The 71,119-nt window shown below is 34.5% G+C and overlaps 8 protein-coding genes across 10 annotated transcripts in view; 5 read left to right on the top strand and 3 right to left on the bottom strand.

Moving 5' to 3' along the window:
- LOC115965969 (C2 and GRAM domain-containing protein At5g50170) overlaps positions 1-992 on the top strand; it is a 5,707-nt gene extending 4,715 nt beyond the window's left edge. Inside the window, exons 8-9 of one of the 3 annotated variants that reach the window (XM_031085295.1) lie at positions 206-478; positions 629-992. In XM_031085295.1, coding sequence (XP_030941155.1) covers positions 206-478; positions 629-832 — 477 coding nt within the window. In that variant the 3' untranslated portion in view covers positions 833-992. Of the gene's footprint in view, positions 1-185; positions 479-628 lie in introns of those variants that run through there. The other 2 variants (XM_031085297.1, XM_031085296.1) reach the window with 2 other exon arrangements.
- A 7,110-nt stretch (positions 993-8,102) lies between these two features.
- LOC115963590 (plant intracellular Ras-group-related LRR protein 1-like) lies at positions 8,103-13,564 on the top strand. The gene is made up of 3 exons (XM_031082657.1): positions 8,103-9,008; positions 12,280-12,446; positions 12,549-13,564. Exons 1-3 carry the CDS (start codon positions 8,175-8,177, stop codon positions 13,186-13,188), a joined length of 1,641 nt encoding a protein of 546 aa, XP_030938517.1. The 5' UTR covers positions 8,103-8,174; the 3' UTR covers positions 13,189-13,564.
- A 10,541-nt stretch (positions 13,565-24,105) lies between these two features.
- Positions 24,106-29,348, top strand: LOC115963478 (protein JOKA2). Its single transcript, XM_031082479.1, has 7 exons — positions 24,106-24,401; positions 26,288-27,381; positions 27,474-27,603; positions 27,690-27,947; positions 28,073-28,222; positions 28,317-28,937; positions 29,028-29,348. Exons 1-7 carry the CDS (start codon positions 24,378-24,380, stop codon positions 29,124-29,126), a joined length of 2,376 nt encoding a protein of 791 aa, XP_030938339.1. The 5' UTR covers positions 24,106-24,377; the 3' UTR covers positions 29,127-29,348.
- Positions 29,349-32,375: 3,027 nt separating this feature from the next.
- Positions 32,376-37,538, top strand: LOC115965406 (serine/threonine-protein kinase STY13-like). Its single transcript, XM_031084617.1, has 6 exons — positions 32,376-33,279; positions 33,713-33,845; positions 33,963-34,158; positions 36,553-36,677; positions 36,775-36,933; positions 37,067-37,538. The coding sequence occupies exons 1-6, from the start codon at positions 33,149-33,151 to the stop codon at positions 37,379-37,381; spliced, it is 1,059 nt and encodes a 352-aa protein (XP_030940477.1). The 5' UTR covers positions 32,376-33,148; the 3' UTR covers positions 37,382-37,538.
- A 1,622-nt stretch (positions 37,539-39,160) lies between these two features.
- LOC115962619 (pentatricopeptide repeat-containing protein At1g08070, chloroplastic-like) lies at positions 39,161-41,520 on the bottom strand. Its single transcript, XM_031081503.1, has one exon. The coding sequence runs from the start codon at positions 41,425-41,427 to the stop codon at positions 39,343-39,345; it is 2,085 nt and encodes a 694-aa protein (XP_030937363.1). The 5' UTR covers positions 41,428-41,520; the 3' UTR covers positions 39,161-39,342.
- Positions 41,521-51,353: 9,833 nt separating this feature from the next.
- Positions 51,354-52,288, bottom strand: LOC115965358. Its single transcript, XM_031084558.1, has one exon. The coding sequence runs from the start codon at positions 52,007-52,009 to the stop codon at positions 51,590-51,592; it is 420 nt and encodes a 139-aa protein (XP_030940418.1). The 5' UTR covers positions 52,010-52,288; the 3' UTR covers positions 51,354-51,589.
- A 2,046-nt stretch (positions 52,289-54,334) lies between these two features.
- On the top strand, positions 54,335-60,713 carry LOC115962452 (pachytene checkpoint protein 2 homolog). Its single transcript, XM_031081289.1, has 14 exons — positions 54,335-54,593; positions 54,686-54,749; positions 55,129-55,235; positions 55,480-55,547; positions 55,771-55,874; positions 55,949-56,053; positions 57,062-57,151; positions 57,277-57,352; positions 58,180-58,249; positions 58,340-58,410; positions 58,563-58,653; positions 59,380-59,507; positions 59,638-59,766; positions 59,885-60,713. Exons 1-14 carry the CDS (start codon positions 54,437-54,439, stop codon positions 60,023-60,025), a joined length of 1,401 nt encoding a protein of 466 aa, XP_030937149.1. The 5' UTR covers positions 54,335-54,436; the 3' UTR covers positions 60,026-60,713.
- A 1,993-nt stretch (positions 60,714-62,706) lies between these two features.
- LOC115962699 (pentatricopeptide repeat-containing protein At3g48250, chloroplastic) lies at positions 62,707-64,841 on the bottom strand. The gene has a single exon (XM_031081584.1). It carries the CDS (start codon positions 64,726-64,728, stop codon positions 62,836-62,838), a length of 1,893 nt encoding a protein of 630 aa, XP_030937444.1. The 5' UTR covers positions 64,729-64,841; the 3' UTR covers positions 62,707-62,835.
- Positions 64,842-71,119: the final 6,278 nt, after the last annotated feature.

The following is a 71,119-nucleotide window of genomic DNA, read 5'->3' as shown; positions in this document are numbered from 1 at the left end:
TATTCTTGTTTTGAACCCAAATATTAAAACTTTAGATTCATGTCCATTAATAACACACACACTATTTCTTTAGAAGCTGCTAAGTTTGGCAGTTGGTGCTAACACTCCCTTGCCTTATTCACCCACCCCCCCCCCCCGGGCCCTCCCCTTTTCTCTTTGATGAACTCGTTTTTTGGTGCTGAAAGTTTGTCGGGTAGTGGTGCAGATAAAATCATTGATGGAAATGTTTGATGGAGGAAAGTTGGAGCATAAAATTATGGGAAAATCTGGTTGTCTTAATTATACAACTACCACATGGGATCCTGTGAAGCCTGATGTTTATGAACGACATCTGTCTTACAAGTTCAATCGCCATGTCTCAACTTTTGGAGGGGATGTCACATGCACACAACAAAAGTTTCCAATTGCTAAAAATGAAGGGTGGATTGTCAATGAAGTTATGGCTCTACATGGTGTCCCATTTGGCGATCACTTCCGTGTATGTGACAAAAACTTGGAAACTTTTAATCTTACAATCTGCCATTTATTGCTCCATTTTGTTTTCCGTCAACTTCTTGTGTACTTAATGAACCTAACAAAGTAACAAAGAATGAAATAGTTCTCTTCTTGTGGTGCCTTTTACATGCAGGTTCACTTCAGGTACCAAATTGAGAAATCTCCCCTTGCTCATTGCGCGTGTAAGTGTGATGTTTACATGGGTATTACCTGGCTTAAAAGCACCAAGTTTCAGGAGAGGATCACCCGGAACATAACCGAGAAGTTTACCAATAGACTGAAGGAGATATTTGAACTTGCTGAAATAGAGATTCTCTTTACAAACTCATCAGGATAGTTCCATTTGATACATATTACATACTTTGAGCTCCTGTCATTCAAAGTGCTTTTCTATGGAAAGCTGAAAGTGCATATTGTTGAAGTAAATACAAAACATTTTTAGAACAAAACATGTTCCAAGGAATTTTGCCAATTGTATCCAATGCTCTTAGTTACCATTTCATTCTTGTATTTCTTTTAATTTTGGATAGGATAGAATCACATAGAAAAATAGGACCCCATAGTTTTAGCCTTTTAGGACTAAGGCTTTGTTATTATTATCATTGTTGTTTTTTTTTTTTGTTCTTCTAGAGAATTATGATTTATTAGGTTTTGGATATTGAAAGAAGGTAGTCAAATAATCTATGTTAAGCATTGGTATTAACTTATACAAAAATTTCTGTCTATTTTAACATAAGAACCTATTTTTTCTATTTTACATACAGACTTTTCAAAACACATTATATCAAATTATCTGTTACACAACATTTCATTAAATTTATTATTTTTAAATTTTTTTTTTTTATTATACACCATTAATGTGAGTGTTGAGTGTTCTTAGGTACCAAACTATGCCGTGGAGTACTCGTCTATGTAAAGTGTAAACTATTCATAAAAGGCATTTGTTACCGTGTGCCCTAAAACTTCATAAAAAAGGTCTTTTAAGAACTCTTTGAAAATGTGTAGAGTTCTAGTGCGTTTCAAAGCAATTCTTGGCCGACACAAGTCAAGTGGGCCACAAAAGAGTGCCTTCTGGGGGGAGGCGAATGATTTCACCCCAAAAAGTCACCATCCCATATCACTCTGATTACGATAACATAAACTTTGGTTAAGTCTCAAAGTTGTCAATTCATCCACTTCATAGTCATTATGGGTGGAGTTACAAGTCACAACTGAGTCAGCACTAATCTACTTGCTCTAAACCTGTGGAGGTCCAATGAAAATAAATACAATCAATGACTAATCTTAAAGTTTAATCTTATGAATTTTCCCTAAACCTTATAACTCAATTGGTTAATACATTCCAATATTTCTAATAGAGACATTCAAGATTCAAATTTTCACACGCATAACAATCAAATTATAGAAAAAAAAAATCTTATAGATTTAGAATAAGACCTTTTTCTTTTTGGGCAACAAATAAGTTTTACTAGTTCCATCATGATTTTTCCCCCTTCATCATTCTTGTATGGGCTGCCACTGACCTATTAGAATCACGTCGCAAAGGTTTAAATTAATATAGATTTGGATTCGATGATGTTATATTAATTTCTCAATTTTTTATATTTTTCTTTTCATATACCCAACCCCTTCAAATCTAAAAACTGCTATGGAGAATGGGCATGCACTAGCAGTGACTAGCACAAATCTACATTGCCTTTTGGAACATCTCAAGGGAGTCATTATTGAAAATTAAAAAAATTGAATAAGCTCTCGGCTATTAATCATGCTTAAAGGGAGACCTAGCTAGGTCAAAACCAGCTTCTGGTTTTTTGAAAATGAATTTCTGCAGAAAAAAAAAAAAAAAAAAAAAATTTCACACCTATTAAGGTTATTTTTTTTAATAATTGTCATGTTCATCATTGGCACCGTTGCTATCAAAGAATATATTTTAACGATCAAAACATGGACAACGGATAGAGATTCAGATTTTAATGATAGAAAAAGTACGGAACTTTTTGATCTTTCAAAATTAATAACATTTCAATTTGTAAAAATAATTTCATCTAGCCATCTCTCATTTTTTTTTTTTTTTTTTGGTTAACCCAAATGCTTATTTTCACTGTAACATTCAGTTTCAAATCTCCACTAATTATTGAATTAAAAAAAAAAATTAAGATCGCGATTTCAAATCATGATTCTAGTTGTTTTTAGGTGATTTGTGTATCAATTGGTGCTTTATGATATTTTCATGAATATGTATTCATAAAATATGTTTTAATGTATAATAAACACATAATTTTTTAAAAAACATAATATTATTTATAAATTAAATATATATAATTTCATTTATGGAATAAAAAAAAATTAAAAATTGCACCACCAGAAATTTTTAGTCTATACTACTATTTAAGAGCTTTCCATTGCTTGGGATTCTCATTTTTTTTGTTCAAAAATACCCCTACACCGTTATGTTTAAGTAGAGACAAAATTAAATGATAATTTGATAAAAATACAACTCTAACTCTTACAAAAACACTGCCTAAAAATATAGCCACTCTCAGGTTGATTTTCAAATTACTTTATTCACTTACAAATTAAATTCTCGAAATAAAAATACAAGATTTTTTTTTTTTTTTTTTGGCTACAAAATAAAAATTATTATATTTGTCCATTTCTTGAAGTTAACCTCATGGCACATCTGATTGTATTAGTAGTTCTAAATATGTAATATTAATGAAAACTAGCCTCTGAGCACACACTCACCCTTGTGTTCAGAGGCTCTTCTATTTTTTTGGTAAAAATTAATTATTTGCATTTATTATAATTTGAGATTGTTACATTTTCCAATCACAAAAATAAATAGGGGTGTTATGAAAAAAATTATTTCATTCAAAACTCCTAACACTTATCACACCCCTAGGTATTTTTGTGATTGGAAAATGTAGTAATCCCAAATTATAATTGATGTTGTAAAAACGCGTTTTGCAGTCCAAGCCCAAGATATATGGGATCTTTGCCCAGTGAGCCCAGTACAATAAATTTGTAGAGAGTGAGTTAAAGAACTAGGCCGTAATGAATTGGACAACGGCTAGTATGGATTTAAATGATGATTAAACAAGAACAAGAAGCACTAATCTGAATCAATTCACTGTCCGAGGAGGTAAGTCTTTATATAAATCAGCTAAACTGAATACAAGTATAATTTTGATAGCTACAGTGTTCTCTTTCTATTTTTTCTATCCTTTTCTCATAGAGGGTCTCTTACATTATATAGCTCTCTTTGGACTATCTTGATCCTATACTTGTTAGTCATCTGAGCTCTTATTTGAGTATTTGTCCCATCAGACACCCTCTTTGGCTTTTTGTGAGTTGTGGTAGCCAAGACAACATTGTTCAGAGGTCTCCTCCACATAAATGCGGCCTGGAAAGTAGCTACAGTGCATTCAATGCGGTGGTAGCAGCTTTCCCTTAGATATTTTTAGGTTCCCCTCATTCTCGTATGTTCATGATGTACGTCCCTATCACTAGAGTTTCATGGAAGGTCACTCTGATAATTGGAATACATATTTGAGTTGTATTTATAGTATCCGAGATATTCCTCTTCGGACAACTTTCTCATTTGTATCTTACTCATTAAATACTGAGCCTGAATCGTTTATTTCCATTCGTTCTTCCTCAGACCACCCACGCTCTTGGACAGCTCTTGGACAAGGCTCAATGCCCAATATATAATTTGGGCCTTTAATCCTACAGATGCAAATTATTAACCTTTACCAAAAAAATAGAAGAGTCTCTAAGCACGTGCGTGAGCACATGCTCAAAGGCTAGTATTCCGTAATTATCAAAAAAAATTTGGCAATTTTGTTAATGCAGTGATTAATATTTTGATAATAGGAAGATAATGTTATAATTTTTCGCATAGCTTATAAATAGAAAAAAAAAATCAAAATAAATATAGCACTACTGATCTACTATTGTTCGTCTTTCACTCTATTTGTTGATATATTTGATTAAAATTCATCTGTTCATAATAAGATAATGAAGGCATAGCATCCATATACGATAGATTAAAAAAAAAAAAAAAAAAAAACCCTCTGCATTCCAGATCAACAATGAATCTCTTGGCTTATAGATAAATGTATTTGATGATAGATGGTGCTGGACCATATGATCTAAAGATCTAACTGTGGGGACACGATTTTAAACGACCCAAGGGTAACGTTGGGCTCGCATGTAAAGAACCCAAACAATATGATTTGTAGAGAGTGAGTTTGGAAAGGCCTACCCTTGAGCGCTGGGCAGCGGTCCGATCCTGGTTTCACGAGAGTTAATACAAAGGCAAGTTTGGACACTATGACTGAGCCTTACATCAATATGGTTTGAGAGGTTTGGCTCCTCGGAATTAGTCCGAGGAGCATTACATTCTCACCATCCTTCCTCCTTTTCTTTCTTTTGCTCCTTTTTCCGGGGGCCTCCCCTTCTTTGTCTCAGCTCTCTTTCCCTTTTATACTAGTATTCACTTCCCGTTCTTCACCTACGTGTCCGTTTCTCCTCGTTTGGGGTAGTTACTCGTCTTGTCAATCCATACGTCAGAGTGGTTGGGAAAAAGCTGGATAGCATGGTATGAGTATGGGCTTGTCAGGCGCTGGGCTCCACATTAAGGTGTTGGCAGCTTTCTCCCTTGTGCTGCTCTTGTACTGAATCTGTCCTTTTCTTCAGGCGTTTTTGTGAGATGTTGGACGTGAAGTCGTCCTCGGCCACATCCTTGGGCCTTAAAGGAGCTTTCATTGCGCGTCCTTGGCAGTAGGGCTCTTCGGCCTGGGCTTTAGGCCCTTAATACAAAGTGGGCTGGGACCTCAGATTTCGGGCCCCACACTAACTACTTCCTAATGGCGCATGATCTCCATAATTTTTGAAGTCCAACTTGTTGATTGAAGACCATGAAGTGCAGATTCAAAGTCCCATCGAAGATTGAAGCTAGTGTAGGGGTGAGGGGATAAAGCTCATCATCATAGGCATCTGATGAACTTGCTGAGTAACCACCTTCAGCAAACAGGGGCGGCTTAATGCATTTGGGGGCCTAAGGCGAAAATTAATTATCTTATATTAGATGCAAAATTACTATTGTAAGGACTCAATTTGTAACGACCATAAAATGATATTGGGTTCGCACGTAAAAATGTCCAAACAATATAATTTGTAGAGCGTGGGTTTGAAAGGCTAGGCCTTAGTCACCGGACGGTAGTTGGTCATAGTGTTCATACAAATTTAAACCATGTTCGCTCGAGGAGTCTTCCTCCTCGATACGGTCTGAGAGGCTCTGGTTCTTGGCCTTTTTTCCCAACCCCCTTCTGGACTACTTACTTTTCCTTTTATATTAGCTTTCACTCCCCTTCCAACGTCCACGTGTAGGTTTAACTTTCCAGAACTGATACTTGTCCCATCAGCCCATACCCAGAGTGGTTGGGGGGGTTGTAAAAGCTGAAAAGCATTGCTCTGACTAACTCAGAGTATTTAATGGCAATAATGGCAGCCTTTCTTTTGTCCTTTGTGCCATACTGTCCAGGGCTCCTTTATCTATCAATGCGGATGTACTCAAATCTTCCCAAAACTGTTCCTATATCGTTCTGGCCCTTTCTTTTAGGAGGGCTTTAGGGATGTCGAGGACAGAGTCATCCTCGGCTATGTCTCAAGGCTACTTGGACTTTTATTGTATGTTCTCGGTTATATCCCACCTCGGCTCGGGCCTTGGGCCCTAAGGTAAACTGGGCCAGGGTCACAATTTCTTTGGCCCCACAACTACTAATTAATATGAACTACATAAAATTTTTTTCTTTTTTTAGAAAATTTATAGATAGAAAAAGTTTAACAAAATTTTTTATACTTGTTGATGTGATAAATTGATAGTGGTAAGTAAAAAAGCGGTATTAGTGGTAGACTTAGATGAGAACTAGTAAAAGTTTGCTAACTCAACTTTTATTATTATTTTTTTTAAGAAGTGCAACATTCACAATATTTTTTACAATAAATTCTAGATTTTAAGTTGTTTGTTGTTTTCTATTTGAAAATATCACTATAATTATTTTTTTGTCATCAATAACAACCTACTACTTGACATTAGTTGCAAAAGTATTGTGAAAAATATCGTAGACGTTGCATTTTTCTCTCTTTTTTATTTGTTTTTTCATCTGATAAAAAAATATTATTTTATTTATTGATTATAAATAATCCTATTGGTTAAAATTTGGGAGCCTTTTTTTTACTTGAGGCTTTAGGCAACCGCATTTCTTGCTCTAGCATTCAGCCGGCTCTGTCAGCAAAAACCAAAAATAGTTGGCAACCTAACAGCCAAATAAAATATTTCAACCCAAAAAAAGAAAAAGAAAAAACCATCAATTAAAATACCACTTTTAGCGTTTTTTATTTATGTATTATACAAATCATGTGTTCTGGACCTTTTGGTTTGTCCGGGTGCAGAGACCAAGAGAGAAAAATTAATGCATTCTCTAGAATATCTTCCACTACATGAGTGAATGAAGTACTTCCCAAACAAAAATTGTCTTAGTAGAGAAGGATCTCAACCTCACCATCCAACTTTCTCCAACAAGTTCATCTGTTCCTTTGCAATCTTACTGGACTTCCTCAACTCACGGTGTTTGTTTAAGGAACCTTTGTTTCACCCATCATAAACAACACTTTATGCACACTTCTATGTCTCTGCAAATCAAAAAGAGATGATAATAAAAGATCTTATTTATTATTTTATAAGAAAAATAAAAGAAAGCCCAAGAGCAAAATATTACTTTAAACGTGACAAAGGCACATAACCTATAATGCATGAAAGTGGAAAAAGTTAATAAAAGGCATTGAAAAAAAAAATTTAATTGCAAATGAGGATTGTGGATGAGTATTTCTTGGTTGGGATGAGGAGGGAAAATAATCAAAATATTATTGTCAATGGATAAGGAAGAGAAATTGAATAGATGAGGTAGTAACTGTTTGCAAGTTTTGTAGTTTCCTGAAAGTGATGGTAGTAGGTAGTTTCTAAAGTTGCAAAAGACGTGAAGAGTGGAGTTATTCAAATTAGTGTCTCGGTATGAAATATTTCATATATCCTTCTCTCAAATTTTAGAAGCGAAATAAGGTAAAATATATTGAAGGGCTATGTGTGTCATTTCATGAAAATTACTTTTATGCCCTTATTGCTTTGTATTGTGATGAGATAATATTTTAGTGGGATTTTTAACAGGAAAAAAATTATACCAAGTAACTTCCTGAATCCAATTAATATATACAGATTAATATATAAAAAACGTGTAAATCTAAATGGAAAATTATGATACTATAAAGGTTTGCTAACAGATAGGTTTCTAAAAAAACAAAAAAACAAAAAAACAAAAAAAAAAAGAAATTGGTAACAGACGGCAACGAAACCCCACCCCAAGTCACACGCTTTCTAGATCAACCGAATTCCCCGAACCGCCACGTGGAAATCAAAACCCCACAAATGCTAAATCAAGGGTCTCACAGCGTTTCTTTTGTCAAATCCTAACCGTCAATTCCATGTCTTTCGGGTGACTTTATCATTCCCCTCCTCATTCTGTTATTATCCACGCCCATTGTTTCAATCCACACTCACTCTCTCTTCCAGTTTTTAACGTTCAAAAAACTCCATACCAAAATCACTCCCAAAAAAAATGGATCCGAATCCGAAAAGTTTTCCGATTCTCTCTTATGTTTTGGCCCGACTTCCTTCTCTCGGACCCGGCTCCAAACCCGGAATTTCTACGTCCGAAGTCGATATCGAACAGCCAGCCTCGCCGCCGTTGAAATCGCTAGTACCACCGCCGTCTTCTTCGTCGTCGGGCGATCCGTCTTCGTCTTCCTCGGCGGCGGTGCAAATCGAAGATGACATGCCTCACTTGGCACACCCGAAGGTGCTCGCTTCGATGACCCGGGCGATCTCCGACGTGTCGCAGACCCGATCCGTGCTGAAAACCCTAGGTCCGCGACCGGACCACGAGGCCGTCGATAAGGCAAGAGCGAAGCTCATGGATATCGAGGCTAGCCTCGCGAAGCAGCTCGAGGAGAACGTGCTGTCTCCTCGGCCGTCCGACGTGGACAGGCTGGAGTGGCGGGCGCACCTGTCGGAGCGCGAGAACGAGTGTAGGAAAGCGGCGGAGAAGGAGAAGCAGGTGTACAAGGCGGTGATTCAGCTCGAGGAGATGCACGATGCGTACGAGAGGCTTCTGAAGGAGGCAGAGGAGCGGCTCGTGAAGATTTACAGGCAGGCGGAGGATTCGGCGGCGACGGCGACGGCGACGGCGACGGAGGAGTTTGATGAGAACGCGGAGGAGGATGAGGTGGTGAATGAGGAGCCGAATGAGGATGTGATTGGGCTTTTGCATGAGGCTTCCGGGAAAGGAGTGGAGCGGGTCAATCTGTCGGGTCGGAGGCTCCGGTTCTTGCCCGAGGCTTTCGGCCGGATTCGGAGCCTCGTTGTGCTTGACGTTTCGAGTAATCAGCTTGAGGTAATGTTGTTTTCTGTTTCTATTTATAGCGTTTTGATTAAGTTTGTGATTATATGATTTCTCTGATTTCAAAGTTTGCTTTTAGAATTCAATTAAGCTTTATGATTGTATTAAGGGTTCGTTTGGTTAGGCATTTTGGAAGCTAAAAGTGCGTTTTTAAAACCCAAAACACCGTTTTGCAACCACTTATAGGCATTTTGGAAGCTAAAAGCGCGTTCTTGAAACCCAAAACACCGTTTTGCAACAGCTTATACAAACCACCTTAAGTAGGAGTTTGCTGAAGAATTATAATTTGAAATGTAAAAGATCCAAAAAATATGGTAAAGTATTGTAGTTTGAAATGTTCAAACAAAGAGAGATTTTTCAACCCCTTGAAAAATATGGGTTTTCTTCTCTCTACAAATGGTTCATATAACACAATGTAGAGTTACGTTCCAGATAAAATATTTATGTAATATCAAGATTTTACCAAAAGAAGCAATCTACACAGAAAATGTGGTTTTCTTTGGCACCAAGTACTCTTCTGTGGAAAATGACTTCTAAATGTACCCCTTTATTTATCATAATAAGAACGAACAATAAATTTAGCCCGCATGGGATATCCTGATTGGTAGGCCTTGGGGTGTGCTCCCTCAAGGTTCTGGGATTGAGTATCGGGATTATTCGATGCATGGTTCTTGTGGGTGGGGTCGTGCATTTGGGGTTGATACGGGTCGCGTGGGTCCAAATTGCTTTACCTTGCAGAGGTTCTTAGTAATCAAAAAAGTTTATCTTCACTGTTCAACTCCATCTCATCGAGTCTAATTGTCTATCAAAAGTAATATCAGAGTACAATGAATCCATAGAAAAATCCATCTGTGCTAAATTCAATCATGGAATGCTCTAACGAATCAGTAGATCTAATAGCGAGATCTATCCTCCTTTATTGCAAACAGCAGAGAAGATACCATGTAAGATCTTCTAATCGCTTTAGAAGTCCTAAACGGTTGGTTTTTGTGGGAGAGCACACCTCATTCCTATGCACTAAAATGAATCAAATTTGAATTATTCATCTCTCCCACCCTATAGAAAATTCTGATGAATCTTTCCTATTCTTTTAGCTACATGTGTAGGAATATTAAACAAAAAGGAAGTTGGTTGGAAGGTTATATAATGTGGTTGTAAGTAAGGTTATATGACTTCCCTTAGACAAATATGATTTTTCCTACTTATTGATAAAAAGATTAGGATCAATTGAAGACTCCAAATTTTTGGCACTAAGGCTTGGTTGTTGTTGTATTGATGAAAAGATATGGGAGAATCACTTGAGATTATTTGTTCATGTGCAAAGGAGAGCAATTAATGTACCAATAAGGAACAAAGTTGATTCAAGTTGAGAGAATGAAAACAAGGTGAAGGAAGACCTAAACTAGCATTAGTAGTAGTAAAAAAGGACATGTCAATTGAGGTGGTGATAGAAAGTATGATTTTGGATAGTCTAGAATTAAGAAAAAGAATATATGTGGTTGACCATGATTAGTATGTTGAGGATACATAACCAAGATACATAACCGAGCCAAGTTTTGGGACTTAGGCTTGGTTGTTGTTGTTGTTGTAACTAATCTTTTCTCCATCCTTTCATGAACCATGTTTCAAACTGCAATATTTTTATATTATGAACCCACCTTATAGCCCAATAGTGCAGCCAACACAGCCAGATTTTCAACATCCCCCACAGTTACCATCTTGCCTTTACTCAAGTTGATAGCTACCTGTAACTGCTTTCAAACATAAGAGTGTAGCACAGATGTGCTTTAGAAGCCAAAGAATCACAAAACAAAATCGTATCACCAGGTGCGAACTTGTTAGAGCTTCTCTATTTCCTCAATGATACCTCCTTCCACAGCCTTCTCATCAACATACAACTCAAGATCTCCATAATTAGAATAAACAACAAAGAAGATAAAGATCTCCTCATCTCAACTCTTTAGTACAGTACTATTAAAAAACCTGAGGGGGTATCATTAATTAACACTAAAAATCTCACAGTAGAGATACAAAATGCAATCTACTTCCTCCACTTCTCTCCAAAACCTAAAGGCTCAAGTACAGAAAGTTAAAAACTATTCGCTATACTAGCATAAGAAATCCCAGTGGTTTGGCTTATCAAAAATAAAAAGAAGAAATCCCAGTGGTTTGGAATTATAAGAAAACAAAGGTAAAATAAATAATGTCTGTGTTCAAACGCTTTAAATATGTTGAGGCTTGGTTACATCAGTAACAACTCATCTTGTACATATTTTCAGCAACTTTTCTGGCTTAAGTTTCACCTTTAAAGGTCCATTTCCATATTTCTTTGTTTTTTCCCCTCCAAATATCCAAAGGTTGACCCTTTCACCTGAATTTCCTCTTCTTCTCGTTTTTTTTTTTTTTTTTTTTTTTTTTTTTTTCTTGTTAAATGATATGCTTCATGTTGTTTTGTACTTGCCTGCTGTTGTGCCAACCTTCAAGGCTTAAAAAGAGTCAACATGGTGCAATCATACTAGGCAAGATAGGATCATAGTACCATGGGTGTAATCTGGTCAAGAGACAGTGAATGTGGCTCATGGTTCACAAACCTCTTTCTTCCTGTTATTGTTTTCACAAGGGTTTTATGTAGAATAACTGAAAGCATTAGTGTACCATGGACAAGTAATTATCAGCGTTCAATTATTTGGGACCAGCAAGGAATTTATTAGATTGTGAAATCCTTGAACAGAGATGTTCCAGTTTCTGAAATGTGCAATCATTTGTTGATCCAATAGTATATTAGAGTAGCATATCATACTTGTTACTCACTGTTTATTATTATTTATCAATAAGCATACTGGTTACTCACTTTTAAGTGTCTTACGCTTCCAATTTAACCACATATAAGCTTTAGAACAATCATTTTCTGTTCATGTCTATGTTGAAGCTTATTAACAAATATTTTCCTCTTTCTTGATTTTTAGTATATTATGTAAGTAACTTCTTTTTTGTGAAAATTGATCAGTAATGGGACCATGAACGCTTTCCCACCCCTGAAATCTGCACTCATATTTGCTGGACATTAATATTTTTTGTATATATCAGTTATAATTGTTTAACACAAACGTCTCTTTGCATCATTTCTTCTTCTTTTTTTCTTTTTTCTTTTTTTTTTTTTAATAAAAAAAAATCAAGTATTGGATGATTAACTTATCACAATGCACCGAGAATAGTTTACTAGGTTTATTGCTGTCCCTAATTAATTTTTGTGTGAAAGTAACAGTTCATCCCTGACTCCATAGCGGGACTAGAAAATCTAGAGGAGCTTAACGCCGCATCTAATCTTTTGGAGATACTGCCTGATTCTATTGGATTGTTGCAAAAATTGAAAATTCTGAATGTCTCAGGAAACAAGCTAGTTGCCCTTCCTGACACCATCTGTCATTGCAGGTAATTATTATTGCCAAAGAAAAGGGGGGGAAAAAAATTTAAGTAACACATGTTTTTCCTCTACCTTTTGAAATGTTTAGTTTTATTTCTTGAATAATTCAGGTCATTGGTGGAGTTAGATGTGAGCTTCAACAATCTTGCATATTTGCCAACAAACATCGGTTATGAATTGGTATTTCTACAAAAGCTTTCAATCCAGTTGAACAAGATTCGTTCCCTTCCCTCTTCTGTATGTGAGATGAAGTCTTTACGCTCTCTCGATGCTCATTTCAATGAGCTCCATGCCCTCCCATCTATGATTGGAAAATTGACTAGCCTGGAAATTCTCAACCTCAGCAGTAACTTTAGTGACCTGACAGAACTTCCTGACACTTTTGGCGATTTGACTAACCTCAAGGAACTTGATCTCAGCAACAACCAAATTCATGCTCTTCCTGATACATTTGGTCGGCTTGATAATTTGACCAAACTCAACCTGGAGCAAAATCCTCTTGTAATCCCACCAGCGGAGGTTGTCAAGGAAGGGGTTGAAGCTATCAAAGTTTTCATGGCTAAGAGGTGGCTAGATATTCTGGTGGAGGAAGAAAGGAAAAGCATGCTTGAAATGCAAGAACAGAGTCAGACTGGTTGGTTGACTCGCAGCACCTCCTGGTTGAAAAATTATGTTACAAATGTTTCAGAATACTTGGGATCTCCCAGGGGGGGATCTCCTAAAGACCCATTTCTTGATCAGCAGCTATGATGCTCTGATAATTCATGACTCGTTTCGAGTGTCACACTTTTCTTCGCTCAAATGCCAAAGCTAAGGAATATCAAACTGGTGGCTTTGGTCTGCTGCAATTTTTGTACTTGTTTCTTTTCTACTGCATCCATATCAAGCTTGAGGGTGATGAATATCTACTAAATTTTGTTCTTTTTTTTCCAGTTCAAATGTTGGGAAATATGAGTTTTGTAGGAAAAAATAATAGGTAGCCTGATGTGCATCCTGTTTCTGATGACAACAGTTGAATGCTTATAGTTGTACTTGTACATTCACTAAATCTGGAGTGCCAAATTTTGGCACCAATCTTGCAATTTTCATTACCTTAATCAAAATTGTTTCAACTGCTTTTATAGAACATCATGCATCGAGGGCTATCTCATCACTCTTATAAATTGGCTCATCAATGAAATTATCAGAAACGTATTTATAGCTTTTGTATCCGAGATGGGTATTTTCAATTGCTACTAAAAAGGATGTCCAATAAATTTGGGCCGTTAAAATTTCTTTGCTTTTTTCTGTTGTTGTTGTTGTCTTCTCTTAAATATATGCTTGTAAATTGTAACATATATATATATATATATATATATATATATAGATTACTATCCATAGGGTGCTTTCTCAAAAAAAAAGAAAAAAAGAAAAAAAGAATCTATCCATAGGGTGATCTGATCTGATTTTTTTTTTTCCAAGTATTTTGTCTTCACATGTACATATTTTGAAAAATATTCTCATCAAATCTCTACTTTCCTATTATGATGACTTCTACCACCAAAAAAAACGTTTTTAACTTTTTTTTTTTTTTTTAAGAAAAAAATGTTTCTAACTTGAGACAAAACTGTCGCAAACCTTTGATGTGAAGGTCACTCTATGACGTAAAAGTCACTCTACAGGTACAAAATTTTTGTAAGATGGGAAGGCAACGACTGAGGTTAAAGTCTCTAGAAGGAAACTTTACATACATATATTTATATTAGATTATAACAGAATTTTTATCTTGTATTTAAAAAAAACTTGAAACAATAGATTTGTATTCTACATGAAATCTTCCAATCAATTCGATTATTTTAGGGGGGAAAAAAAAGAACAAAAAACAAAGAAGTTCCATTTAATCCTTTTCCTAGGCTGATATTGAGGGCTTTACTATCTAATTCCAAATCAAACTATGATTATTCCTGCAAGTACACCAAGCTAAAGGGGTGACATTATTATTTGACCTTACCCACTTTTAACAGCACTAAAGGTTGGTACCCGATTGATCAACCTCCCCATGTGCAGCATGTGCACCACATTGCTGTCAATTCCTTTTCCAATTCCAATTCTTAATCATACACCTTCACAGCAAGTACTAACAAATAATAAAAACACACCCGCAACAATCATAGGAAACCAGAAAACACCCACTAAGCACCTTCATCTTCTTCTGCTTCTACTTCATCATCATCTCCTTCTCCCCCTAATAATTTTGAGGGATCACATTAGCTTTGACACACATGAACTTGTCTAGAACCAAAACAACAACAACAAAAGCAACAATAGTACTAATGTTGCTGTCTCTCTTTATACCCTTCTATGTTATTTTGTCCTACAGTAAACAGATAACTGGATGTTCAGCCCTCTATGTGTGGTTGCTACCTTATGTTGTGGTAGCTTTGATGGTAACATTGGTAATAGTCACGGCCCGTGCCACCATGGTGACATGGATCACAGTTCTGGTTCTGCTAGCCTTTGCAGGAAACCGTCGCCGGGTGCTGGTTCAACATGGAAGGAAGATCACTGCTGATGTTGCAATGCACTTGGTTAAGGTTGTGCTCAAAGAAAGAGGCCTGGTTGCTGTGGCTTGTGCAACAATTGTGAGCCTGATGGCTATGATTCGCATAATAGAGGCTAAATGAAATTTCCTTGTCAATTTTTGCTTAAACATATATAAAGTGTTAGCTTGCATTTGGTTTAAAATTGCGAAATAGATCCAGATTGCATTCTTCTTTAGTTCTTTTTCTTTTCTCCCTCCTCACCAAACAAAAAGGGGTGCCAATTTTTGTGCATTGAATGTGGACTGGATGCTGCTAACTTGGGATTGAATTATAAAATAGAGATACCTTTTCCCCATGAATTCAATATGTGATAATTTCCATGGTCTTGTCTAATTTGCATACCAAGCCAGCTTTAATTTCATCCCCCATTTCAACGTTAGTGTATGTTTGGCTCCATCTTAAAAAGTCAGCTTATTTTACTATTCATCTTAAATTTTCTACTATTTATGGGTCCCACTGTACTTTTTTGTACTATTTATAGATTTCACTGTATTATTTTAACTAACTTTTATCTTTATCTATAATACTTTCAGCAAAAAGTTTTCAATTTCAACAAAATAAGCAGATCTCAAACAGACTCTTAGTGACTTTCTTCTCAAGTTACTTAATTCTTTATTAGGACTTTTGTTTGTATGTAAAAATATCTATATTTCTATTTTAAAAAGGATTATGTGGCAATACTTTGAGGGTGTAAATTAAATAGGGTTTTTTTAAGGTATCTTTAAAGAATTAATCTTTGAAAAGAAAAGTATATGCATAAGTGAGGCTTGATAGATATATAAGGGATACATTGTTCATGAACAGTGAGTAACAATACTAAGTGGAAAAATATTGCCATGCTTTATATTTCTCATTTGAATTAAGATCCAATAAGAGAGGGTTGAAGTGATAATAGCATTATTTTAAGGTGTCTCGTGTGTGTGATTCGAAACTCATCTCCCCCTCTCCCTCCTCTACTGTCTACATATAAAAAAACAAAGATCATAAGGTAAAATTAAAACTTTATCCATCACCAAAAAATATTTTGCTTAAATAGTAAAAATTTTCTCACTTCAATTTTATGATGGAAAAAAGAAACACCCAAAGTCAGTCCAATTGTTTCGGTAACAAGATCGTCAAAGAATGTGTCTGGAATCCGGACCAACGTTGGATACACTATTGAGCACCTCCTACCACCATTCTAGGGAGGCAAATATTCACAGAAACCCAAAAGTTTGACATACTTAGTTCAAGATCAAATTTTTGGCATATTTAGTCCAAGATTTTATTTAAATACCTGTGCTTTTATGCATGAACACATGACCTATTAATTTTACAACCACTCTCAATCCAATAAAATTATAATAAAATCTTCCACTCCCAATTATAGAATTATAAGCACAAAGAAAAAAGTGTAAGATCTGATAACCTTGAAGGATCACAATAATTATTCATGGCTAAAGTTGACGTAGACTTCGTTGAAAGAGAGACTGAATGAACCTTCCTAGCTAGCAGTGGGCAGTGGCAAAGAAAGCAACAAAGGAACAGAGTAGAAGAAGACCAAGAATTCTCGCTTTTTTAATTGTGAGAAAAACTGTGGAAAATCAGCCAATGTATGTAGATGTATATTGGAAGTAAAGTTGTTTAACCTTGTGTTCAAATTGTTTCTATATGAGTTACTTTCCCGATAACTTTGAGCACACGCATATCAAATCATATCATATCAAAATGCAATACAATAAAACTTATATATTAAATATTGTGCTTACAAGTTATATCAGATATCATGACTCCATGTATACCAGTTTAGAATATAAAACAAGAAGTTGAATGAAAAGAACAAATTAAATTGAGAGAGTGTGTATGTGTGTGAAATCTACCACAAGGAGGGGCAAAGCAATGAAAAAGCCCCAAAAGAAAGAGTAAGCTTGAGCGATAATGCCAAATAGCCACAAAGGGACCATTGAGGAGGCTACAGCCGTGGTGTGGTGTGGTAGTATGGCAAAAATTATCTTATGGGCTTGATCTATAGAGTGGGTTTAAGAAATACTTTCTCGTTATTATGCGGGCTCCATAATCCATTATGAAAATAAATAAATAAATAAACAAACAAATACCGGTCTCTACTATGGTCTATGGTTGCCACAAGGCCCACAAGACATGCAATTAGGAAAAAAAAGAGAAGCTATATATATTTTTTTTCTTTTTTAGTTGAGCCCCTTTCTTCCAAAACTTTAACCCCCATTAGCTAGCCAAACTCAACTCAGATAGCCTAACCCAACTCAATCTAACTCAAGCCATTTTAATGCTATATGGATATTAATTTGATTTTTTTTTTAATTTAATTTTGCTTATACTCCGGCCTTTCTAGCTTAAAATCCTAGGTCTATTCCTGCATGCAATAGTCTACTGTCTACCATTTGCATAAGCTTATATATGGTGTGGATATATGCAATGTAATTACTGATTTTTTTTTTTTTTTTTTTGATGAACTGGAAGATTATTATTTATTACTGATTAAAATTTTGTTCTTTCATGGCAGCTTAGGTTATATGGAAGTTTTCCATTTAATATGATATATACGATCACTCAAATACTTCAATCGGTTCAATGCAATATTCCTACTAGCTACTGTCCTAGTATCAAGAAAATAAAATGTACTTGGGGTCCGTTTGGTTCAATGTAAATCGAATTCTGAGTGTAAAATGAATGTAGGGGAAAGTGATTTTCCATAAGGAAAATGAAATCCGGGTGTTTGGTTCTACAATGGAAAATAGTTTAGAAAACGATTTTCGGTGTTTGGTAACATTCCGAAAATGCTATTTTCCTACAAATTTTCACATTTTCTCAGCCATTTTCTCAACATCCAAACAAATTTTATAATAGAAAATTTCAATATATAAACTTAAAAAAACAAAAATCAAAACAAAACCATTCATTAAACTCAAACAATTCGGTCAACCTGGGAGAGGGAGAAAGAGAGAGTGATCAAAAATTGAGGGAAAGGGACAGGTAGATCGAGAAAGAGAGAGATTGATCATGGGTGGGTCATGGGCAATGATCTCGGCGGCGTGATCTCGGATCGACGTCTGCGTGAGAGAAGAGAAGAAAAGGGAGATGGGTTTGAAGGGATGTGGATCGGGTAGTGTAGAGATGAGATGGGCTTCGCCAACGTGAGGGGGGACCTCAGACCGGCGTTTGCGTGTGAGGCGCCGAGATTGAGATGATGAGAGTTCGATCTAGAGGGTGGTGGCAGCGGCGCAATCTTGGTGATGCGATCTGGGGTGTGATCTCGGCGGCGCTCGGATGCGACGAGACCAGTGCGATCTGGGGTTGGGGCGAAGGTGCGATCTGGGCCGATCTCTCTCTCTCTCTCTCTCTTCCATTTTCTTGGGGTGTAATTCATTTGAAGGTAAAATAAAAGCTAAAATGGTTTTACACCCTTCAAGCCTTATTTTGCAATCAACGCAGAAAATCAATTCTGTTTGACCCAATTTTCTGTACCTACCAAACACACACGCTGGTGTAAAAGCATTTTCAGAAATGGTTTGAAGCCAAAATAATCGCAGCCTTGGTTCCTATGGAATTTTGTGAAATAATGTTCTTCACGATGTGATGTCCAAGTTTGTCTGAAGGGTTGATGGGGTTCCAACTCTTTTGTTACTCCCCATAGAACAAGAATATGCCACAAATGTCCTTTGCAGTCACAATTTTCTCTTTATTGGTGATACTAATCTAGTTTGTTTCTTCAATTAATACATTGGATGTGAATAATTTCTTGACGTGGACATTAAATTGACCTCTTGTTTGTTTGTTTGAAAGCCCCTTCCAATCTATTAGAAAGATTTGTTTTTGTTTTTTTATTTTTCTTTTTATTGAAAAAACTGGGTAATGTCAATAAGTTACCAGACTTTTTGACTATATAAAATATAAATTAGGCAAAAGTATAATTGACCTTCGTAAAAATAAAACTTTAAAAAGTTATACATAAACTAAATAAGCTTAGAAATAAGCTACACCAAACTAATATCTCACCCCTCTCTTCTTCTGCTCATGAGGCCGCAAAGTATGCAGTCAAGTGTAGTATGCATGTAAGGCTGACTACCATCTCTCTTCCTAGTTGAATAATACTGTTGTTTGAAAAAAAAAATCCCATATATACTCTTGATTAAGAAGGTGAATTTGATCAATTAAACACACTGCCTTAAATAAGTATATGTGAGGCCATGTTATAATATATATATATTTTTTTGAGAGAAGTTATAATATATATATATATATGTATGTATATATTTGTTTCAATATTTCGAGCATGAGAACTTAAATCATATATTTTTTTTAAATGATAATTAATTGAATTACAAAATTCTTTTACTAAATAACACATTTTGTTACCCAGAGTTTTTCCCATAAAAACACCATACGGTACAAATTGGCTACTCTGGCTGAAAGGGAGAAAAAGGTTGTGTACCAGGCACATGGACATCAGGACATGGCATAAAGAAGACAGACTAGCATGACTTTTGAGTTGGTCAGTGGTCACTTCTCTTGTCCTTTGTTTTGTAGAAGTGGTTTTAAAGCTATTTGCCTAGTTCTAATAGGTTTAGGGTGGTTTTTTTTTTTTTTTGGGCAAATTAGCACAAGCCTATTGCTGCCTATATGAGATTTGTAGATAAAACAACTCGAGAGTCTGTTTGGATATTGCTTATTTTACTAAAAATTAAAAATACTATAGTAAAATAATTTTTAAACGTGTAAATAGTATCATGAGACTAATTTTTAATGAAAAAATTACTGAAAAAAATATTTGTGAGTCCCGTGAACAATACACGGAACCCACTAGTATGACACATTTTGATTCAAAATTTGGAGTTCAAATTAGGTAGTAGGTCCCGTGCACTGTGCACGGGACCCACTGGCAAGTTTGTGTCCCACGTTCACGTGCTTCTCAATTAAAAAAAAAAAAAAAGAAACAAAAAAATAGAAGGAAAACGCAAATGCAAACGTAGTGCATGAAAAATGCAATCCAAACGCATACCCAATATCCAGTTACCTCTTATTTGTGAGAATTGTGTTAATAATGTTGTTAGCAATCATAATCGGGTAATTCTTGATTGCATTATAACAATGGTTTTAACAAACATTTTTCAACAGTATTAACAAAGTAATAAGGGTATCTCTTAAATTTTCTTTTCTCTTTTTTTTTTTTCCTCTTAGTTCTTACCAAAGTAACAAAAAATCTCAAAGCATAAAGCATAACCTACATTGAATTAAATTTCAACAATATACTTCCTTTTTTCTTTTTACTAAAAGACATTTCATTAATAGGTATAGTCAACCCAAGAAATATATATATATATATATATTTATATAAACTTGGATTTAAAATTAAAAAAAAAAAAGAGGAGGTCTTTGACTAGAATCTCATCCCTGAAAAACACTCACAATTTAGTTCTACTACTTTGGACCATAGCAGATCAAGCGAACATGTAAACTTAATTGCTTGGAAAAAAAGCACCACCAATTGAGTTTGCAAAAGCCAATTGGTGGTGCTTTCCTTTTTCTTCTTTCCTTTTCAAAAAAAAAAAAAAGAAAAAGAAAAAGGAATGCACCACCAATTGGCTTTTGCAAACTCAACACAGATGATTCAATGCAATTTGGGTCAATTAAGTGTAATAAGGGTTTAAATTATTAAATTTATTTTATTTTATTTAAATTCTCACTTGTTGAGTCTTACTTATTAAAAGGTAGTTTTGCCTCACACGTTAGGGGAGTGTTAAAATTATATGCTTAAATGAAAAATTTATCATATCTCAATAGTTTAAACTTTTGAGACAATCAATAATTTAACAAAGTATCAAAGCCTTACTAACATAACTTAAGCCTTACTAACGTAATGGTATTTGGTAATTGAACTATGGGCTCCTAAAGATGGTCTAGTTAGACATGGCACATCAGATGAATATCTGAAAGATCATCATAGATGCAAAATTGTATTTAGACTTTGGATGCCTTCGTTAGAAACATAAAAAAGTGTCAGTTGAATTATAAGACTTTTGATATTCATGGATGGGGTTTTAATTACTCACTTACCCTAAATGTTGCACTTCTTAATGTTATCAATTAAATTCCAATTTTCAAAAATAAAAAATAAAAAATAAAAAGAAAAGAAGATAAGATATAAGTTCATATTATCAACTAAACTTAGCCATATCTTATGTCTAAGATAAATTGGATGTTAATTAGTATTACGGTATTACCCATTAATTTGCATTGCACAGGGTTATTTAACAATTATATATAAATTAAAAAGAAAAGCATTTTCTTGAGAAACAAAAAGGAAAGCATTTTAATAGTATAATTGAGCCTATCTTAATTATTAATTAATTAGTTAGCCATTTGAAAGTTTAATAGAGTTTCATTTAAAACAAATTAACTATTTCAATAATTAATGAGGCATTGGGTAAATGAACATTAATTTTAAACTATTTCAATAATTAATGAGGGGTAAATGCACATTAATTTTAAATTAACTATTTCAATAATTAACGAAGTACTGGGTAAATGTACAATAATTTTATTATGTATGTATTACACATATAGTTTGCGACTTGGTGAAAGCACAGTCTGCAGTAAGGGTAGAACTAGACTGTCACAGTCACAAGCTTAGGGGCCAAGCTGTCTAATTCAAAATTTACCCTTAGATTATATATATCAATATATGAATGCCCCCTTTCCAAAATTATTCATATTTCTCATGTAACATTCTTAAATTAATTTTTTTTTAATCTTTGATATTATTTTGGCTTCTCATTCTTAAAATTTTATCTCTGCGCTGGCATGTAAGATACAAGTATGTAACTTTTATTATATTAAAATATAAATTTATAATGATTTATAGTTAGCTTAATTGATAAAGTTTTTTGTTGTCGATCAAGAAATTTGAGATTAAACTATGCCCTACATCAATACCGCATCTATATATAAAAAATATTTATAATAAACAATCAAAACAAAAAATAAAAGTTTGGAAATGTTTTGGAAACTTTTGGAAAATTTAATCCTATAAGTATTTTAAATTTCATGGAACTTAGTAATAGAGTTTTAGTTAAAGAAGACTATTTTAATAAAAATAAATAAATCACTTGTTATTTTGGTAATAAATTCATAAACAATCTTAATATTTAATCCTAGTTGAATCATGATTTTTAAAATCAAGCTTTTACTAAATTACATATAATATAGAAGAAAGTCCATGAGAATAACAATTTCTCACATAATGACATTTTCCCAACAGGCTTATTTTGATTGTGGTGGATGGCATTTGTTAAGGGGGAATCCACATTATCCCAATATCCAGATTTTTTGGAATGTGATGTCTTGTAGTCTAGATGTCTTGGAATGTAACTCCTATGTTTAGTTTATTCATAGGGATAAGAATTATTTATTTTTCCCATACTACCCCTAGATTTATAAACCCAATACCAATTTTTTTTTTTAATCTTCCTCTAAATAAATAGTGACAAACAAGATATAAATTATAAATTATAACAAATTCAGTAAAACTATAGTCTAACATTTCAAAATGACATGTATAATACAAAAATAACTATTTAAATTCTTGTTCTTTATGGAAATCACAACATCATGTTTTGTTAATAAAAATAAATATTTTATTTTATTTTAGCAAATAACCAATCTCAAATTTGTTAATAAAAATAAATATTTCATGTTATTTTAGCATTTATGTTGTTGTGGCAAGAATAGATAAAAATAAAGGAATAGATATTAATGATTTGTTTTATGTTTTATCTCTATTTTTTTATAAGTATATTTTATCTCCATTGGTTAAATGATAAGTGAAAAAAATGGTAAAATTGTCAATTTATAACAAATGTAATTTTTTAAAACTTAGGAATCTGGATACTTACCTATTTCAAAGGGAATCCACATTCCGAAAAGAGAGGGCTTGAGTGGGAATCCAGCTACCCCTAGCATCTGATTTCCTAGTGTGATTTACAACCAAATGTGGGAATCTTTCAACATTCTTGAGAATCCTAAAACATTATCCCGTACTAGACGCCACCTTAAGTGAGTTATTTTTATTTTATTTTGACTTATAATTTATTAACAATTCATCTTGTATAAATATTATGAGATTTTATTATGATCATAATCCGTAAAAGACCTCATATAGTATAAAATTTCCTTTAATATTTCCATTGTTAAATTTCTCAAATATCAGTTAGTTAGAATTGTATCAATTGGCATCTTGCTTGATAATAAGAACAATCACTAAAAAGTGGACGCTATACATTGAAATTCTCTCGGATATATCATAAAAAGAGCTGTACCAATTAGAGTCTTGCACGATGATAAAAAGTAATCATTTTAGAGCAAACATCATGTAGTCAAATTCTATTTATATATCATAAAAAGAGTCGAACTAATAGGAGTTTCACATGATAATAAAGAGTAAGGGTAGTCATTAAAGAGCAGACGCTGTAAGATGAAATTATATCAGATGTATCATAAACAGAGTTTATACCAATTAGAATCTTGCATGAAAATAAAGAATAATCATTTTAGAGCAAGCAGTCATTCTGTCAGATTCTACCATATATATCATTAAAAAAAAAAAAAAAAAACCCTAAACAAAAGCAAAAGCCAAAACATCTTGCAATATTCTCTCCTCTCAAAATTCCTCATTTTTCAAGTTCTAGGACCTTCCACGGCCATCAAATGTGAATGCAAGAAAAACTAGAACTCAATGTTAATGCAATCCTAGAATTAGTCCACAGACAATCCCAAACACTTTCCTAGTTAGATACATTTAATTTGATATTATCCATGTGTAGCATACCAAATCCAGCACTCTCACCTCCACCTCACAAACCCTGCACCTCCCCACGTGGCCCAATAAAAAATCCACACCAACCAATCAAACCCTGCCACGTATGCAAACCCCCCATTAAAAGAAATCACAATCAAATTAGCGTTTTGAGTTGTGGCTGTATTCTTTGGCAATAAGAAAGCTATTAAAAAGTCAAGAAGATCCAAGTTTCTTATCGCCTAAGTCACATTAAACACTATAAAACCTCTCTCGCTATTTAACAAAACACTTAACACTATTTCCCAAACACTCACACACACACACAAAAAAAAAAAAACAAACTCTCTTGCTTTTATAGCGGCTTACGGGTACGCTTCGTTTTTGAGCTCTCTCTCTCTCTTTTCTCTTCTCAATTCTTTCTTTTTTCTCTAATCTCCAATTGCAAAATCGCGAAGTATCGGGTTTTAGGGTTTCGTGGATTTCGTGAATTTTTAGTTCTGCTTTAAGCGGCTCACTGCGACGCTTTGATTTTAATCTCCAGAGCTATGGAGTCCACGATGGTGATCAAGGTGATATTTCCAAGAAAGTTTTGATTTTTCGTTTGGTTGTGTAAATTTTGATTTTTTTTTTTCTGGGGTTCTTTTGCCTGTTTTGATCGGTGAGAAAGGGTTGGATTGTGAATTGAGTTATTGATTTGGGTGAATTTGCTTGTTTTGGATTGATGGTTTGTGTTTGGTTGCTGAGAAAACGTTGAATTTGAAGAATTGAAGTGCTTTTTATGAAAAAAAAAAAAAGAAACTGATCCTTTATTTTACCTCGAAGTGAAAGTACGCATTTTTTTTTTTTAGAAAAGAAATAGATAAAATTTTGATTTTTCGTTCTGTTTTGTGTGGTCACTGAAAATTCGTGACGAATTCGCTTGTTTTGCATTATTTGAATGTGTTTGGCTGCTGAGAAACCGTGGTAAATTAGTTGAATTTGAATAATTGAAGTGCTTTTAATGAAAAAACCTGTTCCTTCATTTTACTTTCTAAGTGAAAGTACGGATTTTTCTAAAATGAAATAAATAAATATTTGATTTTTCGTTTTGTTTTGTGTGGTCACTGAAAATTTGGGACGAATTTGCTTGTTTTGCATTAATTGAATGTGTTTGGCTGCTGAGAAAATGTTGGAAATCAGATTAAAGTGCTCTGGATTAAAAAAAAAAAAACTGATCTTTTATTTTACTTAAATACGGTTTTTTTTTTTTTTTTTTTTTTTAAAAAAAGAAGAAAGAAATAAAGATTTGATTTTTCGTTTTGTTTTGTGTGGTCACTGAAAATTGGTGAGGAATTTGCTTGTTTTGCATTAATTGAATGTGTTGGGTTGCTGAGAAAACGTAGGAAATCAGTTCAATATGAAGAATTGAAGTGCTTTTAATGAAAAAGACTGATCCTTTATTTTACTTCTAAGTGAAAGTACGGATTTTTAAAAAAAGAAAGAAATAAAGATTTGATTTTTGGATTTATTTTGTGTAGTCACTGAAAATTAGTGAAGAATTGAAATAAAAAAGGAATCAGAGATAATTTAATGTTTGTTATAGAAAGAAAATGGATTATTAGTGTTTGTGTGTGTCAACTATAAGGAATTTGATTTTGGATTCAGATTCAGAACTTGGTTTTGGGTTGTTCTGGATTTTAAAATTTTGTTCTTAAATATTGTTAATGGCTGTAAAATTTGAGTTGTTAGCAAAACAGGACTGCTCTTTGTAGAGATTAATGCTTAATGCAGTTGCAAATTTTAGCAGTTGTTTCAATTAATTTACAAGTTTCAGTAATATTGAGTCTTGATATAACTGTTCTTGTTGCAATGAAAATTATTTGTACCAAAATTTGTTGCTTGTAATGTGGTAATCTGTCAATACTATGACTAGTTGATGTGTAAAGAGACTGTTTTCTAGAGCTGAAAATGTATGAAGTTTCCTGATGGTTTCATTTTGGCACCCCATAAAAACTATTGCAAATTGTATTCTTATTATGATTATCAAACGTGTGGGTATTGCTATCAGTCGTCTTAGTTGGCGGTTTCATTACAGTAAAATTTCTAGAATTTGTGTTTCTCTGTGGATTGGGACCCATGCTTTAAGCCTTGGTGGTTGATAGGTTTGAGGTAGGTATAAGTCAAAACGTGATGAAGCATGAAAGATGTGCCTCTTGTTTTGTCCTATGTATTTTTGTTTGCTTTCACCATGGAGATGCTTGAAAAATAACTTCTGCGATTTTCATCATGCATTTTTTGGGGTATGCTCATCTTTCTTTTGTTCTTTTGGTAGGTTTATAAATTTCAAATATCTCATTATTCTTGTGCCTTTAAAATGTAAAATGTTGGGGGGAGTTAAAGGATTATATTCTATCGTCATGATGAGTGGGGATGAACACTTCTTTGGGTAACTAATTGTTAACATGTGCCTATACAGGTTAAGTATGGAGATAGCCTTAGGCGCTTCAATGCCCGTGTTGATGAAAATGAAAAACTGGCGCTTGACATGGCTGGCTTGAGGGCCAAGATCCTTAGTCTTTTCAGTTTTCCCCCTGATGCTGAACCTACCTTGACATATATTGATGAAGATGGTGATGTAGTAACACTTGTTGATGATGATGATCTGCATGACGTGATGAGGCAGAACCTGAAATTCTTGAGGATTGACGTACAACTGATCAATGACAACGGTGGTAAATCATATGCTAGATCAAGTGGTAGTTCTACCCCGTTAAGATCTCCTCAAGTCCAGCATCCCTTACCAAACATCAACGCTGCTGTCGCTGAAGTCTTCAAGTCTGTGCCAGAGCCATTACGTGAAGCACTTTCAAAGCTTTCTTTTGACTTTGCTTCTAAAGCTGCAATCTCTAGCCCAGTGCTTGCTGAACTTGTTGACCGTTTCGCAAAGGGGGAACAGTCCTCAAATCTGGAATCCCAGTCTCAAGTTGGTGCAGATTCAAGCACAAAGAATAATACTGGTGGTTCAAATGCTCCAAACGGAGGAGACACAGTGAAGTTGACAGTTGATTCAGCTTTAAGGAACAGTTCTGATGTGGACACTGGAAATGTGTCCAGAGGTGTGGGCGTTCCAGTTATCTCTCTTCCTGCTTCTGTTGATTTGAATCTCCCTCCTAGTGATACTAATCCATCAAGTAGCACAGCTTTACATTTTGCACCAGTTGCATTAAAAAATGTTATTGCTGGTGATTTCCGGAAGGAGGTTAAGAAGGACAGCAAGGGTCCTGTTGGTCTGAAGTCTGTTGGCTTTGGTGCATCCACAAGTTCATCTGTTCCTCCTATAAGGCCCACCCAGACTAATAACATTTTTAGTATTCCTTATGGTGACTGTCCATTTACTGGAACGGCCATAGCAAATGACTCATCTGTGCCTTCTTATGTATACCAACCTAGCCAACCATTTAAAAGGAGCCATGGTCATGCTGCATCCATGGGTGGCATGTTCCACAAGGGTGTTCAATGTGATGGCTGCGGTGTTCATCCCATAATTGGACCTCGGTACAAGTCCAAAGTGTAAGAAATTTATATTTAGCTCTGATTTTAACCTGTTAGCGAAGTTTTTCAGCAGTTTAATTGCAAAAGCTAAATTCTTGATTTCTTTGCAGAAAAGAAGATTACGACCTTTGCAGTATTTGCTTCTCAGAAATGGGTAATGAGACTGATTACATTAGAATTGACCGTCCTGTTAGAATGGACCGTCCTGTTTCTTGTCGGAATCCACGGTCCTGCATACAAGTATGTAGATTCTTCATCTGTTTTGTTTCTCTTGGTAACTCTTATGTTTATTGACTTATATTCTACTGTTTTCATTCCATCCTCAGATGAATGCTCCTTGGGTTGCCCCAGTATTGCCACATCATTTGCCTAGAGGTTTTGGAGCTAAGCTGGGTCGTCCTAAGCTGGATAGTCGCTTCATTTTGGATGTCAATGTGATGGATGGTACAACGATGGCCCCTTCTACCTCATTTACTAAGATTTGGAGGATGCGCAACAATGGCAGTTTATTGTGGCCTCAGGGAACTCAACTTGTCTGGATTGGGGGAGACAGATTTAGTGATGCAGTTTCGCTTGATCTTGAGGTGAGCATTGCTATTTTTGAAAATATTATTGTTGTTCTTATCATGTTCATGCCCGACATTGAGTCTGATGTCTATCTTTAAATGTGGGTAAGTTTTTCTGATCTACCTTCTCGATCTGTTGCCAGATCCCCGCAGATGGTGTGTTTATGGATAAGGAGCTTGACATTGCAGTTGACTTCACTGCACCCGCATCTCCTGGTCGATACTGTTCATACTGGAGGATGGCATCACCCTCCGGTCAAAAGTTTGGTCAACGTATTTGGGTTCTTATCCAGGTAACATTGCATTACATGCAGCCCTCCTTTTGTTAGCTTAATATCTTCAGTGACTTTTTAATCATTTCTGTTTATTTATTATTTATAAAATCAGGTTGATGCTTCATTGGATGAATCTCTTTGTGATACCCTAGAAGGTTTGAACTTGAATCTTCCCCCTGTCAACTCTGGGTCCAACGGCCCCGAAATTATAGATGTGAATGTTCAACCCACTATGGATGGTGAATTTTTTGAGCCTTCCAACTCAAAGGCAACCACAGAACCAGGAAAGAAAGTGGTTGACGAGCAGCCTAAAAAGGACCATGAGCTTTTCCCAATAAATGATACTTTGCTGGTTGGCCAAGGTGTCTCTGCCCCCACTACAACAGGGCCTCAATCAGCTGTGTCATATCCCATTATTGATCTCTCCGAAGTAGTTCTGCCAGCTCCTGCTCAAGCACCATCCCATTCCCCTTCAGCACCAACCTATGTACAGAACCCCATTCCTGTATTACCCACCGAAGTGCAATCCACTGTTGCGCATGCATCAACATCAGCTGTTCCAAAGAATCCTGTTGAGGAGACCCTCCTTAAGGAACTTGAGGAGATGGGATTCAAGCAGGTTGATTTAAACAAGGAAGTACTGAGGATGAATGAGTATGATTTCGAGCAATCAGTGGATGATCTCTGTGGCGTTTCTGAGTGGGATCCTATCCTTGAAGAGTTGCAGGAGATGGTAAGTGTTCTTCGGAAAGCATGATGAATTGTTTTAATGCCAGCTTTTCCTTCCCCCCTCATTTTGTTGTTGTTGTTGTTGTGGCTGTAGGGTTTTAATGATAAGGAGAAGAACAAGAAGCTGCTGGTGAAGAACAATGGGAGTATCAAGCGTGTGGTCATGGATCTCATCACTGGGGAGAAGGCCTAGTTTACTAGTAGTAGATATTATTGTTATTATAAATAAATGCATTGGTGGTCTGGTAGTACAAACTTTGTTATTGAATGATTTGCATTTTCTAGGGGACCCCCTGATCATGGTGTGTTTCAGAATCTTACTAGAATTTCCTTGATAAATATCGTAACAGACAAACCTAGTTATATATATGTTAGTTGTGAATTTTAATGTGTTGGTCACTTTAGCTCCTTATAATTTAGCTATTGTGTTTTGTGTTTTCAATTATTCTACTTGATGTGGATATTCTTTGCCCGTGCCTTGGCATTACCCTACTTTTACCAAACAAATAATTAATAAGGACTAGTGGCTTTCAAAGCGCTCTGAATTGTAAACCAAAGACCATGGGGTTCAAAGGTTTCAGCCTCAGGTGAGTTATTTAGAGAGATGCATGTTCTTTTAGAAATTCTGTTAAAGCAATTTACATCATTTTGTGGTTTAATTTAAAAAATTACAAAACTGAAGGTATATTAAGTTTGACATATAAGTAATGTGACATAACTGTGAAATTTAAAGTTCATTTTGAAAAAATATTAGGTATTTTTGGATTAAAGGCCGCGAATTTATATATTGTCATAGTTACATCCAATATGCCTTCTATGGTGAAGATTATTGTTATTTATTTGTGTGAGAAGTATGATTTTTTTATTTGGGGGCTAAGAGTTCCATGGATTTATCATTTGTATATAGTTAGTACACTTATTTTACTATTCTTATCTTATCTATTCTAAAGAAAGAACTTTGAAGAATAAAATGCTAGAAGGTTATTTTATATTTTGATTTAATAAAATTGGTAAGTGTTCTCCAATTATATGACAATACAGCTCTAGAGAAACTTTAGATAGAACGAAAGACATGTTTCGATATGAGAGATGGATACAAACTGTTATAAGAATGTATTGGGTGCCCTAGATTAACCAGAACAAATATAAATCAAATAAGCAATACATCGCCTATTGTCAGTGATGTTTATTGATGATGCATAAAATACAATAAATTTATTAAGCGTGTGCGTGTGGTCTTGGATCTCAACAGTCAACGTACGCATAAATGCGCTCTGGATGTCTGGTAGTAGAAACTTGTTATTGTCATTGGGATGATTTTCGTCTTTTTCTCTCCTTTTTTTTTTTTTTTTTTTTTTGTTTTTTAAGAGAAAGATTATGTCCACAACATTTTTATAACACTTTTATAATAAATCTTAAATGTCAAGTTATTATTGGTTGTTATAGGTTGACAAAAAAATAATTTAGATTGTGAATTCAAATTATAACCAATAACAACTTCCCTCATATGATTTGTTGCGAATATAGTAGTTTTTTTTTTAAGGGGATATGATCATGCTTGCCTAATAAATATCATGGATAACTTACCTAATAAAGTGTTTAAAGTTGATGAAGAACCAACCGTGAGGCACCCAAATTTTCTTAGTGTTTCTTGATTCACATAAGTTGAAGTAACAAGTTATTAATGATAGGTAATTGGTAATAGAGTAATGTTTGTAATTGGTTCAAATGAAAGCTGTACGGCACCGAGATCCCAAAGCCCATACTGGCCTTGGGCCCAGGCCTCGGGCCCAAGCCCATACTGGCTTTGGGCGTAGGCCCAGCAGAAAGGTCCAGTTACCTTATGCCCTTCTTGAAACTGCCTTAGTGTAAAAACAAGTTTTGGGTATTGAGTTCCAAGAGGTGACCGGTTAAGCTTTCCCGGGCAAGCGTATGAGCCGTGTCCGGGAAAATCATGATATGCACGGGAAACTGAGTTGTCGAACATAATCGGTCAAGATGGAACCAAGTTCCAAGATCATAAATGCTGCACCGCCCTCTCACCTAAACATCCACTTTAACCAGATAATATTGGACCTTCAGTAGCACTAACGGTGACTGTAATCATAATCTTCCCACTAACCTTGGCTATAAATAGAAGAAAGTTGGGAGAAGAAGGGGTTCAGAAAAATTGAGAGAAAACAGTCAAGTGAGAGAGTATCAACTGAGTGTTGCTTTGAGTCTCTCTGCCGAGAACGACCCATAGTAGGAAATCCTCAAGCCCACTACAAATAAATTGTGAGCCCAAGTGATCTAAGGCCCAGAAGTCCTATACTTGGTTCCTACAAAAGCCAATAAAAACTTGTCAATTTTGTTGTTGTAAAAAATATTGTCAAATTATTTAATGTTTGTAGCATTAAGTTCATGCATATGGTACATGATGGTGGACTCATTGGTCTTGGATAAAGGTGTTCAAAAAACTGCTTGCATAGCATGACTACACCTAAACCGACCAAAATCACCCGCAAAATAGAGTAACTGAAAATTGCACAAAACTGTACACCCATACATATGTGTGTGTTTTAGACTGATTAAATATATTATATATTAAAATTGTACCGCACCTATTAATATATAAGTATATATTTTATATTTAATATAGGTTTTATATATGTTTAACATATATTTAATAGATATTTAGCATATATTAAATATATTTAGTATATATTTGTAATATATATGAAAACTAACTAAATCGCACCACATGGACTGCATGGTGACTGATCTATTAAAGGGCAGTATGGTAAGGGTTTTGGAAAAATTGCACCACACGATGTAGTGCTAAATATGGCTCAAAACCACACCGTAAACACCCCTAGTATCAGAGGTCCCAATTCAATCCACCATTAGCGATCTATGATATTTTCGGGGTGTCTCATGGATAGGGAGCAGAATCAAGGGAGTCAATTTTGTACTGGGAGCTGTTTTGGTTTGGCCAAAGGAACCATATGTTTTGGTATTGGTCAATATTGGTGTACAATTTAGAAGTTATTGCTACAAACATAAATACATATTTATAAGCTCAAATATTAACATAAGTACATTGACCTATTGTTTTAGAGGAATATCAATATCAATTTAAATGCCAATATAGTACATAACCAATGGTATAGCTAGTACCAGCATGGTATTGGCTACCTTAGGTTGAATAACTTGGTCAAAAATATTAACATGGTTATTCAATAAAAAAAAAAAAATGTTACCATCATGTGACTGGGCGGTATAAATGAAACTATATGTCATTTAACATGAATTTCATAATTAAAAAACATTTAAGATGTAAAAAGAATTCCACCACATGACTCTCATTAGGAGCAATTACTCCTAGGTCTAGCTTTTATTGAAGTGAAGTGCAATAGAAGTAGTTAAAAGGTGAGATTTAAGAGCTTTGTGCAGGCATTTCTTATTGAGTGGGTTTTGTCCCCATGGCCCATGTTGACAAGATCAGTTTCCATGTGCTTTTGATTAATTTATGGCTCCCACAGTCTTCATTACAATATTCACAAATCTCTCTCTCTCTCTCTCTTATTCTTTAATTGAACAATGACTCAATCTTTTCCATGATTTCGTCTGTAGATCAAGAGTTAAATAAAGCTGAAAAAACCCATTACTCCATTTAATTAAGCTCTACAATGGGTCCTTGAATTTCAATGATTTTTCACTTCCTGAGGACTCTTTGATTGGTTATCTTCCTCTGTTCCCTTTCTGGGGAATCCTCTCTTTTCCCCATTAATTTTCAACAAATCTCATTGGGTTTTGAGCTTTGTTTTAGTGTCTGTGCCACTCTCATGCACACACTTACACACACACAAACACCCTCTCTCTCTCTCTCTCTCTCTCTCTCTGTTTTCTCTAAATGTTGCACATGTGGGGTTCTATGCTATTGCCTCCACAAGGACATGAAAGGCATCAAGCTGCTGAGTTTTGATCTTTGGGCCTGAATTCTTGAGATGTGGTTATGAACAGCAATAGCAGCAAACATCACAGAGCATGTCTTGTTTTAGTTACCTTTGTGTCAGCTTATCCATTCACTCTCTGTAGTGCTAATGAGCTTTTCAACGCTTCACTTTTTGGGTTCTGATGTATATGAGATCTTTTACTATAAAGTAGTTAACGGGAGCTAGAGTGTTCATTGGTGGAGGGTATAGATGATAAGTTCATTGCTTTTTTAGAAAGATGGAATCTGAGAATAGGTTCTACTCGACTGATGAATTCAAATTGGATGCAAAATGGCTGATTGATCCCAAGCATTTGTTTGTTGGGCCTAGAATTGGAGAAGGAGCTCATGCCAAAGTATATGAGGGAAAGTAAGTTTAAAGATTTTCTTAAATTTGATTCTTGGTGTTTAGCTACTTGCCTTGCTGAAGTGAAAATTTCTTTACTTTGGCTTCTGGTGGTGAGGGAATTTTGTTCTTGGTTTAAAGAATTATTTTTGGGATTTGCAAAATACTTGCTTTGTCATTGTCAAGGGTCAGGAATCCCATCTTTGTTATTGTTGTGTGTGTCTCTTTGGGAAATGGTCAATCTACTGTCTATCCAGTGCATTTGTTAAGCTATTCCTATATAGATTCTGCATTGTCCAGGTCATGTATCTGTTTGTGTATATGGAAAGCCGAATTGTGATGGGAATGGTTATGCTTGCATTGAATTGGAGACGAGTTTCTTTTATTAAATTGCAATTTGTTGTCTGTTTCTGCTGAAGTATCTCACTTTAGTTTTTGGTTTTTGGGTTCTCTTCAGATACAAAAACCAGACTGTTGCTATTAAAATTGTTCATAAAGGAGAAACTCCAGAGGAGATTGCCAAGAAAGAAGCACGGTTTGCAAGAGAAGTTGCAATGTTGTCTAGAGTTCAGCATAAAAACTTAGTGAAGGTTGTATTTGATTTCAAGGCTCTTATAATATTGTATTATTGCACTAACAAATAAAAAATATTGTATTATTGTGTGTCAGCAACTGACAAAAAATATTGTGGAACCCTGTGTGTACAGTATATTGGTGCTTGCAAGGAGCCTGTAACGGTGATAGTTACCGAGCTTTTATTGGGAGGGACATTGCGAAAATACTTGCTGAACATGCGGCCTAGATGCTTGGACACACGTGTTGCTGTTGGGTTTGCACTTGATATTGCTCGTGCTATGGAATGCTTGCACTCTCATGGAATCATACACCGTGATTTGAAACCTGGTAATCTTTTCATTCCAATGCTTTATTCTTTTGATGTAACTTTATAAAACAGGCCTCATTAAGTTAAGATCAGATCTGGATTGATTAAAGGTATCCTATATGCATGAACCCACTAAACGTCTAGAAATCTTAGTGTGGAATCTTCCCTTATCAAGAAAAACCCCACTCAATTTCAATTTCTTTTACAGGATTGCACATTCAAACTTTCATAAATAAGTTACACATATTGATCTTTTATTGTACTCATGTCTATAAACAAAGGTTGTACCCAATGCACACACTTCCACTTTTGCGAGGTCTGGAGATATGATAGGTAGATAGTCTTACCACGAATTTGTATGTGAGGTGATTAGTACTCATGTTTATAGATTATTTTATTTATTACTTACATTAATTGATGGAAGTGGAATTTCCTACTTTAGTTCTTAAGTAATCAATATCATCTTGTCCTTGCCTATCACTATTAATTATCAACCAACTTTCTTAGCAATTTGACTTTTGGCCTGAATTCACCACCATTCAAGTTTTTTAACTCAATAAATTAGCCTTCGGTTGGAATTTCTTGTCAACACATAAATCTCTAATACTAAAGGAGTTGTGCTAGTACCACATAATTGGGCACAACTTTGTGCCACAACTTTGTGTTACAATTATGTGGTATTAGCATAACTCATACTAAAGAGTAGGTAGTTGTCTAAGTTGCCAAGTTATAATTGATGTCACCATTCAATATGTCCCTTTAAGAAACTGACATTTTTGTGCAATAGTTAGTTAATGCCTTGAATTTAGATCTCTTTCTGTTGGGGGAGGTTTAAATTGTATGAAGAGTGTGTTGGGTTCACCAGGGAAGATGGATTGGATCGACAAGCGATGCCAATCTCTCAAAAGAAAAGAAAAGGTTTTCTTCAAGTGGATTGAATTCACTCTGAACAGGAAATCCCTTGTGAGACTGGGGATGATGTGGTCCTAGATTATTACCCCTTCAGTGAATCTAGGCACCTATCATTTGCTTATCACACAAACAACCAACCCCAACCTCCCCCCACCTTCAAAAAAAGAAAAAATCATATGTTTGTTAGTAGGTAAGGTACTATGGTACCAAGGAACTTCGGTATTATGGTCCTAACAAATTTGTCGGTTTCATATAATAGGTAGATTCCACAAACATTAAAATCAAAATATCTCATTGACCCTACTTTTTATTGAGGCTCCTTTCAGGTTAGGGGATAAGTCAGCTCTAAAATCTCAATTAATCATTTACCAAGCATTCGGATTTGTCTAATTCTTGAACTTAACCACACTCCCCATGGTGGACCCTCAACAAAACTCATCATTTAGAAGGGTCTACATGAATTTATAGTGGAGATTGATTGATAAGATTACGTACTAATTTGAGACCTGAGAGGGAGGGATTAGGATTGTAGTTAATATAAATCACAACAATAGGGCACGACCTTTGAATGGTTGAATTACTATTAGAGTCATTGGCCCCATGTGAAAAATATTCCACTTAACGAAAAAGTAAGTAATGGAATAAGTTAATTTCTGGTGGACTTTTAAAAAGTTGAATAGAAAGTGCCAACATATTGATGCATATTGATTATGAATGAATACAAATTTTGTAAATTAGGATAATATATGTGCTGTTGCATGCTTTTTTCACCGAAAGCTGTACCTTTGTCTACTGCTAAAGTGCTAATGACTTCATTTTAGAGGATTTCAGTTAGGGAGAGAGCTTTCTTAGCCTTTTGGCTAATTTTACATGTAACTAAGGGAACATAATAAGAACAATAACTATTTCATCCTCATGTTAAACACAGATGCTTTTTCAGTGTGTGTTGGATTAAACGAATCTAAAGTTGATTCACAGACTCCTTTTTAATGATATAATTCTTTTTGGTTTTATTTGACTAATTTTTTGACACAACTGTGTTATATGAGCCAGTATAACGGACAAGTTATCAACCGGACAGATATAGAACAGAAACAAGTGTTCTTGTCTACTTGAGACCTTGCCTTCAACATGATTTACCTAACACAAATATGCAGCATACTCGGCAACACTAAATCACGTAGTAAGCAGCTTAGATCATGTGTTTTTGACAAGCCTCACATACCAATGAGTTCCATTGTTGCACACAGTTGCTCAAATTAGTGCATTCGTGCAGTTGTTTTCCTTTATGTTCTGTATTGTAGGTGAGTGGCTATTCATAAATTTTTTTTTTTAATATGATTGATCTATCGTTATGAGTTGATGTATTGGTGGGAGAATGCTGAAAAACTATTCTTATATTTTCAAGATATATGTGTTTATGCTTGTTCACCTGAAAATACGACTTCTGAAACAATATATTCCTGATTGAAGATGGAATTTTTATTTTGATTGTGGTGCAGAAAATTTACTCCTGACTGCAGACCACAAAACAGTTAAACTAGCAGATTTTGGTTTAGCGAGAGAGGAGTCATTAACAGAGATGATGACTGCTGAAACAGGGACTTATCGTTGGATGGCACCAGAGGTAGTTCATTAAGAAATTTAGCATATTTTGGTTCTCCTGTTTCTCATTTTATAAATGGCTATATAAGTATTACTTAAATACATTTTATTGGTGGCAGCTGTACAGTACCGTTACATTAAGGCAGGGAGAAAAAAAGCATTACAACCATAAAGTGGATGCCTATAGCTTTGCAATTGTGTTGTGGGAGCTCTTACACAACAAATTGCCTTTCGAGGGAATGTCCAATCTTCAGGCAGCATATGCGGCTGCTTTTAAAGTAAAATATACATTCCCTGTTTATATATTATCTTGTTATATTGTTACATATATTATTGCATAGTTGTAATCTGAAGCCTTTTGGTACTGCTAAATCAAACTGATAACCTTAAGAGGGTACTTTGCCATTTCAGAATGTGAGGCCTAGCGCTGATAACCTCCCAGAGGAATTAGCTACCATTCTAACTTCATGCTGGCAGGAGGACGCAAATGCTCGGCCCAATTTCAGCCAAATAATCCAAATGCTACTTAACTATCTGTACACTATTTCCCCCCCAGAATCCTCAATTCCTTCTCGAATTTTCATGTCTGAGAACACAGTGTTGCCGCCTGAGTCTCCTGGTACAAGCTCTTTGATGGCAGTTCGTGATGACACAGGTGATACACCCAGAGCAAAGATGGAGGACAAGCTGAAAGGTTTCTTCTTCTGCTTCAACCAGTGTTATTAACCCTGAAAAAATGTTCCTTCCTGCCAAAATGGCACAAGGGAAGCTTAGTAGATAATAGGTTCTAGTCTCACAAATACATTTGATAACATGGTATATGTTTAAATTGATCAGTTTACAATAAGTTGAAGTTCAGTTCTAGTCTCACCTTGTTTTCTGATGTTGCTTTTGATTTCAGCGACCACACTAGGATTGTAGCTTCAAGTACACATGGTTCTACTATCTAGTAACTAATAGTTTGGAAAATGGAGTAGGGGTTATATTTTCTCAACATCAAGAATCAACCCAAACCGATGGCCCCCAACCCAACCAGTGTATAGATACTATTTCCTTATTTTATGATGTTTGTTTCCGTATATATAAAGTCATCCCAATGCATTGCGTTCATTCCAAAAACCAGAAAATGCTTTCGTGATAATTATTAATAGAATGAGGATTCGTATGGTTGTAGTATCAATGGGGTGCTTGGCATGTTGCTAATAAAGGCCTCAAGTTGAAGTGCAACCAATGTCTTTGAATGTGATATAAATTTTTTTGAGCACAAGATTGATTAGAAGGTAATGATAGTTCATTCAGAAACCGACTTCCCTATCTCTGAAGTTCCAAACTTGTATTTGGTTTGGACTCAGACATCAACCTCTAAAAGCTTCTTCAAACCTGGTTATACCAATACACCTGGATTGGCTTATTTACTGATACTTGTTTATTTTCCGAAAGTTGGTAAAATGATAGTTGCACCTGTAAAAGTAAGGTTTTAAAAATTACATATGAAAATAAGTTAAATAAGCTCTAAGAAAAAAGCTAAAACTTAAAAGAAGGATTATAACCTTTGGCTAAAAGTTGCAAGTTTGCTTATATATAAGGCATGCACAACTCACAAGTGATGCTGGCATTCTAAGATGGCCATATAAGAAAGAAGAACAACATACTTTTTGCATGCATTGTGATCTCTTTGCATGTTTTAATTCTTTGTTCATTGTTCAGCACGCACCATAAATAATAATCCTAGTAATCGTCAGCCTCACCACAGTGATTTTGGGTTGAAACTAAAAAGATGATTTTTCAAAAAGCTTCACAAGATCTGCTTCTCAAAAAGGCGATTTTGGCCACCTAATGAGTTTTTAAAAGGCTATCAATTGCAGCATATATATTGTGCTTCATGGTTCAAAAAGGTGAGTTTTACCCGGGGAAAACAGCTGTCAAACAAGACATGAACTCACATTTTCTTTCTGCTACTCTGTTGGAAACTTTCGTGAGAAAGAACAATTTCTGAAGTGTACATTTCTAACCATTGCCAAAACTCTTAAGAGCGAAATCAAGCATAACAGTCAATGTGAACAGTTTTATTTGTTTGTTGTTGTGGTTGTTTATGAGTTTCATAAACATTGCTTATTTGATCGCTCCCCAAGTTCTTTTATTTTCAGCATTGATGCAATCAATATCATAAAAATAAACACATTAATATAAGATTCAGAAATCTATTGGCATTTTATATTCTAAACATTCAAAAGGGTGAGTCTTTCTCTTCCCCACCACCCCCACCGTCTCTTTTTTATCAAGAAATATGAAAACCTTCTAATGGGGACAAAATCACTTTCCTTTCAGTGGTACAAAGGTCTGACTATCCAAAAATTTTCTATTATAGAAACTAAAGTAAGTTGACCAAAACACAAAAGAATCAAGGATAATAGAAAAAGTCTTCTATTGCAATAAACTGAGAAATCAGCATTATTTTTAGCAAAAAAGGAAAGTCTTTCTCTTCCCCATCTTCACCCCCCCCCCTTCCTTTTATTGAGACATCTGAAAATTGTTGGGATTGGAACAAGATCACATAGCTTTTTGGTGCACAAAGTCCCCAACTCAAGGCCAGCTATCATAGCATTGAAGAATTCTATGTCCTCTTTTGTTCTATAACAGAGGAACAAGGCCTTCAATAGTCTTGCAATGTATGTAGATTATAGGGTTTACCAATAGTCATTGCAAGAACATAATCCATCTTTGAAATGATGGAAGCGATTACGATCCCTGACAACAATTTCTCTATTATATACCTTTGAGATTATCTTTGTAGCATTGTGGCAGTCTGTACACACTCTAAGATTCTTTGATATTCTGATTGTAGTTCCAGGTGGGGTTCTTATGAGACCAAATGCAATGGCCAACTTCTCACTATGGTGAGAGACTGAAGCTTCCTTATCATCTTCCTCAGCATCCAGTCTTGCATCTGTTGGGTTGGGCACATAGCCTGCTGACTTGATCTGTTTCATCATGTCTTCAACTCCACCATATATCTCCTTTAAGTGAGCATGTCCATCATCTTCGGAGAAAAATTCATGAACTACTCCATCTAACTCAATCAAGCTACAACCTGGTGTCTTTTTAATCCTCTCTTCCCGCATCTGACGCCTCACCTTCAATGCATCCTCACATCTACCAACCGATGCATAAATATTTGATAGAAGTATGTAATCCCCACTATGAGCAGGCTCCAATATTGTTATGCATCTAAATGATTCTTCCCCAATTTTAACATTTTTATGGGCCTTACATGAAGCCAACAATGTTCTCCAAACAACAGCGTTTGGTTGGACGGGCATGTTCTTTATAAACTGATATGCCTCTTCAATCAACCCTGCTCGACCAAGAACATCTACCATACAACCATAGTGCTCAATTCTTGGTTCAATACCAAAATCTTTACTCATGCTGACAAAAAGACTTCGACCCTCATCAACCAGACCTGCATGACTGCATGCAGCAAGAGCGCCAATGAAAGTGACATCATTTGGTTCAATATTCTTCTCCCGCATCAAATAGAAGAGCTCAAGAGCCCTTTTACCCTGTCCATTACTAGCAAGACCTTGAATAAGTGCTGTCCAAGTGAAGACATTTTTGGAAGCCATTTTACTAAATATTTCAATAGAACTGTCCACAGATCCACATTTCGCATAGAAATCAATCAGTGCAGTTCCAAGGGTAACAGTGAGCTTCAGATTCCTCTTCTTTATGTAAAAATGGACCCATTTGCCAGTTTCTAAAGCTCCAAGGACAGCACAAGCATTAAGCACACTGACCATGGTGACCTCATTGGGATCCACATTGTTCTTTTGCATCTCATTAAAAAGATAAAGAGCCTCTCTACATCTATTTGCTTGGCAATAACCAGAAATCATGGCACTCCATGCCACAACATCCCTCTGATCCATCTGGTCAAACAATCTTCTCGCAGTATCTACCTCACCACATTTCGCATACATATCAACAAGAGAAGTCATCAAAGCAAGACTCTTCTTAATTCCATTTGCTTCTACATACCCATTAATCCACTCACCTAATTCCAAATCAGCCAACCTCCCACACGATGTCAAAACACTAATCATTGTAACCTCATCAAACCCAACATCCAATTCCTGCATCCTGCGAAATAACTTCACAACCTCTTCCCAACACCCGCTCCTCATGTAACCTGAAAACAACGAATTCCAAGCAACAACCCCTCTTTCTGACATTCCATCAAACACCCTGCGAGCGACGTCAACTCTACCACAATTCGCGTACATATGAATCAAAGTATTCTCAACAAACTCACTTGATCCAAACCCACATTTCAAAATGTGGGCATGAACCTGTTCACCTTCACTCAATGCTCTTAGTCTAGAGCAAGCCTTCAACACACAAGGAAAAGTGAATTCATCGGGTTCAACTGAAGTCTCAAGCATTTTCTTGAACAAAAATATAGCCTCATGAGGGGATTGCTTATATGTAAGACCCCTTATCATGACATTGTAAGCCGACGAATCGGGCTGGCCAATATCATCAAAAATGGAGAGAGCATAGTCCATGGTATTGGGGAGAAGTATAGCTGCTGATTCGAGAAGGTTTTCGGTGACGGCCCGGTTGTGGATGAGGCGAGTTTTGATGAGATGGGCATGGATTTGGTTGAGGTCTTTGCTGGTTTTGCATTGTTGTAGAATTAAGGTTTTTGGGTTTTCAATGGTGGTTATGGCAGTTATGGGTTTGGCGGAAAAGACAGTTAGTGTAGAAAGCATTTCCTGAGTTGTGAGTTTGAAAAAAAAAAGTCTCAAAAATTAGACAAAGGCCAGGGCCTAGAGTATAGTCTTTTAGACCAAGAACCAGGTGAAGGGTGCAGGGTGAAGGGGCAAGTACGAGGGCTAAAAAAAACCAAATAGAGGGTTAAAATTCAATTTAGTTTATTGACTTTTATTTTTAATGTTTAATTAGTTCTTAAATTTAATTTTTGTCAATTAGTTTCCTACTTTGTCAAAATGAATTATTTGCATCCTCTTGTGTAATGGGAAGCGGGCTAGTCCTTGAAAATTTATGTTCCTTTGTTGTTGGGGCTAAAATTCTTCATTTCTCATTTACAGGGACTTAGGGTATGTTTGGTGAAGGAGTTTGAATAAGTTGTTTGTATTTTTTTGAAAGACGAAAACATCATTTTAATCCCTATATTTTAGGGTCACGGTCAATTTGGTCTCTATATTTTAAGAGCAGTTAATTTGGTCCCTATTATTTTTAAGTTGGAGTCAATTTGGTCCCTACCATTAACTTACTAACGGAAAATGTCTACGTAACAAATGGTTTGTCTTGTTGGCGCACACGTGGTTAATATAATAATATATAATTATATATTTAAATATTTAAAAAGCCACCTAAGCATTTTACTTTTTAAAAAATCCATGTCAAATAAAAAAAAAACGAAAAGATTAATTGAAAGAAAAAAAAATTTTATTTTTTATAACAATCCTCAATTTCTTTTTTTTTCTTTTGCATTCTTAAAAACTTTTCTCAGCTTCCAAACACTATTCCCAACAAATGCAAAGTGCAGGCAAAGCGTTTATCATGACGCAGGCCTGTTTAGGAAAGGTGTTGAAAACAAAAGATGGTTTGGTTCAGCCTTTTTTGTGTCCTATATATATGAGTTGGCCATGTTTGATTGGACAATATTTTTTTTTTTTTTTTTACTTTTTTGAATTACTCAAATGTTGCTGCCGATGGGTAAGGGCCAATGAAGGGTTACCCTACTTTTTCGCGATAAGCCTGCCTTTTGGTTTTTGCCATTTTACTTTACTTTTACCTCACCGTCTATTCTGTGGTGCGATTTTTTTTTGGCTTAAATAATTTGTTTAGCTTTAGATGGTTGAGTTCCTGGGAATAGTGTTTGGAAGCTAAGAAAAGTTTTAAGAATACAAAAGAAAATAAAGAAATTGAGGATTGTTATAAAGAATAATATTTTTTTCTTTCAATTAATCTTTTCATTTTTTTTTTGTTTGACATGGATTTTTTAAAAATTAAAATGTTTAGGTGGCTTTTTAAATATTTAAATATATTATTATATTAGTCACGTGTACGTCAACAAGACAAATCATTTGTCATGTAAGCATCTTCCGTTAGTAAGTTAACGGTAGGGACCAAATTGACTCCAACTTAAAAATAACAAGGAACAAATTGACTGCTACTAAAATGTAGAGACCAAACTGTCTGTAACCCCAAAATGTAAGGACTAAAACGGTGTTTTTTCCTTTTTGAAATACATGTGGGTGAAAAAGTGTGTAAATGCGTGTAATATTGTTTAAAAATTAAAAATATGTGTTTAAGATGCTCTACTAAATGGGGTCTTAGTATCGTAACCAATACGTCAGGTACATATGGTTGAAGTATGGACTCTTTTACAAGACATAGGGCCCCAAAAGAATGAGATGCAGTTCTTTAATCTTCTTAATATGATTATTTCATCCAAATTTGTTAATTAATAAAATTGCTTAATTATTTTTATTCCAATAATACTCATTAATCATAAGAATTATTAAATGGCACATCGGCGAGTTCCAGTTAACTCAACTGGTAAAATCTCTGATGGGTGTATAAGAAATTTGGAGTTCAATTCTCGCCTAAACCAAAAACTGATTGGGGTTTTGGTTCAATAATAAAGAACTATCATCAAAAGGGGATGTCATAGGTTGAAACTCTCTCAAAAAAAAAAATTTAAATGGCACATCTCTTCAATGTTTTTGGTTAAACTTTTAATTAAATATAGACTGTTTGAACCTCATCTGCTAACAAATTTGAATAGAATGATCAAATTGAGTCATTTTTATAGTGTGACAAAATTAACAAAAAAATTAATCTTAAAGATTAATTTAAAATTTGAAGTAAAAGTTAAGGGAATAAATTGAATTTTAGTTTTTTTTTTTAAATTAAACATAACAAGTAGAAAAAAAGAATATATGAGATTGTGTTGAAAACCTTGACAAAACAAGGATACTTTTTTCCTCCTAAAAAAGTGATTACAGAGGAAAAAATAATTCCTTTATGTATTTAGGCTTGTTTACTCATGCTAAATTGCCAGTAATGCAATTAATTCCTTATGCATCAAATCAAACGAATAACCAAGGTTGAGTGATTCAATGAAAGAAGCTTATTTCCATATGGATATGTACTCAAATGACAGGAAAAAGGAATAACGTATGTTTTTGGTGATATTTTATTCTTTATCCTCGGATCCAAAAACAGAAGAAGTAAAGATGGCATCTTTAGGCGGCTTCTGTCTTGTCTTATGATACGAACTTTAGTTGGCTATCTTTACTCTGTTTGTTCACCTTTTCTTGTCTTAATTTTGCATCTTTGCTGTGGGAGCACTTACAAAAGCTTCATATTCACTAATCTAGATTGTAAATTCCATGACCAATACCTATTGTGTATCGCTCATGTTACCTTCAAAGAATCCAATTTGGCCAGGACCTCCCTTTTAGGCATTGTATTCCTTTACCCAAAAAATGTGATTTGACAGAAGATGGATGGAGAATTAGATGCACCATATCATGTAAGAATAAAGAGAAAAATCTATGCCTATAAATTGTTGTTTCCATTGCTCCATTAACAATAGCTCTGAACAAATTAAAGCCAGTAGAACAATGTATACTCCCAGGCAGACTCATAGTTGGGAAGCCACTCCTCAGAATGTTTCTCACTACCCTTTGTACAAGCCTCTCAATAACAATGTCACCTATGAAGAAAAGGTCACCTATGAAGAAAATCGTGGACCTCACCACCAACATCATCACAACCACCACCCACATTTTGAAGACAAGGTTGAGGTGATAGAATATGAGGAAGTTGTTGACGATGGTAGGTATGGAAACTGCAGAGACAAGGCTGAAGTGGTCGAATATGAGCGAGTCGAACGTCACAAGAATGGGAACCATGAGGTTTATCAAGAAAGGGTCGACATTGAATCTGATGGCTATATCCGGCAGAAGCACAAGAACTTTGAGCTTCCCAAGTGGGCAAGCTACAGGGTGCGTTAAGCATGGAAGCATGATGGAAGCATGGTTGATTGGCAAGCAAAGTACCTTACATATAGTGTTACCAATACACTAATAATCTAAATAATATGCTTGCCTTGCTGCTCTAATGGCATACTATGATGCTTGCAATTTCCATATATATTAAATAATTTGAAAGAAAAATATGTTGTTGTGGACTTGTGGGTTTATTATCTCTTTAAGAGTATTTATTTGCCGTTTCTGTGACAACCATGCACTGATTTGCATTAAAAACTGAGGAAGAAACAAGATTAGCCGAAAAGAAGTTTACATTCATGATGGAAGAGATGCATATATATAATTAATAAAAACATATACTTCAAGGCTCACTTTTTGACCGAGAATGAAACATTGAAACTACACTGTTAAAACTTATACGCAGCCATTTTCATGCATAATGATTCCCTATATTTAAGGATCAGGGACTCACGCAATATATATATATATGTGTGTGTGTGTGTGTGTGTGTGTGTGTGTGTGTGTGTGTGTGTGGTGTGTGTGGGGGGGGGGGGGAGTCAAATTTTGTTACTTTTTTGAGATAACAAATAGAAATTTTGGTACTAATATAATAGTTACTAATCAAAATAAACCGTCACATACATGCGTAAATATACACATATATAAACAATAATATTTTGATATTAGAGTAGTTCATAATTTATAAATATATTTTATATATATAAAATTAATAGCTTTCACATATGTATATTTGCAAGATAATTTTTTAATGGAATTTATCATCTTTTAAACTCTAATGAGTATACAAAAGCTGTCTAGATACAAAATTATGTATCTAAAATTCTGAAAGTTACATAATTCTAAAATTCTGAAAGTTACATGATTCTGAAAGTTTTTAGACCCCTTAAAACCACAAACAAATTAACCTAGGTAATTAGCTAAGTGATTACGTAGTCAAATTAACAAATCTAGGTTATCATAATCAAACAATCATATCACGCAAAGCAGCGGAAAAATAAATAACACAACGATATGATAACCCAGGAAAATTAAACCGGTAAAAAATCTGGGGAGGATTTAACCTAGTTATCCTCAAGGTAAAAAGAAAATCCACTAGAAAGAATCGAAGTTCATACAATAAGACTTACAAGCCCACGCTCGAATTTTTATTGCTACCCACCAGTAGAACTTACTGACACGACCACATGCAAGCTCCGAATCCACGAACTCCTTCTTTCTTTGGCCTTTGCAAAACACAAACACCTCTGTTTGTGACTTTGAGATCCCACTCAAAGGTTTAGCAACACAAACTCTCATGTTTGTGACTCCAAGACCACCCTTGAAGGTTTAGATCATTAGCACCTTTGATGACTAGAGAAGGCAGCAACTTCTACAATACCGGATCTTGAGATTCTTCAAGGAATAGCACCGGTAGAAGACATAAGAGAACTTTTTAGGAATAAAACCCTAAATACAAAGGAGACACACTATTTTCTCTCTGAAAAGTTACATAAAAACGTGTTTAGAGTTTCCTTTATATACTGGGAGAAGTAGATTAGAAACCCTAATCCTTAATGGGCTTGAACTGCTGTTTGGGCTTAATTAAAATTTTGCAGATATGACTTTCGATTGATCGAGCCTGTCTTTCGATCGATCGAACCAGACAGATTATGAAATCTTCTTCCTGCAGCTTGTATGTTCTTGAATCTTGACTTGAATAATCTTGAGCATTGTCTAATAATACCTATAGACTTTAAGATCTATATTTAGACAAGTTTATGTTCACGATTTGTCAATTGTTCTAAACATTTAGAACCTAACAATTTTGATACTAGAGTAGTTCATAATTTATAAATATATTATATATATAAAATTAACAGCTTTCACATATGTATATTTGCAAGATAATTTTTTAATGAAATTTATCATCTTTTAAACTCTAATGAGTATACAAAAGCTGTCTAGATACAAAATTATGTATCTAAAATTTTGAAAATTAAATTAAAAAATCAAATTAATGATCCACAAAAATACATCCCAAATACCTTTTTTTAGAAACAAATACATCCCCTATTCTTTCCTACATTATTGGTTCCAAACACAGCCTATGATCATATATCGCAATAGATAGAAGTTTGATCAATAATCAAGAGGGCACTTCTTCTTCTTTTTTTTTTTTTTGAGAAACAAGAGGAGACTTGATGTGCTATGATTTTGCGAACTTAGGGGGTATTTGGTAGGGGTATTTAAACAACAGTTTTCGTTATTTAAATAACACAACAAGCATTTCTATAACACTTTTTCACCCACACTTATTTCCAAAAAACTTAAATAACGTTACTAGAATAACATTACTTTGTAAGGGGAGGTTGAATCTCACCTAAGTTCAATGCTGCAATGTAACCATATGCCAACCAAAAAAATAAAAGGGGTACCTAAATTGCTCTTGTCTCATATTTTCTTCATTTTAAAGTTTGATTTAAACTTGAATTCACATAGACAAAATAAAAAACCAGGTTAGTTTGCATGTTGTGCAAACTAATGAGCAAATTATGGAGATGTGTCTTTAAGGGGCTCCCAATGCATTTCATATCTAATTGGTTCAATGCATGTAGGTTTCTTTTTCAGTAGTTATGGGAGCTGACATCTTTATACATCAATGGATTGGCCATGTTATGGGAGCTGAAATCTTTATGAATCACAAATTTCAGAATAGTTTCTAGCAGGCAGGACCATTGTACAAGAATCAAGTTGGGAATATCTATAACCTTTTCCAAATCCACTTGGATTTCTCTGAAGGAGAATCGTACAATGAAGCAATCCACTTGTATTGGGTATTTCTTTCCTCCCAACTAATTTGGTTTCGTCCTTTGACATTGACAAAAGAAGGTTGTCAAATGTAGTCATGTGCTCTTTATGATTTCGCTACCAAACTTGCTCAATAATGTAGCTCTGGCCTCTGAGAATCAATAGCATTAAAACCAGAAGGCCACAACCAACAAAACATATGTCATGATCAAAACCGTGTAGTACATAAGAAATCCAATTGAAAGCATGAAGAGTTGGAATTGATTTTTATTTTATTTTATTTTTTTATTATTATTATTATTTTTTTTTTAAATTGAGGGCCTTCAAAGTGCGCAAATTAGTGTCGATTTAAGTCTAGTTTATTTGGCTAGCTTTTAGCTTTTTTAAGTGAAAAAAAGTAACTTCAATATAGTTAGCCCAAACCGTACTGCTTAAACCTATTTTTAATGAGGGCTACTTACGAACTATAACACAGTTGGGGTTGCAAATGTGGCAAGCATTTAATTGCATTAGACTTTAAGAAACACAAGTCTGAGATCTATAGTTTTTAATAAATTCAGATTTAGAATAAGTACTTTCAATCCAAACTTGTCATTTCCTATTCTTAAGTAAGTACACCGAAATTGACCAAAATGGAGCTACTTGGATTGAAGTGGACTGAAATAGACCAAATGGGACTGATGAACTGAAGTGAACTAAATGGACTGAATTAGACCAAAGTGGATCAAAATGGATCGAGTGAACTGAATTAATTTAAACAAAATAAGGGCCTTCAAAGTCCGCCACTTGGTGTACGTCTAGTCTAACTTATTTGGCTAGCTTTTAGCCTTTACAAGTGAAAACAGTAAATTCAATATAGTTAGCTCAAACCATATTGCTTAAACCTATTTTTAATTAGGGTTACTTACAAACTGCAATATAGTTGGGGGTGCAAATGTGGCTATAATTAATTGCATTAAAATTTAATAAACACAAGTATGAGATCTATATTTTTTAACAAATTCGAATCTAGAATATGCTTTGTCAACCCAAATCTATATTTTTCACATTTTTAAGAAAGTACACCAAAATGGACCGAATTGGATTGAATTAGTCCAAATAGACCAAAATACTATGCTAATGTGATTCAACAAAAACATAGTAACAATAAATATTATTCTTTAACTTTAGATATTATATAAATATATGGTTGTAAAGTTTTTTAAAATCTCACTTTTTCAAAATAAAGTATATTTCAGCAAAAAGCCATCACCAAAATACTAAATAAGTGATGCCAAATGCATGCTTACATTGGAGGTGCATGATACATAATTTTTTGGCCCAAATAGAGAAAATTGTTGCCAAGGTGACTTGTGCATGATACAACTTTTTAAAATATTACTTTTTCAAAATAAAGTATATTTCAACAAAAAGCCATCACCAAAATACTAAATAAGTGATGCCAAATGCATGCTTACATTGGAGGTGCATGATACATAATTTTTTGGCCCAAATAATGGAAATTGTTGCCAAGGTGACTTATGTGGTTTTGTGGAATACTATATATGTTTAGTTTCAAATTATAAGGATCAATGTTAAAGACACAAAAAATTCCACAGATTGTTAAGATGACAAGTTGTGATTGGTATAACATTATTTTTATATAAACTCACTACTAATATCACTTTTATTGTACACCAATCATAACATGTCAATTTAATTTATGTGAATAAAAAATAGTGAAAATTTGTGTCACTAGACTTTTTGAATTACGAGTGGGAAGATAACTTGCTTGTCCTGGCAAGCTTATGCTATATGTCCGGGTATCCTAAAACAACATGCAAAATGTCATCCATACCTTAATTCAAGAAGAAATGAGATAGTAAGTATTTGTTAAGAGCTTTTGTAGTTTAGTAACATTAACCGATTCTTCTCGTGCGGAACTAGATTCAAATTCCCCCTCCCCCACTTACTTACTTGTAAGGGTAAAAAAACAAGACAATAATAATTATTCAACATTATTGGTGTAAAAAATAAAGTGACAGTAGGAAGCTTTGTCTCCTATTTTAAAGAACTAGCTAAGATCCCACACGATATGTGATGCAATTTATTATTAGCTTTTTCTAATATTTTAATAAGTTTTGCCAAAAATCATGTAACTTAATTGGTTGTCACTTCATAATATTTCCAACAGAAACATTCAAGGTTTGAAACCCTGCCTCCAACTATTGATGTATAAAAAAAATTCACTAATTTTCCTTGTAAAAAATTGAAATATTTGGTTATTTTATAGACAAAATAGAAAAACACTAAGAGTAGTGTAGTGTGTGTGTGTTTTTACAAATTGAAAATTTCATGATATGGTGGCTAATATTGATTGGTATGTTTCATGGCTACTAAAAAAAAAAAATGAAAATATCCTTCAATTATTATTATTATTATTTTACATTCTTGATTGTGTGTTACTAACTTTATTTTTATTTTTCATTTTTGTTGGACATTGTTTCAATTATTGTTAAAAAAAAAATTAAAAAAAAAAAACTAAATTTGAGTAAGAATACCATATTTCAAATAAATTGTTTCTTGCATAAAAAAGAAAAAGAAAAAAAGAATTGTTTCTCATATAAATCTTAGAAAAATGATATTAAAATTTCATCATGCTTAAAATAATTAATATAACAAAATGAACATATTTATTCTAATTACATAGAATAAATACAATATTAGTTCCACACACACACACATATTACACTAGCCTCTGAGCATGCGTGTGAGGCTCTTCTATTTATTTGGGTAAAAATTAATAATTTGCATCTATTATAATTTAGAAATATTTTATTTTTTATTTTTCAAACAAATAAAAATAATAAACATTAGAGATATGTAGTAACTACAATTTCTTTTTTGAACGTGAAGGAAAAAAAATCTTAAATTTTAAGAATTCTCTTTTTGATTTCAAAATGAAATTTATTATTTGACATTTATGAATTATGACCCTATTTCTAAATAAAGTTACCTTTCATTAATAAGGATATTTTTGAACCATATAAAAGTCCAGTTGAAAAAAAGAAATCATCTTATATATAGTATAAATAAATATCAAAGGGGTTAGGACATTTACCACCGCGCACCCTTGGTGTGGTGGTTACTTTACAAATATAAATGCTTGTGGGGTGTGAGGGGTAAGGGCCGAGGCTCAAGTCTCCAGGAAGGAGTTTCACACACATATACACTTAGATTAGGCTAGAGTAGAAATTCTATCTTGTATAAAAAAAAAAAAAAATTAAAAAAAAAATTAAAAAAAAGGTTAAGATAAATTTTAGTAAATTTTCAAATATTTAATTTTTGAGTCCGAATTTGGTAATGATGGGGTGTAAAACTTATGTTTTACATAATTCAATAAGTGATTGTCACGTCAGTATTTTACTTAAAATTCAATACATCTTACCATGCCTAATAACTTGTCAATAAACTATCAATTTGGTTGGATTTATATATGAGTATTAGAATTGATTGAGTGTGATTGTGCCTAATTTTAAATATGTGATAAGATTATGATGTTGGGATTGGAAGGGTAAAACTTGAATTTTACACCACATCCTTACAAGATTTAATCTCTTAGTTTTTATGGCTTTTGTGTCAATTTTTGTTAAAGAAATTAAACATGAGAAAGAATGTCATATTCTAAATTATTATTATTTCAACTAAAAATTTATTTCTTATATAGAGTTTATGAAAATAATTATAAAAATTCATTTAATGTAAATAATTAATGCATGATTAATATATGCATTTACTCTATTGGCTAATTCAATATATCAATACTTTAATATAAATGCAAACGTTGTTAAATGGGAAGCCTAAATAAAGAAAATACCAATAAATGCGGCACAACCTCATCCTCTTTAATATAAGGTTTCTGCTATTGACAGGGAAAAGAAATGTGTAACATGAAAGTGGAACTCACACCACAAAATGATAAATAATAAAAAAAATAAAAATGAATAAACAAAGTGAAGTAGGAAGTTTTGTTCCCTGCTTAAAACTATAGGGAAAGTAAATTATGTTGTAACCTGAAAAATTGGAATTCACATACCAAAATAGATGGAAAGAGTTTATCCTATTCTCTTGGAATATCAGCCCCTGTTAATCTCCTCGAAGAAATCTGATTGAACAAACTTCTAAGGCTATGCCGACTCTCCTTGCGCCTCCTACGGACACGACTTGGACTATCCAACTCAACAAATGGATTATCTGACAATAAACCAGTCTCTAACCTTCTGGACAAGGTCACAATCTCATAGGAATCACATAGAGACTGCCCAAAATCCCAAGTGGCACCATGGCTGCTGTCATTAGCTGATGATGATTTGCTCATTGCTTCTAGCTTGAATCGAGAAGGATTTCCTTTGAAATTTCTCAGGGGGGCATCAAATTCATTCATAGGCCTAGAGCTGCCAGAGCGGTTGTGCCATGCTTGTGCCACTGCCTTGAGGATTTCCAGGTCTTGCTCATCTTCAACCTCTGGTTTTTTCTTCATGGAACTCTTTTTCTCTAAGAAAGTCTTGTTGGGTCCATGTTATCTTGGGCGAATTTGAGCCTTACGTTAATGCTGTAGGTAGAGATAAGCTAAAGGCATCTATACCTTTTCTGTTACAAAAGGTTTCCTTTTTTTTTTATCTTCTCTCTCAGGCTGTGGCCTGTGAGATGAAAACTACGGAATTAATGGAAATTTGGCTAGGTCTGAGTATAGGATAGACATTAGCTTGTTTTTTGTCTCCACTTTGATTTTCCACAAGTGGATGCAAAAATTTTCTCAATAATGACAGTTGGTTGAGACATTAGGAATTCTTTGGGCCATTAAATTTGACAAATTCTATATTATTGTTGTACTCACAAAACGCTGACATGTAATGATGAAAAACATTTGTCCAGACAAATCCTTCTCGTGAGACCATTACTGTTTATGCAAAAGTGGTTAATTTATTTGACTTAGAGAAGGTAGCTAAACACAAAATGCTCTCAACTTTAGAGAGTAAACCCACAAAATAGACTACTGTTCATTCTTCAATGGACTCTCTATATTTTGAATTTTTTTTAGCTCATGAACTTTAGCCCATAAGTCTGATGGACTACTATTCATTCTTCAAATATTGTTTTCTATTATGATAATAAGGTATTGTATAAAAAAAATATTGGAAGATGTGTATTTGTTAAAAAAATAATAAATAATGAATGAAGAAATAATATTTAAATGAGATGGAGAATTTGTTGGAAAATGTATTTGGAAAAGTGGGTAGTTAAAAGGTAAAAGTCACTGTTCATTCTCCAAACAGTACAAAAATTTGCCTAATCTGTTGAAGATGTTCTTACACCACATATGTACGTATTGCCAAGAGTCTTGTAATTTGGGTTCAAATAATAATCTGGTGGCAATGATATTCTTTATACCTTTATGGTATCTCATGTATATGGTTCAAACCTCACTTTTCTCTCATTGTATCTATCTAAAAAAAATGAAGAGTCTTATAGCTCAAAGGTATTTATCCAATTCTCACATGAGAATAACTTAGATCCATCTTTGAATAATGATTTTGTACAATCGTATCTTATTTAGCCAAAAGATTAGGCTTTTCAACCACTTTATACAGCCGTGTGTAAAGCATTTTAGTGAAAATAACCTTGCCTTTGAAGTTAAATACAAGAAATTGGGGTGAGGATTTGAACCTAAATTCTTTTCATGGAAGAGATTGGATGGTACGTTGCTCTTGACAAAGTTTAGGAAACTTGTTTTCTTTGGTATTTTCATGTTAACTGGAAATTTAACGTAGATAGGCATTTGGGGCCATAAGTACCACAGCCCATAAGTACCACAGAAATTTGGGGCCCTCACCCAAAGTATACACTAGGTTGAAGCTTATGGGAAGGCACCCAATCCTCCAAAGCCGAGTGGTAAGGACAAGTACCAAGGATGAGCACTGTGGTATGCAACAATCACCCACCTTTGGCTAACATCACTATTGGCCTATAGATCCCCTTCTTCTATTCGGTTGGATAGTAAGATTCTCCTCAAAAGAAATGGCCGTAGAAAATCACTAAACTCCCTCACATCAATATTTATTGTAGCAAACCAACAGTCATTCACTTCTAATCCTACTAGACCTATTTCATTCACATGTAATTTGAGGGTTGCTTCTCTGACACGCATCTCCTTAGTTGACCTGACAAAACAATCAACTAACAAGCCCTCCCACTAAATCAAGTCAAACCTTCTTCATATATATCATTTCATTCCATTGAACATGTTATGCAATCTCTCAACACTTTCATCTTTCTCATTGATTTACTGGTTTAACAATTACTCTTACTTAATAAAGTACAGGTCGAATTACAAGAAATCACTCTGTACTTACAATTACAAACTCAAGAGATAACAAACCATCATGAACGTAAAAACTTCTGTTTATTTATAAATATTTATATTGACACGTACTATCAATAATTAGTAATTACCCACAAAGATGAAGATTTAGTTTGGATAGTGTTTTTCAATGGACATTGCGCGTTTGTGTTTAATTTTTATGGATCTCATGTACTGTTCACGAGACCCGTAAGTACAGAATTCAGCAAAATCAATTTTAAAACTGGGTCTCACGGTACTATTTACATATTTAAAAATTATTTTGTTACAATATTTTTAATTTTCAGTAATAAACAATATCCAAACAGACCTTAAATTCATCTTTTTATAAGGATTGGTGGGAAGTTGGAAGTTGGAAGGGCAAAAGTGAAGCCCAATGGGCCTGGCATAAAAGCCTTATATACCGCACACCGTCACTTTCTTTCGTATTTTCCCGCTCATTTTCCAAATTTTAGAAAACCCTTAGGTTTTGGACTTTGGCCCCAAATTTCTCTTCTTCTTCTTCGAGAAATTGAAAAACAAACGCTTTGTTGTTGTTCTTCAAAAATGAGTACTCCAATGGAGATAACACTTCAAAACCCTCCAGATCCCGATATCTCCGACCAAAACGCCGTCGCATCAGCCTCAGCCTCAGCTCCCTCTCCTCCTCCTCCGCCTCCGCCTCTTCCTCCTGTACTCGCCGATGACAGAGTCTCCGTTTCAGGTACCTACATGGCTCTCATCTTCACCTTCCATTTTTGCTCTAATTCCAAGCTCCGTGCTTGAGTTTTTTTCGAAATTTGATTTCTCTTTCAGTTGAAGCTTGCTTAAAGCCCTCCAGCACAGCTCGGATCGACGATGTCCGCTCAGCCATCGAGAGGTATACAATTAAGGATTTTTTTTTTTTTTGTATGTAATATGATGTTCTAATTAGTTGAGTTTTTTTTTTTAATGATTATGTTGAAAATGTTGTGGATTATAATGTTTTTTGTAGTAGAATTGCCTTATTTGACTGTTTAAGTTGAATGTTTTTGTTTTTATTTGTAAATGCATAAACATGCTTGAAAATACTTTTTTTTTTTGGGTAATTTGATGTTCTAATTGATTGAATTTTTAATGATTATGTTGAAAATGTTTGGGATTATAATGTGTTTGTAGTGGGATTGCCTTATTGGCTGTTTGAATGTTTTTGTTTTAATTTGTAAATGCCTAAACATGCTTGAAAATACTGTTTTTTTTTTTCCCGGTATAATGTCTAGAATGCTTGAAAAGAGGAGTTTAAGCTATATTGACGGCCCCATTCCAGTGCCTCTTGATGATCCGTTTCTCACAGAAAATGTGGAAAGAATCCGTATTTGCGACACGGGTATGTTTTATTTTGTCTATAAGTTCAATGGTTTTATTGATTTTATCTATATGTTCCACGGTTTTGTATTAAGAAAGTGAAACTTTTTTTTTTTTTATGTTTTGCTGAATTGAGTGTTTTGATATGGGAAAATGAAAAACTTTTTTTATTCTTTTTTTTTTTGAGGGGGGGGGGGGAATTATACAGGGGAGAGCTGTTTCTGTTTTTTTGCTATTTCTAATGCTTAAATGGTTTATCTTTGTAGATGAGTGGGTGCAGAACCATGAAATTCTTTTGTTCTGGCAAGTCAAGCCTGTTGTGCATGTCTTTCAGGTGAGTAAATTGCACTACTAAAACGGGGTTTATAATAGGCTGGATTTTTTTTGAATTTTCTTTAGGATTTGGAATATACTATTTTATAAACTCCTTTTTTGACTAGATGTATGTGGCTTGTTCAATTTTTGAAATTTCACATGTTGGCAAGGAATTTTTTTTCCTTGACTTGCAGCATTCAAAGTTTCAAACTCTGATTATTGTTTGAGTGGATTTTTGTCAGCTTAGTGAGGAAGGACCATGTGAGGACTTAAGTGGAGATGGCCAACTTCCTAGCTTTAATGAATGGATGCTTCCTGCAAAGGAATTTGATGGCATGTGGGAAAGGTTTGTTTGTGGGTTTTAATTTTCTTGATAGATTAAAATCCATGGATGTACAATAAAGGTAATTGCTTTTGCAGTTTAATTTATGAATCTGGTCTCAAGCAAAGGCTGTTGCGGTACGCAGCAAGTGCATTACTCTTTACTGAAAAGGGTATTGATCCTTTCCTTGTGTCATGGAACCGGTAAGGAGCATGTGATTGATTCTATTTCAGCACTCAAAACATGCTAAGGAAGCTTCCATTGTTTGTATTTATTGGAAATGAGATTTTTGGAAACAGATCAATCTTTTCATATGCATGAGTTTGGGTGCAATACTTGTTATAGGCTGTTGTGATTTTCATCACTTAGTGATTGATCTGTTTTATGATTTGACTTGCTTGGGTTTTTAAATTGATTTATTTGCTTGTGCTTTGTCTAGTTATAGTATTAATACTAGGATTTGTATCTTATATGACAAAATTTTCACATCAAGCACTGAAAAGTGCAACATTGTTACATGATAAGTCAAGAACATCATATTCATATATATCAATAGACATAGTTGGTTCTATTTGTTGTGCAATGCCCTAAAATATCTATCAAGTGAGGACCTGGAAGTAGTACAATATCTCCGTGTATGGTTCTGGTTATGCTTACATAACTCCCCTACATAGTGAGATGAGACAGAGACAAGGACTCAGAATGCATAGGAACTATCAGGAGCATGAAAAGTGAAAAATCACTGAGAGCAGGTTGGAGAGCTGCAAAGAAATGAATTTGGATTCCCATTAATGAGTTAACCTTACCCAGTAGACTGGTACAGCTATAAAACTCGTTGTATTATGTATATGGACACCTTGTGGTTTAACATTACATGTATCTGGTTCAAGTTGTGTTGGCATGGACTTTCCTTCATTAATTTATGTATAATTTCTCTACCTTTCAATCTATTTGCATGAAAGTTATGATATCATGTTGTACAAACAAGAAACAACAGACTCCTTTGAAGTTGGTCTAATTTTTTATATTTAGTATACAGGACTTTGAGTTTTAACTGCATGCACAACTGTGTTTCCTACTGCAATCTTTTTATTTGTTAATTTTGACATCTTATTATTGGAAAGACCTACAGATAATGTTTTAATGGATAGGCACAGCTAGGTGAAAAATATACAATCAACACTTTTTTGAACCTTTTTATATGCTTGCAGCATTATTCTTTTGCATGGACCTCCAGGAACAGGGAAGACATCTTTGTGTAAAGCATTAGCCCAGAAGTTATCCATCCGATTCAACTCCAGGTTTGTTGATGTATCAGTTTGATGTGAATGTTATTTCTTTTTGTTGGTTCACATGAAATGCACCAGGCATATATATATTCTAGATTCATCTTATATTCTACTTTACCTTTTTTTTGTTAAATCAGATACACACAAAGCCAATTGGTTGAGGTTAATGCACATTCTTTGTTTAGTAAATGGTTCTCCGAAAGCGGCAAGTTGGTATGTGGTCACACAGTGTAATTCCTAAATGACACTTCAATATACTTGATTATTCCACCTTCATTTTTATGTGGATTAAATATTTTTTGTGTTTGTGTATCAAATGGTTTGTCACAAGCAACCTTTACCCCAAATTTCAGTCAACAGTTTGTCACATCTTATCTCAATTAATTTATGTCTTTTCCTTGATTGAGTTCTGCCCCTAAAGGATTGGCAACCATCCTCTTCCCCACCCCCTGAAAACAAAAAGAAAGGAAGAAAGAAAAAGTATATTGACATGGCCCATTGTTGATTTAGAAAAAGAAAAAAAGAAAACACCTAATTGAAGCTGTTCCCTTTGTTCTTTATTCAACATGATGATAAATCTGTCACTTCTAGAGTTACTTCAAAATCAAAACTGTGTAACTCTTATCATTTTTCCAGTCAAAAAGAAAAATATCTACTACTACATTTTGTCAAACCAAATAAAGCCTCAAGAAATCAGTCTTTCCAAAAATTGGGGATAAGGCTACCTCTCCCAAACCCTGCACAAGCTAGAGTTTTGTGCACTAGGTAGTATGACCCTTTTCATGTTAATGGCGATCATATAGAATTATCACAATTTTGAATCCTGTGCTGTTTCCTTTGTAGTGTGTTATACTGTTATGTGAAGTTGTCAAGCTGCATCTCTGTTTCTGTCAAATTTCTCATATCTTTAAACTGGTGTATATCTTCTTTATGTATTGCATATTTATTATAAAGGAGCTGAAGCTGAAGTTAGATTTAGTGCATGCATGTGGGTCATTTTTTTTTTTTTTTTTGTCATTAAGATGTATTCTCATTGTTAGGTTGCAAAGCTTTTCCAAAAAATTCAAGAGATGGTGGAGGAAGAAAACAATCTGGTATTTGTTTTAATTGGTGAGATTTATTATTTTCAGTGGTTTCTTATTTAGCTTTCATCCTCCTTCCTTTCAGCGTATAAATATTTTATATCTGGTGATGCTTCAGATGAAGTTGAAAGTCTTGCTGCTGCTAGAAAAGCTGCTTTGTCCGGTTCTGAACCTTCAGACTCTATTAGGGTATTGCACTTCACTCTTACCACCTTATTTTTTCTGTATAAATTTTCTGACTTTTCTCAACTACATGTGCATAAACAGAGTATAAATTTTAGAATAACATGTACAATGGCTCCTCTTTTAATATTTATTGCATCTTGGAATGTGCGTTTCAGGTCGTGAATGCGCTACTAACTCAGATGGATAAATTGAAATCATCACCAAATGTGATAATTCTCACAACCTCCAATATTACCACTGCTATTGGTAAGCCTATATTCAATTTCAGATAAGTGCAAAATTGCCATTTTAAAGCCTTGCACTTCTTTAACACAGGTTGTTATTTGTTGAGCATTGGATGGTATATTTATTCCATGCAAATCCATTTGGTGCCATTCTAGCTGACCTCTACTGTTCCGCATCATTTTTAAAAGCAGTGGGAGCACAGTTCACTTTTTCAAAGTAATCATTATCTATTTAACAATAATTTGTAGTTTCCTGTGAGGTTTTTTTAACCAATAAGAATTTTATGAAACTATTAGCACCATGCACACATATTCTTAGAAGTCGAGCCTCGGTGCTATGGGCCTATGCAATAGCCTTCCACCAAAATTGATAGGTTGCAAGTTTGGAAGTTAAGGCTGCCTACTATGATCTCTCCCAGACCCCGCAAAAAAGTGGGAGTTTTGTGCATTAAGTACGACTTTTTTATGTTTGAATCAGACCGTTGATCTGGATATTCTCCAAACCATCCTTTCTTTTTGTCTTTTTTAATTCTCTTTTCTCTTCATTTGTTTACCATGGAAATTTCACAATCCCATTTTGTTTATCTTTGACAAATTGTTGTTTGGCATTTTATGCTGTGAATTTTCTCATTGACCATATAGGTCTCTTTTCATTCTGGAAAATTTCATTGGATTTATGAGAAAAATTCTCAAAACTTTCATAATGCATGTATTTAGTGTTGACTATTTATCCATTGTTGGATTGCAGATATTGCATTTGTTGATCGAGCTGATATCAAAGCATATGTTGGTCCTCCAACACTCCAAGCTCGTTATGAAATTTTAAGATCCTGTCTGCAGGAACTTGTGAAAAAGGGAATCTTATCAAATTTTCAGGTGCAGATACTTCTCTCTCACCTTGTCCAAGGAACAATTTTTTGAACCTTCACTGTTGTCTTTCCAAGTGCTGATGCAGACATGTTGCCAAATATGTATCATCAACTAACAAATATTGGGAACTCTGTAGGATTGTGATCACCTTGTAATTCCAAATTTTGCCAGTATGAAAGAAAAGTTGAGTATGCCTGAGATGCAGGAGGCTCAGACAAAATTTCACCTGTGTAAACAATTGCTTGAAGCTGCAGAAGCATGTGAGGTAAGTAAGAAATTTTCTTTGCCTATCATTGTATTTGGCAGATTTTTCAATGACCAAAGAAGCTGACTTAATTAACTTTTGATGTTTGACTCTCTCTCTCTCTCTCTCTCTCTCTTAGGGAATGAGTGGACGATCTTTAAGAAAGCTTCCATTTTTGACGCATGCAGCTCTCTCCAATCCTTACAATTGTGACCCTAGCAAGTTCTTGTGTAAAATGGTAGATACGGCAAGGGGCGAGCTTTCTGAGCTGCCTGACTGAATTATGAGTTCTCACTTCATGTAAAAGATGTGTTTAATGCTAAATGTTTAAATCCACTGCAATTAGTTGCCATTTTCAGCCTCCATTTGTGATGATGATGTTGATGGTCCAATATGAGACAATTACTTATATCAAGACAAATGATTTAGATCCATCATGATACTGAAGCCATGGTTCTAGGGATGTATAGACCACATTAGATTAGTCCTTGCAGCCCAGGTTGTCACACAAGCAGGATGCTTTTCTTCCTGTTCAAACTAACCTAATAGAGGTAACAATACTGCAATTAAATGGTGATTGAAGAGTTATTGCCAATTGAGCATGTGAAGTGGTCTGTGCTTCATATGTAGGAAGGCCTGAGATTTCAGTCATGAAACGGCATGTGAAATGGTACTTTGAAGTTTGAACTGTTGTACTGAAGAGAATTAAGATTTAGGAATCTCAAATCGGATTTTTCAAATTTTCTTAAGTTTGTGATGTAATGTTAAATCAAAATTTGCTTTTACCTGTCTCAAATGTGCTCTCTAGTTGGGTCCTCAACAGTTAGCTGCTTGACCAATTTTTCTACTGCCCACAATCCAAGGATTAGTCTCATCTGTGCAGGGATTGCTTTTGTTAGATATCAACTTGGATATTTCATTTGGTTTCATTTACTCTATGAAAATGAAATTGAAATGTGGTTCCGTTTGCTCCATGAAAATGAATATGAAATGTGTTTCATGGTGCTTTTGGTACACCTGTTCCGTTTTGAATCAACTAGTAGATACAAGTAGAACCCCTAGTAGTGGTTTGGGTTTTGTTGTCTCTCAAAATTTAGCTGCTACTTCAAAGGTGTTGCTTATTTCTTCCTCACTCATAAAGAGTCTAGCTTCTATCCAGGGCTTTCACACTTCGCTTCTCTGCTGGTCTTATTCATATTTTGTATATCAAATGTTTCAATAGTTGTGACAGACAAAACCTGTGTTGCAAAGTAGAAAATCAAAGTATTGAAATGAAAGGTTTCATGTCAGAAGTTGCTGAGCTTATTTAGTGCACCGGATGTACTACACTATGCCCTTCTCTTACATGAAGGTGTATAAAATAATTTCTTCAAAATTTGTATTGAACTCAAAACATCTAGAAAAGCTCAATACCAATAATTTTCCAAATATAAGATTTTATTATATGTGAGCATCTTAGCCATGTTTGAGAAATAAGATTCAATACAAAACTGCCACTTACTGCAGAGTATAAAACTGGGGGCAAACATTTGAAGCTTTAAGTGGCAGAGTAAATGGTCAACATCCAATCTAGAGAACCACCATATATAAGCACAGATAGCAATGGCTACAAAATAATCTTGATTCTTGACTGATAAAAGTACTTGGCCATGCCCCATACAAATTCTGATTATTCAATAAAAGTATAGCTAAGTATCCCAGGATTACATGCACGAAGATTTAACAGTAACACACGAGCATGAAGAAGAAGCAGAACATTCCAGAACATGTGCACTAATGCTTGTTATTTCTTTTGGTTTGAAGATCAACCAAGTTCATTGTTCATTTGCAAGCCGTTTATACCTTAATGGGTCACTACTCGGTTGGGCGACCCAATTAGGAACTGGTTAGCCCAACATAGTCTAGTCATCTTCAAGCACCGGCCTAGAACTTGTATTCAAGTTGCAATTGGGTGAGAGCTAGGAAATATAACATGTGAATTGTTGCATTTTTGACAGCCCTTACTCAACCAGCTCAACCAGGCCCAGTAGAAAACTAGCCCCAGAAGTTACACAGTTTGGGTCAACTCTGACCCAAGATGGTTCATACACGTAGGCCTAAACCATATTGCCCTAATCACTTAAATATAATAAACAGTCGAGCCTTCTCATCCATTGTGTTGGTTATCTATAACTTTTTTCTTTTTTTAATAACAGAAAAAATGTCTCAAATCCATTATGTAACTATCAAATATATATATATTTTTTAATACAACACTTGTTTTATTCAGCAAAAAAAAAAAAAAAAAAAAAAAAATACAACACTTGTTTTTAAAATTATGGGTGTTTAAGTTGCAAAATCTCGAATCATTGTTACCTGTTAAGGTAAATTAGTCGTCAATGATTATTTAACTTTTAACATACTCACAATATTTTTTATTTAAACAATTTAAGCCTCTAATTGGATTTGATTCCTATTGGCTAATAATTTGAAGGGTCTTCTTGAGAATAGGGAAGAGAACATAAATTCATTACACCTTTTTTCTTTTTTCCAAATTGGTGGCTTTAAGGGTCTGTTTGAATACTGCTTATTGTTGAAAATTAAAAATAATATAGCAAAATAATTTTTAAATGTGTGAATAGTATCATGAGACCCAGTTTTAAAATTCTTTTTGTTGAAAAAAGTATTTGCAGATCTTGTGAATAGTGCATGGAACCCACTAAAAAGCGCTGAACGTTGAAAACTTTTAGTTTTCAGTGTTATCCAAACGTGCACTAAGCCTATACCACATGGCTTACATGGCTTATTTCTTATTTGGAGGCCTTAAGCAGCCTAAATGAGCAAGACCTTGAACCACCCCTAAAAAATGATTAGGTGTCACTCTTGTGTCTCATCCAATACAATGAAACACCATATGGAATTTTGCTTGAAAGTAGAAATCACAATCATTCATCCATCATTATATGATTTCGGATAATAACATTAAAAGCTTCAAATTAATTTTTCTTGAATTTATGCAGTGAGTACAAATCAATTTCATCAAAAAGTGTTGAACAAATTTAATTGTACAATAGAAGATTGGATTGGGTAAACTCCTCATAGTGTTAAGGCTCATGAAGTGGCATTGTCGTTCTGTGCAGAACCAAAAAGATTGCAAATTTCGCTATGCTTACGAATATGATGAGGGCACTTGAAAAGCAGATCTTTGGCTTCAGACTCTCTACCTTCTTGAAAGAATGATTGGAAAACATGAAGATAAGCTGAAGAGGAAGGATATTCTTTCACGCTCAATGCCTTCAAAAAATCTGCAGCATCCTCCACAGTCCCAAACTTTGAAATATATTTGACAAAGGGTTCTGGGAAAGGTGGGTAGTTTTGCTTCTTCATCAAATGAAGCAATTTCAGTGCTTCTTCAAGTTTCCCATTGCCTAAAAGCTTTTCAATCAGTTTTTTATATGTAGCTTGCCAAGGGCTTATACGTTCCTTATTTACAATCTCCACAAGCAATCTGTATGCACCATCTATTCTGTTCCAATGTAGGAAACCGTTTATTAAGACTTCCAATAGATCAGCATCAATATTGCAGTTCTTCTCTACCATCTTTGCCAAACACATTAACGCCTTGTCAAGTTCATTAGCTACACAATGCCCTTGAATCAAAATTGTCCAAGTCTTAATATCAGGAAGAAATCCTTCTGCTTCCATCTCATCCAGCACCTTACAAGCATCTTCAAGCCTCCTTGCCTTACAAAGTCCAAAAACCAATTGGCTGTACGTAATGTTATCAGGCTGATACCCTGCGTTTCTCATAGCCTTCATAATATTCTCTGCCTCATCAAACCTCCCTGCGCTTGTCAACGATCTATGAATCCCATCATACACAACCTTAGAAAGAGTATGCCCCGCTGACTCATATTTCTTTGCAACTCGAAAAACCAAATCCAAATTTGGGTTATCATTGGCTGAGATGCTTCTTAAAAGCATGCTGCAGTCCTGGACCGAGGGCTTAAATGGACTGTCCATCATGAACTCATAAAGCTTCACCGCATCCTCCATCATCTTGACCTTCTGAAACTGCCTCGATATCTTTATATAAGTGTCAATATCCATTTCATGACCAGCACTCTTCATCTCCTCAACAACACTCCAAAAAAGCTCAATTGAATCATCCCTACCGAGAACCCTGGCAACCGCATTATAAGTCACTGTATTGTGCTCGTGACCATTATTACACCTGCCAACCCAATGAAAAAAACTCAAAGCTTTCGAAGGGTAATTCCGAAGTACCTTCAAAACCCGTATCACGAAATTATCTGATAACACAATTTTCATCTCCCCCAATTCATTCTCAACCCCATTACTCCACTCTGACCCCAAAACAATATCAACCACTTTCCTCACAACATTCTCCATTGCATTCTCTGAAAGCATCCTATTGTGAAAGTGGTTCAAAGCCACTACATCACTGGCCATCTTTGCTTTCTTTAACTGCCCCGCAATTGTCAAATATGTTTCCTCATCAACATAAAACCCTTGCTCTTTCATTTTCCTAAGTGTAATCCAAAACTGCTTCATTGTCTCTTTGTTAACCAAAATCCTAAGCATTAAGCTATACACCAAAGAACTGGGTCTAAACCCAGTATTCTCACAGACCCAGTTGAAAAAGCTTCCAGCTTTTTCTGGGTCTTTGTCCAGTTTCTTCAAAATGTAAATAACTGTTTCATGGGTCAGCGTTGGACACGATTTTTCTAACTCGTGCTCCAACTCGTAGGACCAATCGTTGGCCAGAACGAGTTCAATGGCCGAGTTTGGTTTCGATGAGAAGAATAGCTTTTGATGGGTATTGAGGAAATGGGAATGGGAAAAAGATTGATTTTTTGAAAGAGAATGAAAGTCAGAGTACTGAGTCACCTGAGTGAAGAGAGACCGAGTTGAGGAGACCCGAGTCGAGAGGAGCGAGTTGGCGAGTCTGAGTGATGTGAGGATTGGCCTAGCTCTGTTCATGGCTGCTCAGATTTTCCAAAAACCCTTTTTTACTGAAATGAAAATGAAGGATTTGAACACTAGGGGATTTCTAGGGTTTAAGCTCTGGTTTTTGGTGTTAATTGGGTTCGGATCCGGGTTGCTAAATCCGGGCCACACCGTGTACCCAAGTTGCAATTGGGTGAGAATTGGAAACTAGGCCCACTGCAAAACTAGCCCTAGAGATGAGGTGACACAGTTTGGGTCAACTCTGGCCCAAGATGGTTCATACACTTATGCCTTATCTATGATTCTATATTGCCCTGACCACTAGATGTAATAAACATTATGCTTAATGTCTCAGATCCATGATGAGGAGTGCAAATCTGGATATGGAAGCATCCGAACCAAGTTCATTTTTTGAAGGCAGCCCACCGAATTTGGATTATATCTTTGTAAAGATTTCTACTCTGAAGAACATGGGAGTACAAGACCCAACCATTCCGGCCAATTTATTCTTCACTCATGTGGCCCTCCTTGTGTCTAGTCCAAGCCAAGAAGATCAACATTAAAAATTAATGTAGATGCGACTTTAAGCCCAATTTATTCTTCTATTGATGCTGTGGCTAGAGATTGGAGAGGGAAGTATATATTTGCGTACTCCACGAAGGTAAACACCAACTTCCCTCTCTAGGTGAAAGTTGACACTTTGAAATGGGCTATAAAACTATCTGCCAACTTGGTCTTTGAATTAATTTTCATTGAGAGCGACTCCAAAGTTGTTGTTGAGGCTCTTTCAAAGCTAGAGCCCGAAATTCCATGGAGAATTCTCAATATCTGCTCTGGCATGTCTCTTTTGCTCTCCTAATTGACAAATGTTTCTGTTAACTGGGTTCCTAGGAATTCAAATGGTGCATCCCACACCTTGGTCAAATGGTCTCTTAAGCATAATGTATTTAGTTCTTCTGATATAGGCTGCTGTCCCCCCTGTTTTGAGTCTATAATCAGAGTCGAGGCAAGCAGTCCTGCTTCTTTGTAGTTCTCCTCCGTTTTGTTTTAATCAATTCTTCTTTTCCATTAAAAAAAAAAAAAAAAAAAAAATCTTGAGGATTCTAGTTTTTTTTTTTTTTTTTTTTTTTTTTGAAGAGTTGTGGATTCTAATTACCTTAACTAATAAAGGGTTTTGTCATTGAATTAAAGGTTTGGAGTTCAAACCTAGTTTACACGCATTGGATGAAATCTAGACATTCTAGTGTTGAGAGAGAGAGAGGTTATTTAGTGAATAGTCATGTTGGAGATTAAATGAATAATGTTGACAATTTATTTTGTGGGATATTGACATAAACAAAAATGGAGCATCAAACTGTTAATGTAAATTAGTCGTTAATGATTATTTTATGCACTCACAATATTTTTTAACTTCTAATTGGATTTGATCTCTATTGGCTAATAATTTTAAGGGACTTCTTGAGAATAGGGAAGAGAACATAAATTCATTCTACCTTTTTCTTTTTTCAAATTGGTGGCCTTAAGCCTATACCAAATGGCTTATTTCTTATTTGGAACCCTAAGCCAAGGTCTAAGTGATCTAGACCTTGAATTGCTACTAAAAAAAAATGATTAGGTGTCATTTGTTGGATATGTATGTGTGGGTGAAGTCTCACATTAAATAATAATGAAAAGCGTGATTGGTTAATATAAAATAGTTAGACTTAAACTCATAGTTTTAACTCTTTTAAATTAAGTGATATTTCTATATGTTATAGTGGTAACTGATGATGCTAAAAATCGTCAGTTAGGTCACTCGTCCAATCCGAAGTATTAGATGATCTTGTAGGATTTACAAGATAAAGAAGATTGATCGAAGAAACTACCAGGCTATGCCTGGTAGGGGAGCCTCAGATGCTTGAGTCAGAATTAGCTTATATATTTTGTACACACATAGTAGTTTTGTCATATGTTTTGATATACCTTAGCAAGTGAGGCAAATTATACATTTTATAGGTATTTAGGTAACTTAGGTAGCTATTGACATAAATTAGAGTAATTATTACCCTAATTGTAACATTTTTTTGTCTTGATAAGAAAGTTTAAGACTTTTGATGGTCGTTATTAAATGTGTTGAGCAGTTACTTTTTTTTTTGACTCACTAATGATGCAATGGTCGTCCATTAAGATAGACAACTTTAATGATTTTTATGGTCTCATTAGTAATTACTTAATCAAAATCTTCTTAAGATGTTATCTCACCGACACATCCAAATGAAACACCATATGCAATTTTGTTTGTAAGTATAGAAATCTCAATCATTCATCCATTATTAATTCGGATAATAACATTAAAAACATCAAATTAATATTTCTTCAAATCACAGTAACAACAACAATATATTCTTGAATTTGTTGTCTAGAAAACTTTTAAGACTTCATGTTGACTTGGGGTGCATGACTTACCTTTCACACTTTGTTGTCACTCTGCGAGAAGTGTGAGATTGTATGAACACAACACCCAACAACCATAAAAGCAAAGGGAAAAGCTCTCTCTCCCGTTCGTCAATTAACAGCATAGCTGAGAGAGAGAGAGAGAGAGAGAGAGAGAGGGGACCCCACTTTAAGAGAGACAATCAAATGGGCCCCACCTTGATTGTCTTCCACGCGAAGTTTCGTCCGTTAAAAAAGTGATCATGGGTCCCACACAACTTTGTCCCCACCATTTATCAACGGGCATGCGATGCCAAAGTCTCGCCCAATCAGACAGTTGAAAAGGTATGCAGGTGGGTCCCACTACCACTTTTGTTTTGATGAGTGGGGAAATGTTTTAGTACAATTTAACCTAACACTAAATCTGTGGTCCTTCAATGGAGGAACTTACAAAATAAAAACTGACCGGTTGATTGATTAAGACCTGAAGGGGTGGTTTTAACCCAAAAAAAAAAAAAAAGACATGAAGGGGTGGTCCTCTTTTTGTGTGTGACATAGTTGTGATCTAAGCCATTTGATTGAAGAATACAGTGAACAAGAGGCTGATGAGGTCCTATCTTATCTTTTAGGATTAGGTGTCTCTTAACTCTTACACTTCCAAGCAATTTGTTTTTTTTTCCTAGCCCTCCTTTTGGATGCAATGTTAACAACAAAAAATCACGTAACATCAATGTGATAATGGTTGCAATCAACATAACTTTTAGAAATACAATAATTTTCACAATCATTTAGATTCGATCAGTTATGATTCATGCATGATAAAAATGACGTTACATAGATTTAAGTAAAAGCTATTTTTAACATTATTAATTACAAATATGCATTTAAGTAGCTAAATAGGAAGAGTGTGATGAAGTGGAGTCAAGTTATGCTGATTGCTAAGCCGAGTGTAAATATATGGCACACAAATGCAAGTTGCAACCATGATCATGAAGATGGAATTCGATGATATATATAATATAAGTTTAGTGTAATAAATGAGAGATTTTTAATCAACTTATAAACTAACTTGTCACACTCTTTATCGTTTTAAGTTTGAACTAACTTATTATAAATTTTCCCATTTTTGCCACCTTTGATCACTTTAATCAAAAGCTAGGAGCTATTTTCAAGTATTATACAGTATACATAAAGAAATCCAAGTATACTTTAGGTGGGATTTGAGATAGATTCTGTCACTAAAGGCCTCGACCAAAGTCCAACCATGATTTTGAAATTTTAACTACAAGCTTTGTACTTTACCACTTTGGCTCTCCTCTTAAGTAAGGTTAATTTGTAAAAAGTTAACAACCTAGCTACACTTAACAACTTAGGCTCTTATTAATAATAGTATTCTTGTTTGGACTAGGATATTGATTAACCTAGTCAAGATTTTTGGTTTCATTTTTCATTATTTTTTATACGAGTAAAAAGTTCCAAGAAGAGAAGAAAAAAAAAGAATGAGGAGGATTTTAACAAGAAAGTTAACTTCATGAAATTATAATATTCGGGTTGATTGTACTACCTATTGAACTCATTTTCTATAATTTAATTAGGCTAGGCAGCTGATTTTTTTATGCTGTGTTTGTGTCGGTTCCTCTTTGCTCACTAAGGCCACTTCACAGTATAGTCTGCTACTAATTTTAGTATAGAGAGTTAAAACCAGTTCTTTAAATTATTCTAGAATAAAATTTAAGTACAGTTTTGTAAGTATTGAGTCAATTATGTAGCACAAATAATGCTTTTTACTCTTATCGACAATTAAATTCAACTATGTGATATTATTTTATTCATACGCCTCATTAGCCATTAATGCAAATTTGAATAATTTGCTAAGAAAACTTAATGTACTATATCGATCTAATTAAGAGATTAGACTTAATTTTTGTCCATTATGTCATAGTGAGACCTAACCTACACAGTAAGGATTGTTGAAACTAGGCTGCAAAGCCTGCATGCATGAAGTGGAAAACAAATTATACTTGGTCTAATTTAGAGAAACCAAGCTGAATAGCATAGTTGAACTCGAGTCAAACACAAGCTCAGCCACTGTAAATAGTGCAACAATTTGTTGGGCTTGTCTAGAGGTACCACATTGTGAATCATTCACGCATAAAATCACGCTGATTAATTTACATGTCTCATATAACTCAATACTAAAAATGGCACGGACTCCTTTATCACTAAGCATGTATAGAATCTGCATGCCTTCAGCTTTACTCAAATTTAGCTTCCTGTACGTTATTTCATTTCAACAGGTTGTTTTCGCATGTGAGCAAACATGGCACACCTGCCGCAAAATTCTGATAGATTAAAGCAGAGAAAAAAAAAACCACATATGCTCTGAATATAAAAAATTTGACACTTCGTATTCAAACAGTAGAAAACCACAGACTACTCAACAACGTTAGTTGATGGTGTTCACTCAAGCAGTTGAGGTAGGGTTCGTGAAAAATACGTTTCGAGTAAGAATGGATCAAAAAGTAAACACAATCATACAAGATATAAAGGTGAATTAGGAGAATATAGTGTAAATTAAGCATAGTTAATCTTACGGGGATTAATTTAAACATGTCCAATTAAATAATATTATAGTCAATATAAACTCATCATGATACTATATATATGAAACCGGATAATTGACTCTTTTTTTTTCCATGTTAGACGACATCATTATTTGTCCCCCAATATTTACCTACAAACATTTTACTTGCCTATATATAGGTAGGTGAAAATAACCATAACATGATAGAAAAGTTGCAAACAAACTAGCCCCATTTACGCATAGAAGATATTTTATGCATGCAGGAATGGAATCAGGACTTGAAGTTAGGGGGGCAACTCTGTTGCTATCCTCTAGTTTTGTTGCTTCTTAGTTGTTGAGTGTTTTTTTGTTTTTTGTGTCTTTGATGGGTAAAATTGGTTGATTGAGAATTTTTATTTTTATTTTAGCTTTATTGGCAATTTTTGTTGTTGGACTAATTGTTTTGAGCTTGTATATTTTGTTTTAGATTTTAGATGTATAAATTTTTTTTATAGTCTTTAAAAAGAGGAAAAATGGTAAGAGTTACAATTTTTTTTTTTTTACAATTTACTGATATGATGAGTGATTATTGGTAAGTAAAAAAATGATGAAAGTGGCAAGCCCAGATGTGAAATAGTAATAATTTGTACCTCAACAACTTGTAAAAATGTTATAAAAAATTTTGTGGTTATAACATTACTTTAAAAAAAAAAATCAACTATATTGTTTAGGGGGACAAAGTATAATTTTAAATAACAAAATTGCTAAAAGTAGTACCTATATCTATACTAATAATTTTTTTTCTTTTTTTTAAAAAAAATTTGAGGGAGGCAAAGCCCAAGTGTGCCTCTATCCCTGCATGCATGAAATATATACATTCTCTTATCTCACAGTTTATAAGTCATATATATAACTGTGAGTCTCATGTTATAAAAAAAGATAATATATATATCTAATATATAAAATAATTATTGGTTCATACATGTCACAAACTCACAATAACAACTAAGAGCATCTCCAATGGTCTATGCAAAAGCAAAATATTCTCTATAATAGAGAATGAGACAAAAAAAGCCACTCTAATGGATTCTCTATACCCAAAAATTTTTTTGGTTTATGAATAGTAGCTCATCAAGTTTGATGGGCTACTGTTCATTCTTCAAAAAAAAAAATTTCTATTATAATAATCAGGTGTTGAATAAAAAAATGTTGAAAGATGTGTAGTTGTTAAAAAAAAATAATGAATGAAGAAATAATATTTAAATAAGATAGAGAATGAGATAGAGAATTTGTTGGAAATTGTATTTAAAAAAATGAGTAGATATAAATAAAAGTCACTGTTCATTCTCCAAATAGTACAAAAATTTGATGAATTTACTGGAGATACTCTAACAAACCCCACAAGTACACATGCCAACATTTACATACAAAAGCATTCTAAGAACAAAT

Source organism: Quercus lobata, chromosome 10 (genome assembly GCF_001633185.2).
Source record: "Quercus lobata isolate SW786 chromosome 10, ValleyOak3.0 Primary Assembly, whole genome shotgun sequence".
Taxonomy (NCBI): Eukaryota; Viridiplantae; Streptophyta; class Magnoliopsida; order Fagales; family Fagaceae; genus Quercus; species Quercus lobata.
The sequence above is the reverse complement of the archived record's forward strand: the minus strand, read 5'-3'. Positions and strand labels throughout refer to the sequence as shown.

Coding starts and splice junctions, on each gene's coding strand:
- LOC115963590 (XM_031082657.1), top strand. CDS start 8,175: ATGGATCCGAATCCGAAAAGTTTTCCGATTCTCTCTTATGTTTTGGCC. Junction 9,009..12,279: donor TTTCGAGTAATCAGCTTGAG/GTAATGTTGTTT, acceptor TGAAAGTAACAG/TTCATCCCTGACTCCATAGC. Junction 12,447..12,548: donor GACACCATCTGTCATTGCAG/GTAATTATTATT, acceptor TGAATAATTCAG/GTCATTGGTGGAGTTAGATG.
- LOC115963478 (XM_031082479.1), top strand. CDS start 24,378: ATGGAGTCCACGATGGTGATCAAG. Junction 27,382..27,473: donor CCTCGGTACAAGTCCAAAGT/GTAAGAAATTTA, acceptor ATTTCTTTGCAG/AAAAGAAGATTACGACCTTT. Junction 27,604..27,689: donor ATCCACGGTCCTGCATACAA/GTATGTAGATTC, acceptor TTCCATCCTCAG/ATGAATGCTCCTTGGGTTGC.
- LOC115962452 (XM_031081289.1), top strand. CDS start 54,437: ATGAGTACTCCAATGGAGATAACACTTCAAAACCCTCCAGATCCCGAT. Junction 55,875..55,948: donor TTTGATGGCATGTGGGAAAG/GTTTGTTTGTGG, acceptor TTGCTTTTGCAG/TTTAATTTATGAATCTGGTC. Junction 57,152..57,276: donor TCCATCCGATTCAACTCCAG/GTTTGTTGATGT, acceptor TTGTTAAATCAG/ATACACACAAAGCCAATTGG.
- LOC115965358 (XM_031084558.1), bottom strand. CDS start 52,009: ATGAAGAAAAAACCAGAGGTTGAAGATGAGCAAGACCTGGAAATCCTC.
- LOC115965406 (XM_031084617.1), top strand. CDS start 33,149: ATGGAATCTGAGAATAGGTTCTACTCGACTGATGAATTCAAATTGGAT. Junction 36,678..36,774: donor ATCGTTGGATGGCACCAGAG/GTAGTTCATTAA, acceptor TATTGGTGGCAG/CTGTACAGTACCGTTACATT. Junction 36,934..37,066: donor CATATGCGGCTGCTTTTAAA/GTAAAATATACA, acceptor TTGCCATTTCAG/AATGTGAGGCCTAGCGCTGA.
- LOC115962699 (XM_031081584.1), bottom strand. CDS start 64,728: ATGAACAGAGCTAGGCCAATCCTCACATCACTCAGACTCGCCAACTCG.
- LOC115962619 (XM_031081503.1), bottom strand. CDS start 41,427: ATGCTTTCTACACTAACTGTCTTTTCCGCCAAACCCATAACTGCCATA.